Here is a 72,089-nt window from a genome sequence, read left to right on the forward strand (position 1 = left end):
CTTGTTCCTCAAGTCTTTGTTCCTCAGTCGACTTTTTCATCAGGGCAGGAAACACAATCTCCAGAAGAATATTTTTTTAAAAAAAATATTGTAAGAAGAGCATGTGTGTGTTATGTTTGGTGTTGTGACAGTAATCTCACCTTCAGGAATCATGTCCACACTGACCTCCAGCAGTCTCGTCACAGAAGACACAATGTCCTTGGCTGTCCTGATCCTCTGAAGTGGGTGGGAACTCAAGGTAAATACAGGAGGTTCCTCTGCTGCAGGTTCTAGGGTCACTGAGAAGAGCAGTTTCCTGAAGATCATAGTCTTCTACAGTGACCAGCTGTAGTGAATTCTGACCCAAAGAGGGTAAGATCAACCAAAAGTTTGTTTCACCCAAATATAATTCATAATTGAATTTTCCTAATGGATACTCATATCTACACTATAAAAAGTATTGTTAAATTTATGTTACAAAATTGCCATAGTTGGCAGAAATTCAGTGTAATAATGGCAATATTTCAGGCAGTCTGGAACAATTCATATCTTTCATTCATTATATTTTCATTCATATACCAACCATTTAGCTTAAAATGTACAGATAGCAACCTTAATTCAAACGGGCAGAATGCTGAAAGATCATATAAAGATCTTTATTCTTAATAAGATAAAGTGAATTAAACTTGGCTTCTCATTAACAATTTAGATAAGTTCACAGTGTTACACACTCATTGACAAAACACCATCAGTTTAACACACAACACGAAAAAAAATGCAAATATATAAACAAATGAAACATAAATAGTTAAGTAAATATAATATGATGTGTTACACAGGGACTTCCGAAGATCTTTTTTTATTGTTTTTCACCATAAATTAAAAGGTTACTCATATTTCCGATAAGGCCAAACAAAATTTTACTGTAAAAGTAGGTCATATGCAGTCTTACATAATATAACAGGCTATATATTTTCACAGTAATTTATATGCCAATTCAAACCTTTTTGCTTAAAAACAACATTGTATAGGCCTAGGCTAACATTAATACACAAGTAATATACACAATATAAAATTGCACACGTTATCCGTTTAAATCTCATATAGGCTATTTCTGTTAAAATGTTTTTTTTTTTTTTTTTTTACTGTGTGACTGTAAATTATGAATTGACATTTTATATGTTCACAGCGGGAGTAAACAGTAAACAAAAAGAGTGACACCTTCTCATATGGTCATTTACCTTGTTCAGTCCTGCTCTCTGTTGGTCTTTCTGCTTCACTGTCTCACCCGGTGCAGAACTGCTCTCTATGTGGCGATTTCTGCAGCTCTCCTCCACTTCCAGAAGCGCTTCAGCTTCTTTCACCCCTTCTGTCTGTCAGCAACAGCAGCGGGATTGTCGATGATGAAACTCCAACAACACCAAATCCCGAACCTTGCTCGTCGTCTTAAACTATGAAATAGCTGTCCCATGATAAACAAATAAACGCCAACTGCACCCTCAATGATCACGAGAGATTCACACAATTAACTCTCACCGAGCAATTCCAATTATTTATATTATGTCATAAACACAGATTTGTTTCCTTTAAGTTTCCCTTTAAAACTTTTTTATTTTGTTGAACTATGCCAAATATTTGTAAGTAATTTTTTTTAGTAGTACTTAAATATTTGTAAGTGATATTTGTGTGTGTGTGTGTGTGTGTGTGTGTGTGTGTGTGTGCGTGTGTGTGTGTGTGGGCAGGTTTGGATGGTTTACGAGGTTACAAACTGGTAATTACAGGGGTATTATGCTATAAATGTGATTTATTAGGACATTTCTAGTGTTCCCATAATTTAAATCGCTTAAATACTAGTCGAATTTAAAAATGCAGAAAGTTTTTTGTAAGGGTTAGGGTTAGGGGATAGAATCTATAGTTCATCAGATCAGAATGATAATAATTATGTCTGTGGAGAGTCCTCATAATAATAGCTGCACTAATAAATGTGTGTGCGTGTGTGTGTGTGTGTGTGTGTGTGTGTAGGTATGAGAGTTCTGACACGATATCAAGCGAAACCGTAGCCACGCCTCGCTGGTGAGGTCGTCCAATCAGCGCGGAGAACAATTGCCAAGTTGTTCCTGGAACGTCATCAGGAATCTGGTGACTGTAGGTTACGTGGAGTTAGTTAGCCAGCTAGCCCGACAAAAGCTGCACATACATATGTAACGGCGTCCTCAAGCATATTTCCGGGGAAACGTTTCTCGTAAGATTTTAATTAAATCCGTTAAAGGAGTTAATGGAGGTTTCAAGGTAGGTTATTGCATGTCTATTTTGTTAGTTTAGAAACGGAGATGCACAAAAGCTAACATTAGCACGGTGTGTTTACAGTTTGTGTCTAATTGTTCGGTACTGGACTTTTTATTGACATCTTTGGAGTAGATGTCGTCTTCCACTGTTATTACATTATAGATGATTCGTTTTGGCATCAAGCGTACATCTGATACCGGTTAGCCTATAACAATGTAGCATGTCAATCAATGTAAACATTGAGCCCATTTGGCAGTCCAGTGTATTCTTAACCATTAGATATACTTCCATAGTGACCCTCCATAAAAGGCAATGTGATGTTTGTTAAGCACTCTCTGTTGTCTTCGAGTTGGCATACTGTTTTCCAGTATTTCAGTGTATTTAAAGGTGTATCAGCTGTAAAATTAAATACATTTGCTTTGTGACAAATGTCACATTTTGAGTGAAGAAGTGTGAATTAGTGTGACCAAGTGAATTTGATCTTGCCAAGTCAATACTTATTACTGTTCTACTGGTCATTTATTATTGATATACTACCAAACAGCACAGCACTTTGGCAAAACTGTCACAGCTTACACAGAATCCTTGCTATTTAACATTGAATGTAAAGCTTTGGGTAAAGCAGTGGGTGTGGGAAAAGTTCGGAGAAGCCATGGAGAAGGACTTTCGGTCCGCACCAAAGTGCTTCTGGAAAACCGTCCGCCACCTTAGGAGGGGGAAACGGGGAACCATTCAAGCTGTATACAGCAAAGATGGGACGCTGTTGACCTCAACTGAGGAGGTTATTGGGCGGTGGAAGGAACACTTTGAAGAACTCCTAAATCCCAACACGCCCTCTATGGTAGAGGCAGAGCCGGAGGATGATGGGGGATCAGAATGCTGAAAGCTTTGGATGTGGAGGGGGTGTCATGGATGACACGCCTCTTCAACATTGCGTGGAAATCTGGGACAGTGCCTAAGGAGTGGCAGAACGGGGTGGTGGTTCCCCTCTTCAAAAAGGGGGATCAGAGAGTGTGTGCCAACTACAGGGGTATCACACTTCTCAGCCTCCCTGGTAAAGTTTACTCCAAGGTGCTGGAGAGGAGGGTTCGGCCGATTGTCGAACCTCGGATTGAAGAGGAACAATGCGGTTTTCGTCCTGGCCGTGGAGCGACGGACCAGATCTTTACTCTCGCAAGGATCCTGGAGGGGCCTGGGAGTATGCCCATCCGGTCTACATGTGTTTTGTGGATCTGGAGAAGGCGTATGACCGGGTCCCCGGGAGATACTGTGGGAGGTGCTGCGGGAGTACGGGGTGGGGGATCCCTTCTTAGGGCGATCCAATACCTGTACGTCCAAAGCGAGAGCTGTGTCCGGGTCCTCGGCACGAAGTCGAGTTCATTCCACGTGGGGTTGGTCTCCGCCAAGGCTGCGCTTTGTCACCAATCCTGTTTGTGATATTCATGGACAGGATATCGAGGCGTAGTCGGGGTGGGGAAGGTGTGCGGTTCGGTGGGCTGGGGATCTCATCGCTGCTTTTTGCAGATGATGTTGTCTTCATGTCATCATCGGTCCGTGACCTTCAGCTCTCACTGGATCGCTTGGCAGTCGAGTGTGAATCAGCTGGGATGAGGATTAGCACCTCTAAATCTGAGGCCATGGTTCTCAGCAGGAAACCGATGGAGTGCGTACTCCAGGTAGGGAATGAGGTTTTGCCCCAAGTGAAGGAGTTCAAGTACCTCGGGGTCTTGTTCACGAGTGAGGAGACAATGGAGCGGGAGGTTGGCCGGAGAATCGGGGCAGCGGGGGCGGTATTGCACTCGCTCTATCGCACCGTTGTCACGAAAAGAGAGCTGAGCCGAAAGGCAAAGCTCTCGATCTACCGGTCAATTTTTGTTCCTACCCTCACCTATGGTCATGAAGGTTGGGTCATGACCGAAAGAACTAGGTCCCGAGTACAAGCGGCCGAAATGGTCTTCCTCAGAAGGGTGGTGGGCTTCTCCCTTAGAGATAGGGTGAGGAGCTCAGTCATCCGTGAGGAGCTCGGAGTAGAGCCGCTGCTCCTTTGCGTTGAAAGGAGTCAGTTGAGGTGGTTTGGGCATCTGGTAAGGATGCCCCCTGGCCGCCTCCCTAGGGAGGTGTTTCAGGCACGTCCAGCTGGGAGGAGGCCTCGGGGAAGACCCAGGACTAGGTGGAGAGATTACATCTCCACACTGGCCTGGGAACGCCTCGGGGTCCCCCAGTCAGAGCTGGTTAATGTGGCTCGGGATAGGGAAGTTTGGGGCCCCCTGCTGGAGCAGCTGCCCCCGCGACCCGACTTCGGATAAGCGGTTGAAGATGGATGGATGGATGGATGTAAGGCTTTCCACCTTAGGAGTTCATCAGTGCTCCTGTCTCATTAGCGTTCTTTATTTCTAGAATTTTTTATTCACTTTATAACATTCTCTGTGTTTGCTTATTTGTTTGCACAATTGTCTAAATTGTCATTGTCTTGCCATCTGAGCCTCAGCTGAGGCATTTTAATGCTCAGTAAACAACTTGACCAAACTAATATTGTGATTGTCTTATCTTCTGCAGAGTTGAGGCAGCAGACTGTGGCACCAGAATGAGATCGTCCTATCCAGTGTACAAAGCAAGTTCGGCATTACGAGGACCCTAAAGCATCTCATGCTAGTGGAGACAATCAGTCAAATCGTCACGTTGTGTACTTTAAACACGCATACATACTCTAAACATTAGAGTGATGTTTGCGAAGTTGAAGAAGAAGCTTGCAGACGAGGGAGCCACTGCCCCCCGATCCGGTCGCATTCCCCGCTCCATGAGCAAAGAGTCCATCACTTCTGTTGGGGCAGATTCAGGGGATGACTTTGTAAGTAAATCTTTCTTTCTGTTTCTGTTTCTCTAGCTGCACCTCTTAGTCCTCAGCTTTTTGTAATCTTATATCTTCATGTGATCACAAATTAATTATATAAGTAAAGCTAATATGGCTATTGATCATCCATTTCAAAATCTGTAGCTGGATAAGTTTATGAAGATACAGCATTCATTATTCCTAACCAAACCACAAACATCCAAGTTTATGTTTTTAGGCATCAGTATAGTGCCATCTGACTTTCAAAGTATACATGAACTAATCCCAGTTTCACAAAGCAAAGTTCCACATTACCTACAGCCTTTTGCAGGATGACACTGTAAACATCAAGATGTTGCCTATGGCAAAAGCAGCATGGCCTAAATAAAAGTCATAAAAGAGTTACTCTAACCCAGGGTACCCGCGTGTCCTTAAAAAGTCTTAAATATCTTACATAAATGATAAGAAGTCTTAAGTTTCATTTGTGGGGGTCTTAACTTTTGGTGTGTGAATAGAGGAGACACTAAACAGAAACTCTCTCTCTCTCTCTCGTGCAGCCAGCATTTCATAGCTCACGCTTGAGTTTATTGTGAGCAGGGAAGCGCTATCAAGCATATTTGTACTGCTTGTGATTTTACAGATGTATGAAACTTCATAAATCTGTTAAAGAGCACCTATTATGGCTTTTCAAATATTACCTTTCATGTAGTTTTATATAGCTGTTTGTGAATGTAATAAATCTGTTAAAGAGCACCTATTATGGCTTTTCAAATATTACCTTTCATGTAGTTTTATATAGCTGTTTTTGAATGTAATAAATCTGCAAAAGCAGTTATTGAATCCCAAAATAAAGAACCGAATCTGAACACCTGAAACGAGTCGTTAGTAATTCCAGACTTACTTTCTGTACTTACCTATGTAATCTGGTAACAAAAAAACCCACCTCTGGTCTTCATTGGCTGCTTACAAACAGCTTTGACCCGCCCTCAAACACTACATTAAGCGGTAGACCAATCACAACAGACTGGGACATCTGGCCAATCAGAGCAGAGTAGGCATTCTGAAAGGAGGAATTTAGAATGAATGCTTTAGAATGGATTATTGAACAAGTCGTTGCTGCAATTTAAATTATGAGCAAAGTGTTTTTTGACCTATTGTATGAGACCTTTAAAACAAAATTAGGCAAGTTTAAAAACCATAATAGGTGCTCTATAATCGGAAATGTAAATGCCAGGTTTTTTTCATTGTGAAATTGGTCTTAGATCTTTCTTTTATTTGGCCTTAAGAAGTCTTACATTTCATTCCTACGAACCTACAGAAACCCTGTAATCAGAAGGTTATATTGGTGTGTGTGTGTGTAGGAGGTGTGTGTAGGTAAGTGTATTTGTACTGTGCTGCATCTGAGTACCCTGGTATTAAGAGTAGTTTTATTAATAGAGGGCAGTACCCTGCTGCTTATGAAACTTGTGGAGTATAAAGAAGTATTGATCTTCTGGTTGGAAAAACCAGTGTAACCTGAACCTTGAGCAATTTATGGTGCAAACATACAGTACACAGTCAAAGGGATACACACACAAACACACATTGGACTCTCCTTTGACAATTATTTTTACCCTGTACAAATGTACTATTCTATCCCCCAACCATAACCTTACCCCTAAACCTAAGCATCTCTGAAACCTTGCGGCATTTTTACATTAAAAAAACCAAATAAAAACAATGTTGTCTAATATGTTTTTTAAGCTATTTGAATTATGGGGACACTATGTATGTCCTTATAAACCACTTTTTTGCATAATACTCTCGTAATGACTAGTGTATAACCTAAAAAAATGTCCTCGTAAACCACCAAAACAACTCTCAAAAGGATAGGCTCATGTTGTTGTAAGCTTTAAATAATTAAAGCTGCAGACTTGGACGGCATGCAGGTGTATCAATAACGGGTCTAAATCAAAGCACTCTTTCCAAACAGGTTTTTTTATTATAAGATGGGTTCAGATATATCATATAAATTGATGAATTTTGTGTTGTAGCATTTTGAGATTTATGGTTTTGCAAGATGCAATGCAAGATTTTTTTCCATCTTCATTTTTGTAGCTAATGTTCTGCTTGGCTGATTTATAAATATAATATAATATAATTATAGTCATATAATGATGCTGATGATCGCGTCTGCATTTGTATCATTCACTTTTAGATGTCTGATGGCAGTAGCTCCAGAGATGATCTCTCGTCTCAAATTCAGCGCAGAAACGATCAGATACGAAAGCTGGAGGCTAAACTCTCAGGTATCACACGTACAAGACTGTAAAACTCATGTGAATACATTAGGAGAGAGTGAATGAGAGGCGAATGAGATACAACAGGCCAAAGTGAAGATTGGAAAAGAAGTTGAGACAATCAAATGACAATAAAATGTCTGAAGTGTTTAATCTTAAAATGGATGGACGACTGTAAGTAAGCCATTCATTGGTTGATTTGCCCAAAAATTGTGAAAAACTATTTATTCTGTGTAACTTTCAAAACAATGCTTGTTTGAGCATCCCTATGACCCCACGTAGCAAAATTGGCACAACCAATGGGATGAGTACTACCTGTTTTCTGACCAATGGAAGACAGGGAGTGTTTAAGGATCCTGTTTGAAAACAGACATTATATTTTCAGTTCTGTTAGTTGTGCAGAAATTACACACTGCAACCTATAAGCATCAATGGAAATCAGTCAGAAATTAGAGACAAACTAGTATGTGTATGTTCTCTCTTCTTTGTCATAAATACAGTACTGCTTTCAGTCTGTATTGTAACACCTCAATTTATACATTTTGCCACTGCAAAAATGTATAAAGCACATAACATTTGACAGATTTGCCACATTCGTGTATCACAGAGCAAGTTCGAAATTCATTCAAATGACTTTACTGTAACTGCCTTGAAAATCAACATAAATTATAGATATCTGGGCTCCACTATCAGCCTGCAGAGGTATGCAATTACATAGCCAGAACCCTAATTGAGCAGTTGTAGATAGATGATTGCATAACCAACCTGATTATGAGTAATGTATTAGATTAAAGGTCAAAGGTCAACAGTAAAATGTAGTTATCACTGTACAACCTCACAATCAGTCTGGTTTTCTCATCTCAGAAAATCATTCTGTTTTTCCACTTCATTTGTTTACCTTCTCAATCATGTTTATCCCTTTGTTTTCTCCCCCCTGTTTTTATCCCCTCTCCCACCCTACCCCACCTCATCCTCCTTTGCCTCCCTACCTCCATTCATGTGTGTCGGTGTCTCATTCCTCAACCCTAGACTACGCTGAGCAGCTTCGGCTAATGCAGAAGACCAAGGAGAAGCTTGAAATTGCATTAGAGAAGTATCAGGATTGTACGTACCGTTCTTTTCCTCCCATTTTCACCTCTTCCTTTTTCTTTAGCTTTCTCTCCTCTGCTCTTTTTCCCAATTGTTTGTCCGATCCTTTTACACAAACCTCATGCAACTAAAACATAGACACCTGTGATCTGGCTACTTAAGATCAACTCAAGCTTTCAAAGTTGATCCTTTATCAAAAAACAAATAATCAGGATTGTTCATTAACCTCTTGTTTAAGAGTTTTCCATGACTGGGAAATAATTGTGTTGTTGGGGCCATTGCTTCTGATTTTAAAGGTGCAAACCATGATTGTTTAGTTTACAATGCTAGTGACATGGCAAGAGAAAACTCTTAAAGGATTAGTTCAACCAAAAATGAAAATTCTCATCATTTACTCACCCTCATGCCATTCCAGATGTGTATGACTTTCTTTCTTCTGCTGAACACAAATCAAGATATCTCCACTCTGTAGGCCCATACAATGCAAAAGAATTAACTCAAAAAAACACAAAGGCAGTGTAAAAGTAATCCATATGACTCCAGTGGTTAAATCTATATCTTCAGAAGCAATATGATAGGTGCGGGTGAGGAACAGATCAAAGTCGTTTTTTTACTATACATTTTCCTCACTTCCCTGTTGGTGGGGATATGCACAATGAATGCGAATTGCCAAAATCAAAAGAATAAAAAAGTTGAAGTGAAAGTTTCGATATATAGTTAAAAATAACTAAAAATAAATATTTTTATCACCCACATCTATCATATCACTTCTGAAAACATGGATTAAATCACTGGAGTCTTATGGATTACTTTTATGCTTCCTTTGTGTGCTTTTGGAGCTTCAAAGTTCAGGTCACCATTCATTTGCATTATATGGACCTACAGAGCTGAAATATTCTTCTAAAAATCTTTGTTTGTGTTCTGCAGAAGAAAGAGTTAGCAAAAACTCCCTATGTGCTGTGGGACTCAAAAGGTACCATCATGCTCTGAATGTACTGCCACGGTTTCAATTTATAGGCACCCCCAACCTAAGAAAAAAAAAAACAGATTATAAGATTTATTATAGGTGCATGTATTAACAATCTTTCTAACTAGCTTACTACCATGGACACCTGAAAATGAAGTAAAGTTCTTTTAGGATTTTCTTTCATGACAGTTGTTTGCTGGGCTATGTTGACATTTTTTCCATATAAAGGTTTAAGTAAATAACAATTTGTGATTAAAAATAGTACATTTATATTTAAAATGCAGCGCACTGTTGTAAGTCAACAGGGTCCAGAACTTTGCAGCTAAAAAAAAAGCACATAAAGGTAGCTTAAAAGTAATCAATAAGACTTCAGTGGTTAAAATGATGTCTTCATAAGAGATATGATAGGTGTGGGTGAGAAACATATGAATATGTAAGTTTTTATTTTGAAGAAAATTGCAAATTGCCAAAAATAAAATAAGTAACTGTAAGATGGTCGCAGACCAGACAAGAAGGATCCAACACCGGGCACGTTGATGCAGTTCAGGTTGCAGACAGTACACACAAACGTTACCAAGATTTTTTTCTTTTTAAAGAATGAACAAGTCTAGAGTAAATAATAAATGTCCATTGATAATGATTTGGGTCAAATGTAATGGAAAATATTCGAGTTGTGCTCCATGGCGTGGCAGAAATTTTAGTAGCCTCTGGAGTTGTAGGTGTGCATACGTTCATAGAAAACAATTGTTTCAATTTTTTAATGCGTCATGTCATCTGCCAGATGCGTCCGGTGTGCGACCCCCCCTTTAGGAGAGAAGAGTGCTTAGCAGGGTTGTTTGAAAGTGGAGATTTATTGTAAAAAAAACAAAACAAAAGTATTGACATAAAAATTTGTCTTTTACACACCCACACCTATTATATTGCTTCTGAAGACATATATTTAATCACTGGAGTTTATGGATTACTTTTATGCTGCCTTATGTGCTTTTTTGAGTTTCAAAGTTCTGGCCACCATTCACTTGCATTGTATGAACCTACAGATCTGAAATATTTAAAAAATCTTTGTTTGTGTTCAGCAGAAGAAAGAATGTCATACACATCTGGGATGGCATGAGCGTGAGTAAAAGATGAGAGAATTTTCATTTTGGGTGAACAATCCCTTTAAGTACCGTCTATGATAACAACTAACCAATTAGTTATAATGTTCTGTCTGGATGATTTAGGTTTAACAGGAATATTCTGGGTTATTTTCAAAGTTTTTGAGTAAGGAATTCAAGTGCTTTAGCAAAAATACGAGCTTCACATTTCTGTTTTTAAAAACCCATGTTCACTTACCTGTTAAGCTTGAAAATAACCATGACTTTTCCTTTAAGTGGCATATCAGTCTGACAGTCATTTAAACTGTTAAGTTTCTGTCTTCGGTCAGCATCCATGCGGAAACTTCAGGACCAGAATGAAGTCTTCCAGGCTAACAGAGCCAAGATGGCAGATGGCATGGCCTTAGCATTAGAAAAGAAGGACCAGGAATGGATGGACAAGCTTGCATTGCTAGAGCAGGTAAAGGTGTTTTGAGGCATTGTTGTCTGAGCTTTTAACTGGAATGTTGTTGGATCGAGGCCCACAAGGGACAATCCATGAGTCATCAACACCTTCAGATTCCTTCAGGGGCAACTGCTTTTGGATAAAAACATCTGTTAAATGACTACTTCCTGTTTTTAAAACAACATTTATTAATAACCTCTGCCTGCATTTTTGAAATCTAGAACTGAGAGTTTTGTTCTCTTTCTCTCAAACAGGAGAAGGCGTCACTGGCTGCTCAGCTTGAAGAGATGACAGAGCAGAGTTTAAGCCTTTTCCAGAAGAGAGATGACCTGGATGAACTGGAAGGTTTTCAGCAGCAGGAACTGGCCAAAGTCAAACACATGGTCAGCACAGTAAATGTGTTCTTTTATTATTCTGGCAAGTTATATATTGCTAGAATAGCATTAATACCCTCTTTAACATTCCAGAATTACAAACCCAGTACTGATATACACTTTCAGTCAAAAAATCTTATTCTTTATTATTTCTATTTTCCACAAGTATGATGATTATGGTAAACCATAAAAAATTAAACCAAAACTCTCTTGTAATTAAGTTTCTTCAAAATAGCCTAAATTTACTTTAATAACCGCTCTAATCAATCTGGACAATGTCTCAATCAACTTCATTAGGATTCCACCTGGGATGCTTGGTAAAAAGACTTGGAGTTCCCGTTCACGTTGGGCAATTACTTGCTGCTTCTTCACTATTGTGTCATCATCCATTAAAAACATTTTTTTATATAAAAATGAATAGTTGTATACAAAACTAATTTCAATCATTTAAGTGTAAACATTGAGATAAAAAGATCTGAGATCAGAAACATGTATTAATATAGGTGTGTCCAAACGTTTGATTGGTAGTGCAAAAAAATAAATAAAGCAAACATCTGGGTTACAGTAAGGACTTACAATGGAAGTGAATGGGGTCAATGTTTGGAGGGTTAAAAGGCAGAAATCTGAAGCTTGTAAATTCATAAAGGCACAAATTAATTCTTATGTTAAAACGTGTGTATTATATGAGCTGTAAAGTTGTTTAAATCGTCACTTTAGTGTTTACGTTGTCATTTATCGTGATGACAATAAAGTTGTAAAATTGGCTATAACTTTACACAGAAAAGGTTAGAAAGTGATTTTATCGCTTTAAAATCATGTTATCATGCATTTTGTTTTGTGAATATATTTCTGAAAGAGTGAGCATTTTAATGTTTACAGATTTGCCCCATTCACATCCATTGTAAGTGCCTCACTGTAACTCAGATTTTTGCTTTTTCTTTTTAAAGGAGGGACATGTCAAAATTATTGTTTTTGGTTATCAATAATATGACACAAATGCTGTCGATTGTGCTTGACTTGTATTGAACCCAGAATATTATTTTAAAAGAGTATTTTATCTCACACTAAGCATCGCAAAACAGACTAGTCTGTCACTTCCTCCCAGAACACGTAAGAACTCTGATCATAAGTAGGAATTTCTCCTGCAGTTGTTGAGACGAGAAGAGCAACTGAGTCAGCGGGAGAAAGAACTCAAACTGAGAGGAGATGAGCTGAACACAGCGAGACTGACCCTGAGCCAGACCCAAGATAAGCTGTATGAGCTGGGAGAAGAACTTGAGGAGACGTGGCGGCTCAATTCACAGATGCAGGCCCAGAGGTGTGTAAAGAATTGCAGAAGAACTTGTCTTTATTTCCACAAATGTTTGAAAGATGTGAGAATGTGAAAGGACATTTTTAAGAGTAAGAGGATCCTGTGATCAAAGTATTTAGTAAAACTGTAAAATATGTGAAATAGACTGTTAAAATATTAATCAAGTTAACAAGGCTTGGAAGTTCACTAAAAATCATTTAAGATTAGTTTTCAGAATGAAAGTTTGTTTACTTACTGTTTTTTAGAAAATGCAGCCATGTCTTCTAAATGAAAAATCGATTCGACCCTGTCTCTTATTCTCTCTCTGTGTCTATGTCTCAGGGATGAGCTGATGAGTGAGAGAGCGGAGGCACAGAGGAGAGTTGTGAGTCTAGAGAGGAGCGAGCAGGAATTACAGCATTTGATGCAGCTGTTGTCAGATGATTTCCAAAAGGTGAGAGATCTTATACTCCATCAAGAGGTTGACTTATGGGAGAGTATTCATTCCCACTTTGAACTTTATATATTATGCGTTTCATTGTGTAATAGATTGATGCATGGTCCATGATGTATTGAAGGGAAATGTTTGCCAAGTACTCTATAATATCAAAGAGAAAAAAAATAAACTACAATAATCCTTTGTATAAATATTTATGCCCTTGCACACACACACAAACACACACAATTTACCCCTGAAGTAGCCAGCATTTTTTGTAGGCACTGTAAGTATTGACCTGCAAAACATACATGTGTTACAGACAATATGTTGCACTTCTGATAATGACATTGACTCTCCAATAAAGTTTTGAATGGTATTATTAAAATCAGCTTGACATATATTGTGTGTGTTCCAGGCACAAAGCAATGCAAAAGCACTAGAGAAATCAATGGAGCATCTCCAGTCTGAACACAAAACACTGAAACTACAGTATGAGCAGCACAAGAACAAGGTTCTTGCTCATTCTCTGTTTTGGATGCTGTGAAAAATTTACATTATTCATTTATGATATGGGATAACTCCTCATGCCATACTGTGATACTGTCAGACTGCAGCGACAGAGGAGGAGCGAGAGTGTCTATTGGCTGATCTGCAAGAGAAAGCTGCCTCATTAGAGAGGAGACTAGAGGCAGACCTCTCTCAAGATGAACATCTGCATGAACTGCTGAAGGAGGTCAGAGGACACACACACACACACATATACGTGCATATCATCTTGCTGCTGTTTCAGTCATCTTGTATTCACATGTGTTGTGTTTGTGTGAGTTTAGAAGTCTTCATTAGAGCAGAGGTTAGAGGAGGCCAGAGGAGAGCTGCGGGAGGAGAGAACCAATCACACCACAGCAGTCAGCTCACTAGAGGCCCAGGTAAATGGCCAACATCTATGCTATATATTCTACACTTCGATTTACTAATATTTATCTATAGCACACAGTGCTGTACAAATGTTGTATTGGACTACACTGTGCTGTACTATATTGTACTGTACAAGGCATCACTGACCTGTAATATACGGCATTATACTATTCTGTTCTGTACTGTATACTGACCTAATATACACATCTGTACTATTCTATATACTGCACTATACAGTGCTATACTGAGCTCTACTTGGGGCTAGGCAATATGCAAGAAATATGTTTGTTTCCTGTTATGTGTAAGCATAATATATCCCCTTGTTTTTCCCAATTATTGCTTATAATTTCCACTGTATTATTATCAAATTTGTGTTTGTGTTGTGTTTCGTTAATGCAGTTAATGATGCCTAAAGATAATGAAATGGAACTCAATTTTAGGTTTGAGGTGAAACCTTACGTTTTTAAACTGCACTTTCCTGAATCAAATCATAAGATTGATGCATGCCATAATTTTATTTCAAAAGTAAACTTTAGTTTAATTTCATGGCCTGCACATAATAACATTTTCTTTATGGAGCGGATGATAAATAGATGTTGATGTCACAAAGTAATGTTTTGAATAACATGAATACAAGTTTTTCATAATGGCATTTGTTTCATCTCTCATTCATTTCACCTAAATTACATTTCATAATAATGTTTTTCTTGATCTTGAAATTTCCAGTATACTGTATGTGCAGTGAAAATGGACACATCCGGCCTCTTTAATCCGTAACGATTTTAACGTTTTAACGTTTTGATAAGTATCTAAATACGTAAGTGCTAGAAGAACTATTGGGCTACTATTTAAAATTTGGTGACATCCAAGCTTCATGGTTTTTTAATTTCGCAATATTGTCATTCATCGTCTGTCAATGACTCTCGCAATTTGTCAGATATTTTTTTTCAATATAAAAAATATATTGAAGACGGTATATCGTCTTCTATCGTCTATCACCTAGCCTTTAGCTGTACTCTACTGCACTGTACTGTACAATTTTGTACTCTGTACTATTCTAAACTACACTACACTGTACTCTGCACTATGCTTTCCTGTACTGTACTGTACCACACTGCACTGAACTGTACAATGCTATTCTCTCTGACCTTTACTATACTGTATAGTGCTATACTATGCTATACTTAACTGTTTTTGTACTGTAATAAAATAATTCCTGTTTCCCTCTGTTTCCAGATCTCTCGGTTGAACACTAACATCACAGATTTCCAGACTCTGTTGAAGCACAAAGACAACTCATCCAAGGCTTACAGAGAGAGGACAGATGCACAGGTGAGAGTAGTAGGATTCTCCAATTAACTCACACATAACACGAGTGTGCTTCATAGACCTGAATGATGTGTGCGTTTTCTCAGATATCCGATCTGGAGAAGAGGCTGACTGACAGCTTTGAGAATATGAAGAGTTTGGAACAGCAGCTTGCAGACAGTGAAACACATACAGTACAAATGGTAGGTGGTGATGTCAATTAAAGTCTAATCAAGCTCTTTAAAGATTGTTCCTTGGACAAAGCTGTAGTCTGATCTTGGATTAAATGATACACTTGAAAGTAGCCTCAATGATTTGTTTGTTAGACAAGGAACCGATTGGGTTTATTAGCAAAAAATGGCTTGTAAGGCAATTTGGTGACTGGCCTTCAAATCAGCTTTATTGTTAATCCTTAAAATCCATAACCTTTTCTTCTAGAGTGTTGACCTTTTGACCTTTGGTCCCTCAGCAGGCGGAGTGGGCAGTGGAGAGAGAGAGGCTACAACAACAGGTCTCGACACAGAGACAGAGAGGCCTGGAGAAAACAGCCAAACTAGAGGAAGAACTACTTCTACTACAGAGGGAGAAAGAAACAGAGGTCAACCAACATCAGGACATTGTGGTGTGTGAAATGTCAATAGCATGACTTTCTTTGATCATTAAAAAACCTGCCAAGGTTATTAAATATCCAATGTTTACCTCTCTTTTAATGTCTCCTTTATTTCTTTCTTTCTTTCTCTCTCTCTCTCTCTCTCTCTCTCAAGCGTTTACTAGAAGAAGAAAGGGCCTTGCTGTTGAAGAGCAAAGCTGAAGTTGAGAGCTCTATAGAAAGACTAACTGTGGAACTGGAGCAGTCCAGAGTAAGAATAAAGAGAATAATCTACTTCATTTATTATGGTGCATATTTAACATTTTAATATGATTGAAGCAGAAGTTGTGCACATTTCGAGAAGTATTTTATGAGTAATGAAGATCTTATTTACAGCAGAGCCATCTTTGATTTTTGATGGGAATGAGAACAAGGCTGTGAGGGATGTACATGCAGTCTCTTGAATGGGTTGTACTGCTGACGAAACATTGAAAAAATATCTCTTCTAGAAACTTCAGTTGAAAAAAGAAAAAATTCCAGACAACATGAGCTGTTGAAAATTAGATGTGATCTAGGAGCTTTTTGATCGCTTTATACAGTGCATGTCATTGAAGAGACTGTACAAAAATCAAAGATGTACTGCTGTGAATATGGTAAATGGTCTGCACTTATATAGCGACTTTTTTAACCTTAGATGTTACCAAAGCGCTTTACAATTTGTCCCATTCACCCTTTCACACTCATACACCAGTGGTGACAGAGCTGCCATGCAAGGCGCTAGCCTGCTATTAGGAGCAACTTGGGGTTCAGCGTCTTGCCCAAGGACATTTCAGCATGTGGAGTCGTGTGGGCCAGGAATCGAACCGCCAACCCTGTGATTAGCGGCCGCCCCACTCTACCACCTGAGCCACAGCCGCCCCGAATAAGGTCTATTGCCAACAAGAGTGTATTTATGTGCATTACAGGTGGAGTTGAACAGCAGACAAACTGTGAGTGTTGAAATTGCCAAAGCTCTGGAGGAAACACGAAAACAAAGGGAGGAGCTTCAACAACAGGTTAATCCACCAACCTATTCAAATACAGATCTGTTTATTAATTTATTAATTAATTGTGTTTTTGAACTTATTATTTTGTATATCATAGCCAGTCAATTGTCATTTGGAGAGTATGGAAAAATAAATAGTTGCATGTTTTCAACTTTGTGTATTGCTCGTCTCTGGTAGGTCAGCAAAATGACAGAGTCTCTTGAGAGGGCGGAACAAGAAGTGAATCGACTCTCTGAAGCGTTAGGGATGAAGGAGGAGGAGCTAAAGAGTCTGAAAGAGGGTAAAAAACTAAAAAAACCACTATGGACTCTTAATGATTTTCATGAAAAAGCTGCTGGTTCTTATTGTGTGTGTGTTTGTGTGTGTCAGATCTGCAAGTGGCCCGTAGCAGTCTGTCCTCTCTGCAGGCTGAGTGTGAGTCTCGTCATTTGGAAGCAGAGGAGAGAGAGCGAGAACACAACTCTCAGCTGATGTCACTTCAGCAGGAAGTCCTCACTAAAACACAACAACTTACCTCTTACCAATCACGGGTTAGTTTGTGTTTGAGTCTTTTTATGTACATACCAATGAACATCTGAACTGCCTGTACTTGCTGTATTATGTGCACTTAAGTGTTTCTGTTTGTCACTGTGTGTGTGTTTAGGTGTGTGATCTTGAGGGTGAGCTGTTGAGTTTAGAGGCGCAGTCGCATGCAGACAAGTGTGAGAGTGAACAGAATGGGACGGTTGCAGTAAGTGATCTGGACCAGCTGCAGAAAGTCAACAAAGATCTGGAGCAACAAATGGCTGAAAAGAACAAGGTAAGGGCAAATAAGCTTGAGAAACTGAAGACAAGCAGAGCTTTCAAGATTCCTGGTTATTTTTGGGAAGTTGAAATATACTTTTGGCAAGTCCTATTCTATTCTCCTTTTTAAAATTATTTTCAGCATCATTATTTAACAACTTTCTTTTATAATCATTTTGCATTTTGCCCTAATGAGCTCATATTAATTGAGAGACTACATGGAATAAATTAACTTTTAGAGATCTGATGCTTTTTTCACACTGCAGAACTAGTGAAGGCAAAACGTTATTGCAGCCAGACGTGATCTTATATTTACACTTCGACTTGTACATTCATATAAATTGTAACATCAAATCAAAATCATTGTGTGGAAAATATGCAATTACTTATCCTCTGAAAGTATTTTCAACTGATATTTTTATAAGATCATGTGGGAGGGAAAAATATTTACCAATTACTTGTGGCAGACAAGCCTCTCGTTCATCAGGAAATGAGGAAGCAGGAACCGGATTAACAATCAAAAAGCCTTTAATTCAACATAAAACACTGAACTGAGACAAACGCGCACACATAAAATGCTGCTGAGTGTCTCTCTCTCTCTCTCTCTCTCTCTCTCTCTGTCATCACCGGCTCCTCCTTTAATCTTGTTCCCGCTGATTGGGCAATTCAGCGCCAGGCATGAATCCTCTCGGCCCGGCCACGCACTCCTCCTCGTCACATACCCCCACTGCCCGATTCAGGCTGGGGAAATCTCCGGTCTGACATATTGTTATTGCAAAATAAACCCCTTCATGGTGATGCAAGACCACACCGTTTCACATCAGGATTCTGATCACCCTGTCAGAGTTTATTTTGCGATATCATCCAGCTGACTGTACATTACCGCTTACTTATGGAAGTTTCGTGCATTGAAAATGCTGTTTGATGGTTTTTTTACCAGATAAATTTGTATTGGTATACACTGATTTGAATATTCACATGCAAACACATGAATGCTAATAGATTAGACTAAAGATTTGTGTATTTGTCTATTTTCTTTTCAGACAATAAAACAGCTACAGCAGAGGCTTGCAGAACTGAAGAGGACATTACAGAAAGAGCTGGTGTGTGCCTTTTAAATGCATGTATTTTTCACACTTCCACAGAAGTCTACAGAATCCATATTGGTAACCATTCTTTTGTGTTTATGAAACAGAAGCTGAAACCAGATCCTGACTCTGAGAAGGAGAGATTTCAGGCTGGGAGGCAGGAGAGATCAGTCTCAGAGACACCCAACACAGCCACAACTCCAGCACCAGGACATTCTCAAATCCAAGGCCTGCCTCCCATTACATCCAACACCATCGTCACCAATAGTTCAGACCTCACAGACACACGAGAGATCAACTTTGAGTACCTCAAACATGTGGTGCTAAAATTCATGTCATCCCGAGAGGCAGAGGTGAGGGCTTGTGCTGTACCTCTGTGTTGTGATGTACAGTGTTCTCACATGGTATTTGGACACTTTAAGCCACACTTTAAAATGTATGAATTTTATTGCATTAACAGAATTTCAATGCAAATGATGCTAAAAGTTTTCTCAGAACTAACATAGTTTTTGTGTGCTTGTGCTGTCTTTAAAATAAATGTCATTTGTTTTGATATTTTGTTATCTAATGCAATGACATCCATGGATTTTAAGTGTGGCTTAAATGTAAAAACATATAATAATATAAAAAATATGCAATTTGTAATCTTTTTTTGCCTTTGCGTTTAACTTTATAGTGCTGTTTGTGAAGCAATAGAAGGTTTTCTCTTGAATGTTTTACTCTAATTTTTTGTTTTTTTAATTCAATCAGATTAATACTGGCATTACTCATTTCCAAACACCTTTTTTAAAATCTCTCTCTCTCTCTCTCTCTCTCTCTCTCTCTCTATCTCTATCCCTCTCCATCTCTCCCTCCAGGCCTACCAGCTCATCAGAGCTGTTTCTGTTCTTTTGCATTTCACACATGAGGAAGAGGACATGCTCAAACAGACACTGGAGTACAAGGTGTGTATATATGCATATATCTGTAAGTGTGATTGTGGACTACATGTAAAAAAGGTCAGCCTATGTTCTTCTTTAACCTCACCACACTAAGCAGAGTTCTCCTCTGCACCCGTGGGCTAACTAGGCCACTCTACTGAAGCAGCGAACAATGTGGGTCAGGAAATCTGGCTCAGCACTCTGAATCAAACCATTAGCACTCAGTGAGACGGTCAGGAATAACAGCTGGCTGGTATTTATAACTCATGCCAGCAGCAGTACATGAGAGCAGGGGAAATCACTGCACTTCTCTGTGCTACATTCCACTCATGGCTTCAAATCATGCTTTCCCTTTTCAAAGGCATACTATATGAAACAAGGGATGCATGCTATATTGGTAACAATATCATTATAAGCCAATGATAGTGTTTTTTATAAAAAAAAAATATTTCAGCATCAAAAGCATGATGTCAGGGCCTTTTTTCCAATTTAAACATACTATATTTCTATATGAGGTTTTAAAAGCCAGCAGTTATCCATCTTTTCTACTGTATGCTTTGATGCCTGATTTTAATTGAACCCTCTAAAATTCTAGACTGGAGCAAATGCATGTTGCTTTAGTGCTGTGAAAAAGAAACAGGCAGAACAGTATAGATGTGTAACCGTGGCCATCATATCAGTTATTAGCCATTTTAAAAAAATTGGCTAAGTTTCTCCATTTCAGCCTATTAAAGGTATCATTCACCCAAAAAATTTAATTCTCATAATTTACTCATCCTCATGCTATCTCAGATGTGGATCTTTCTTCAGCTAAACACAAACAAAGAGTTTTAGAAGAATATTTCAGCTCTGTAGATCCATACAATGCAAGTGAATGGAGATCAGATCTTTGAAGCTCCAAAAGCACACAAAGGCAGCATAAAAGTTATCTATAATCAATTATACTCCAGGGGTTAAATCTACTCATTCGGAAGCGATATAATGGGTGTGGGTGAGAAACCGATCAACATTAAGGTATTTTTTACTATAAATCTCCACCTTCACTTTCACATTCTTCTTCTTTTGTATTTGGCTATTTGCATTCTTAGTGCATATTGCCACCTACTGGGCAGGGAGAAGAATTTATTGTAAAAAAAAAAAAAGAACTTTGATATTGATCTGTTTCTCTCCCACACCTATTATATCACTTCTGAAGACATTAATTTAACCACTGGAGTAATATGGAGTACTTTTTTACTGCCTTTATGTTCTTTTTGGAACTTCAAAATGTTGGTACCCATTCACTTGCATTGTATGGAAAAACAGGGCTGAAATATTCTTCTAAAAATCTTTATTTGTGTTCAGAATGGCATGTAAATGATCATATCATTTTCATTTTTGGGTGAACTATTCCTTTAAGTGGGAAAATGATGTGGCCACCTTATGTTTGAACACTGAAAGCGCTATTTGAGTCTATTTTGTATTTGATTTTTTTTCTGAGTTACAGATGTCATGGTTTGGTTCCAAGCCCACACCCAAAGGTATCATACGACCTTTCATCTCAGGAACCTCAACAAGTTGGAGCTGAGACACAGAAATGGGAAGAGAAAGAGGGAAAAGTGTAAAGACATCAACTGATGTCTAAAGGGAACAACTAAAGACTCAGCAGTTTCAGTCTCTGCCTCAACGGTTCCTCATCGTGCCCTTGAAAGAATGGGAGACTAAAAGAAACTGCTCAACTGTCCAGTTTTCGCCTACAAACATAATAATTTATGGACCTTTTCTTTTTGAATGGGGAGTTGAATCCTTATAAGTAATGGTTAAAAGATGTTTATCTTCATCTATGTAGCAGCTGCTCTGACAACCAGCATCAGACATGAAACATCTTTGTCCAGCTGGTTGAATCTGCTTTCAGAATCTGCCACAGCTATTTCCAGCATCCTTAATCTGGAGAACGTCTTGCAACACAAAAGATTGATTGTTCTTCTTTCACTTTTTTGTAATGCATAACAAAAAAATGGACTGTGTGAAGTCTTAGTTGGATGAATTACATACACCGCTCCATTCCAGCGGTACACAATGATAATTTTGCCCTGTGCTTGACAGCAGTTATGAGTGGGATAAAATGACCTATACTGTCATGATTTTGAATATGTGGAAATATCTTATTTTAATCTGCCTTGTGTATGTGTAATTTATAATTGCATACATTCCATACAAGTATTTATATATAAATACCTGTATATAATTAATGAAAAGGTTTTTAAATCAGTGGATATGTAAGTTATTGTATTATCATTTTTTCTGTTCATCAGATACATGCATTCACCTTCAACACTGTTTGCGAATGTGTGTATGAAAGAGATTCTTCACTGTGGGCTTGAAACTGTAATATAAAGGCATTTCTGCACAGAATGAGGAAACATGCATGCATGCCTTCATGCTTTGATTGTACTTTGGATTTGAGTGTATACTTAAGAATTTGAGTACACTTGTAGCCTTAACATTCAAGACTAAAATACTATCAACTGCACTTATATTTCCCTGAGAAACATTTCTTTAGAAATACCTTTCCTTTTTTACCTGTGAAGACTGAATTTAGTTTTCAGTCAAAGCCAGTGTTTTGCTGACAGAACAGTCTAATTTTGTGTGTTTTAACACTTTTCAGACCACATAAGCATTAAGATTAAACACTTTGAATGACAGAACACAGCATATAATGGTTAAAACAGCTCAATACAGCCTTGAATATCTCTGCAAATGTTGGAAATTTAGTCTTTGGGTTTGTTAAGACAGAACCCAAAGAATGTATCCTTCATATTGTTGTATGCAACAAGTCCTTACTCTTGAAGCTTGAATCATTTGCAAACCCCAGCTTATCATTGGGCTTATTGTAAAATAACAAAGTTTGTTTTGTTTCTGGTAATTTGTACACCCTGTAATTCTGCAGATAAAGATTTTCAAATGACCCTTCTAAAACTCAGATAAATGAATGCCCTGCGTAATAACAGTCTGGAAGTGAATTTTCTTTTAAAAGATACATTTTGCCAAATCAGAGGACTGCACATTTGTACAACTGTTTGATGGTACTGTAGCCATCATAGCAGAATCTATTTTATGTCAAGAACAGCAAGACTTATTTATGGTAACGTAGTAATGGTAAAATATGTTCAGTGAATTTGTTTGAACACATATGCTTATATCTTGATGTGTGTGCTGACTACACTGTTCTTTTGTTGTAAAAGTGGATTTGAAAGTGGTAAGGCAAAGTCTTTCAGAATCATTTTAGAGAAGAATTAAATGAGATCAGTTTCACTTTAAATAAGGGTTTTCCAATAGATTAGCATTTATAAGATAACTGCCTAATTTAGAATTTGTTTTTTAACCTCTATATGTAATATGTTTACATGCACACACAGGTTATTTTTTATTTTATTTTTTTGCTTAAAACTAAATTCACCCTGATATAAGCAAACCGTTAAAAGCATTTACATAACCTTACACGTTGTCTGATTATTAATTGGTGTAAGATCATGCATATAAACACGCTCACTGTTTATATCAATTTTAATGTACTTTCACCCCTTATGTAATGACATTATAATTGGTATTTTTCTATCAAACTGTAATGAGCTAATGGGTTCATTCTTGGAAATATATTGAAGGAGGGACCTGAGCCATATTTAGGGACCAGAATATGTTTGAAACTTTGGGGTAGGCCCATTTTGCTTGGGCAAACACACTCACCGAGCACTTAATTAGGAAAAATAGGGTCCCAATAAAGTGTTCGACGTGGTCTTCTGCTGGTGTTGTGCATTCTGAGATGATATTCTGCTCACCACAATTTTGTATGGGAGTGGTTATCTGAGTTACCATAGCCTTTCTGTCAGCTCGAACCTGTCTGGCCATTCTCCAATTTTTTTTTTTTTAGCACATATGTATCAGAATCTTTTTCAGGATCTGTTCTTATCAGCAGGCTGCCATGTGACTAGATAAAAAAGCTTTAGTTGTTTAATGCCCTCTAGATTTTGCAGGGGCCCAAGAAAACTATGAACACATCAGCGTAATATCATTGTAGATAACCGCCTAAATTGTGTAATATATTGATCTTGTTTTACACCGATCAGCCACATCATTAAAACCACTGCCTAATATTGTGTAGGTCGCCTTCTGACGCCAAAACAGCGCCAACAGGCAGCTCAGCATAGCATTCTGAGATTATGGAGATTCTCACCACAATTGTACAGCGTGGTTATCTGAGTTACCGTAGACTTTGTCATTTTGAAACAGTCTGGCCATTCTCTGTTGACCTCTGTCATCAACCAGGTATTTCCATCTACAGAACTGCTGCTCACTGGATGTCTTTTGTTTTTGGCACAAATCGGAGTGTTGTGCGTGAAAATTCCCAGAAATCAGCAGTTACAAAAATACTCAAACCAGCCGGTCTGGCACCAATAATCATGCCACACTCAAAATCACTGAGATAATTTCCCCCCCCCCCCATTCTGATGGTTGATGTGAACATAAAGGTATATGTTGATGTGAACATGGCACTGCTGCCACACAACTGGCAGATTAGATAATCACATGAACAAGCAGGTGCACCGGTGTTCCTAATAAAGTGCTCAGTGAGTGCAGATCAAATAGTCAAATACAAAAAATACACTCTTTATGATCTTTATTGCACCAGGCACTTCACAATAACCCTCCCATCCCAATTCAACCCCGCACTATGAATGAAACCATAGCTCCACCACCTAAATACTATATATTAAACATCATTCTTTTTCTGTACAATAAGAAAAATAAGAATTAAAACTCAAGAAAAGAGAACTACATATCTGAGAGGGTCAACTAAGCAAAACAAGCAAATACAACTTTCATATTTGTCACAGTACTTAATGCCCTGAAATTTCTGCTCAGGGCTTAGACATTTAAGTCTCTCCCTTTGATTCATTGTCCTTCTTTTACAGTTCATGGACTGTTGCAAAAACCGTTCACTTTCATTAGAAGAGAAATGTGTCAGGCTTTATGAATTCCATAAGAACATATGGAAGAATCAATAATTTACATGAAATATCAAACAATAACTTTCACTGTCTGTTGATTTTGAGTGAATCTATTGGCTGTGGTAGTTGTGGTTGCAAGTCTTTCCACTTTCTGTTTCTCAGACAGACTTTCTCGCAGTCAGCACCCGTACGATGGATCCCAGACCCCCTACAGCAAAAGCCTGAGGGAGAACAGAAAGACAAAAATAGAAATGGACGTGTGAGAAGCAAAAACACAGATCAAACATAGGGCAGACTAAGTATATCAGAGCTTAACCTTTTCATGCCACTGCAGAAGGATGGCACTGCTGTTGTCTGAGGGCTTCTCAAAGCCTCTGTAGATGTACTTCATCAGCAGGTCCACTCCATTCTTGTCCAGAGATTTCACTGCTGGCTCAATGTCGCTGCTCTTAAAAGCAGTCAGCACTTGTAAAACTACCGCCTGGGCTCGCTCCTGGGAGATAAACATTAGTGCTGTCAGTCGATTAATCACATCATTTTTTGTAGTAATAATGCTTTATTAACATTTTCTAAACAAAGCCTTCCATAGTATTAAGATAGAAATGCACTAAAATAGCATCAACTCAACTAAGTAACATTAAATGTTTACCTAAGTCTAGGTGGGAGTTTGACTAATTGAAAGAACTAGTTCCACACATTAATAGCAATGGGCATTAAATCACTTAACCTCAAATCCGACATAATATTATTCAGACGGTGAACTGTGGCTATCCACGGTTACAGCAATTGTGAAGCCGCATTCATGACTCGCATTAGGGCGTCAATGCCAGCGTCAAGCGCCTCACTGAACATGACATGAAAAGTGCTTGCAGACAAAACGTCTACGTTTTGGTGATAGTAAAGACTTGACGGGCTAAAAAATACTTCATTTCTTTCACAAGTTCGATCTAGGTCTGTTTTGTAAATCAAATACTGTAATAGATCCTTTCTCTACCATTAGATCGCTGACACAGACAGGAACAGTGTGTGTGTGTGTGTGTGTGTTGTGAAATGTGCATCATTGTATTGATCCCGGGTGAAAACATCGACAAGGTTCCGACCTTCCAACAAGCGTTTATGCTGCATTAACGGTAAATGTGTCAATCATTATTAAGAAAATATAGCGTGTTAATCTTTTTAAATGAATCGCCTGCATTAGCACGTAAATTGAAAGCTCTAATAAACAGGTAAAAATTGATAGTTCTGGTCTAAATCTGACGTTTAATGCCACTAAAAATATATCAGTTCAATTCTATATTAATGCACTAAGTTACTACAAACCATTAAGATGATAAACAGCATGCAGTTAGGTTAATGAACTCTACTTGGCATTATTTATGTACACAGCTGTGCTGCATTCTAATCCGTTGTAAAATACACGCTATAAGCACTCATAACCACATATCATCCGATTTCATATTAATGGAATATTCTGGGTTCAATACAAGTTAAGCTCAATCGACAGCATCTATGGCAAAATGTTGATAACCACAAAAAATTATTTTAACTGGTCACTTCTTTTCTTGAAGAAAAGCAAATATCGCGGTTACAGTGAGGCACTTACTAGGGAAGTGAATGGAGTCCATTTTTGTAGGGTTTAAACAGGAATGTGAAGCTTATCATTTTATAAAAGCACTTACATTAATTATTCTGTTAAAACACATGTATAATTTGAGCTGCAAAGTTGTTTAAATCATAATGTTGTCATTTAAGGGTTTGTTGACATTACATTACATATTTATGTATTGTGGCTGTACTTTTGAAACAGTGAGTATTTTATAGTTTACAGATTGACTGCGTTCACTTCCATTGTAAGCGTTTTACTGTATCAGATTTTTTTGACGAGTCAAAATAAATTTTTGTGGTAATCAATATTAACTTTAAATCAAATGAATTGGTTTTATACAGAACATCACAGCACAATCCTAAATACCTCATTGGAATTATATTTTGTCAAATAAAGTGCTGCATATGAGATATAGCTTAAATATAATACAGTTACTATTTATTTATTATTATTAATAGTAGTGTAACAGTGAATATTACATAACTTTACCATAGTGATCCATTTCTGTCATACTTTTTTCATATAAATTAAGCTTTTATTTTGAAAAGAGTTGTTAGACCAAGGAGCTCTGACGCAATAACAGTAGATTCCCAATCCGGAAAAGCTGGTCACTATTTGAAATCGCAGTAATTATTAAACTACAACAGGCTATCATTTAAATAAATAAAAATGTAGCCTGTATATGACTCGTACTAAAGTGAATTAGCGCTCTGCCTGCTGTCATCTGCTTCAAACAGAGCATGTGATGCTCATGATGGTGTTTTCCGTGTATGAATCAAGGATCTCTTACTGTACTTTCACACCAGAAGCGGCAAGAGCGTCAAAATTCGCTCTGGCTGCCCTGCCTTCGACGCTCAAGGACGCTCCTGGACGCTCTGACGTAGTTGAAATAGGCGGCAACGTTTGTTCAGAATGCTTTGTTTTGTGAACTATATTTAAAGGGGCTGCAATTTAAACATCCAGACATGTCAACCATTTACTTTTTGCCGACCTATCACAAGTAGCGTATATCCTCATGAACTCTTTAAAATGTGAAAATAAGAAATCGATCGATGGCAGAAAGTAATTAAAATTATAGTTGTTTGTTATCAAAATAAAATACATTTGTAATAATAACTGTGGTCTTGGTCATATATTACAGGGAAACCCGTCACGGCAATAATTAGTTTCTCCTCCATTTTATCTTCGGAGCTAATGTTTGGTGGGAACCAAAGTTTACACGGTTGTGTTCTCTAGACTTCGCTAGAGTGGAGCACTTCTATATTCCAATAGGTTGCCGCCGAACCGCGCCACAGCTCATTACCATAATGTTGACTGCACTTGAACTTCCATCTGACGCCCACGCCGCCCAAGACTCGCCGCCGAGAGACGCTGGCTGTCATTGAAAATGAATGACTTCCGGTCGATTTGACGCTCTCGCCGCCTCTGGTGTGAACGTACGGTTAAAGGTATGAGCAGTTTGCATCCCTTATGTCAGCACAACACCGGCTCCACACATTCACAAACACCCACATTTGAAACATTGCACGTGCAAACTATATATCTCATTAAATCGTAGCTTTTGCGGTTCAATAATCTTAGGACATGACGTGATTTGAATTTGTGCACTGAATGTTTACGTAATGACATTTGCACGTCAGATGGTATCGGTTTTTGGCATCAGAGCATTTTTACGAGTACATGAGCGTGGTATCGGACCAGATTCCGATACCAGTATCGGTGCATCCATAGTTGCTGTTGATTTATAAAAGCAATAATCCCCTCAAGGCTCTGCTTAGAACTGTGCTTAGCAACATCCTTAATCTTGGTAAAATCACTGCAACGCACAGCCTCTCACAGCTTCCTGCTTTAATTTCAAACCATCCAGAGCACAAAATGTCACACCCCTAGAGGTATATGAATACAATAGCTCATTTTAGAGACATAATTTCCACATTATTCTGACAACCTGTTATGCCTTAATAACAGAGTATTCTTGAACATCTGAAAGTGCTACATCAACATGTCAGAGTAACATAATTTGTTTAATGTCTCTTACCTTCACTGCCGGATTCTTGGAGTTGATTGGTGGATTCCTCAAGGCAATGTGAAAAGCTGTCATCATGTCCCCTGTGCATCACAGTTAGTTAAGGTAAGCTAACAAACCAGTCAGACACTCACAAAGTACACAAGAGCATTCCTTAAGAGATTTGTGTGTGTGTGTGTGATATGCCAAGTACTCTACATCTTACTTTGACATAGACGTCTGTTTAAAGGAATTGGGGATTCAAAGATTTTTTATTTATATATGAAGACTATGAATATAAGTGTAACAAAGTTTCATGACAAAATAAACTAGCAGAATATTTTAATGTCAGTAAGCTTCTTTATTAACAAAATGGGTTTTTACTCTCAATGGCTAATCTCAACTCATTTTTAATATGTCATATCATTCACACCCTTTATACATGAAGTCATTGTTAAATCGCCTTCTGTTAAATACCACATAAAAATGCATAACCTGCTGCCAAGACAAACTAGACACACTAGAACCATTCATACCAATGACACCAACATCAGAGGGGAGATATCCAAAGCATTTAACTCAATTAAGCCTTTCTCAACTATTGGTGAGAGTCCAGACCCTAAAATCAACTCCAAGATCTGGAAATAAGCTTGTGTTAACGGATGTGACAACAATTGTGTTTTTGGGAGACCACACACTTTGTAAAAACTCTGTGAATTTAAATTCACAATCTACAAATAATAACAGCCACTACATTTTGGAGGGTTGGCACTACTAAGAACATGTAATATAATTTTTTTTATTCATTGTAGTTTTCACATAAATGGAGAAAAACCAGCATTACGGATGTGACATCTCTTCGTTACGGACGTGACAATTGTGAAAGCAGCACTTACATCATGAGGGGAAACCATTAAAAACGCTTTGAAACCTACAGACTTCAACCTCTGAGATATACACTCACCTAAAGGATTATTAGGAACACCTGTTCAATTTCTCATTAATGCAATTATCTAATCAACCAATCACATGGCAGTTGCTTCAATGCATTTAGGGGTGTGGTCCTGGTCAAGACAATCTCCTGAACTCCAAACTGAATGTTAGAATGGGAAAGAATGGTGATTTAAGCAATTTTGAGCGTGGCATGATTGTTGGTGCCAGACGGGCCGGTCTGAGTATTTCACAATCTGCTCAGTTACTGGGATTTTCACGCACAACCATTACTAGGGTTTACAAAGAATGGTGTGAAAAGGGAAAAATATCCAGTATGCGGCAGTCCTGTGGGCGAAAATGCCTTGTTGATGCTAGAGGTCAGAGGAGAATGGGCCAACTGATTCAAGCTGATAGAAGAGCAACTTTGCCTGAAATAACCACTCGTTACAACCGAGGTATGCAGCAAAGCATTTGTGAAGCCACAACACGCACAACCTTGAGGTAGATGGGCTACAACAGCAGAAGACCCCAGCGGGTACCACTCATCTCCACTACAAATAGGAAAAAGAGGCTACAATTTGCAAGAGCTCACCAAAATTGGACAGTTGAAGACTGGAAAAATGTTGCCTGGTCTGATGAGTCTCGATTTCTGTTGAGACATTCAGATGGTAGAGTCAGAATTTGGCGTAAACAGAATGAGAACATGGATCCATCATGCCTTGTTACCACTGTGCAGGCTGGTGGTGGTGGTGTAATGGTGTGGGGGATGTTTTCTTGGCACACTTTAGGCGCCTTAGTGCCAACTGGGCATCGTTTAAAAGCCACGGCCTACCTGAGCATTGTTTCTGACCATGTCCATCCCTTTATGGCCACCATGTACCCATCCTCTGATGGCTACATCCAGCAGGATAATGCACCATGTCACAAAGCTCGAATCATTTCAAATTGGTTTCTTGAACATGACAATGAGTTCACTGTACTAAAATGGCCCCCACAGTCACCAGATCTCAACCCAATAGAGCATCTTTGGGATGTGGTGGAACGGGAGCTTCGTGCCCTGGATGTGCATCCCACAAATCTCCATCAACTGCAAGATGCTATCCTATCAATATGGGCCAACATTTCTAAAGAATGCTTTCAGCACCTTGTTGAATCAATGCCACGTAGAATTAAGGCAGTTCTGAAGGCGAAAGTGGGTCAAACACAGTATTAGTATGGTGTTCCTAATAATCCTTTAGGTGAGTGTACTATATTGCGTTATAATAATCATCATCAAGGCTGCATGATGAATTGAAATAAGTTTGAAATTGCCATTTTTCCATGTTGTGGTTGACATTTGTGGAATTGCCAAGTATTGCCTCCACATACCAGAAATAGATAATTGCAGTCACCTATTCTGCAACAAATTAAACAGAGAGGGAAAATCCTGGTTTCAGACACTACATGAGTAAAGCAACAGGCATTCCTGGTGGGTCACTTAAAAAAACACCCACCCTCTCTTAACATGTTACATATGTTATCAAGAGCAGAATGTAATCAGCACGCCTACAGTCCTTAAAGGTGATGCAAGCTATTTTTTGCATGCAAAAGGTACACAAAAATAGTTTCTACTCCCTGAGGCCTAGTCCACATTAACACATCTTTCTCCGTTTTGGCCTTCCATCCACACTGAGATGGCATTTTTGTCCACGAAAACTGAGCTTTTTGAAAATGCACACCAAAGTGGATAAATTTGAAGTGTGGAATGTGAAAACAGATTCTTTGGAAAACTATGCATTTTTAGTCATGTGATCTATCCAACCAAAACAATCAAGATGGCGGCCTGTGTTATTCAACAGCATTTTTTGGGCATCTTATGTGCATTCGAACTACTGAGTTAGAATATTCGACAGCATTTTGGGGGATCTTTGGCACATTTGAGTGGCTGATTCAACATTCAACAGTATTTTTGGGCATCTTTGGTGCATTTGAATGGTTGATTCAAACATTCCACAGCATCTTTGGGCAACGTTGGCATGTTTGAATGTGTGATCTGAACATTCAACAGAATTTTTGAGCATTTATGCAGAATCAAATGTTTGATTCAAATATTCCATAGCATTTTTGGCCATCTTTGGTTTGTTTGATCGGGTGATTTGAAGATTCAACAGAATTTTTGAGCATTTATGCAGCGTTTATGCAGAATCAAATGTTTGATTCAAATATTCCATAGCATTTTTGGCCATCTTTGGTTTGTTTGATCGGGTGATTTGAAGATTCAACAGAATTTTTGAGCACCAGAAGAACATTCGAATGGTTTCCTCAAGCACTCTGCAACACTTCTGGGCATCAGAGGCATGTTCGAACAGATTATTTGAATCATTCAGTATCATTTTTGGGAATCTATAGAACGTTTAAACGGTTGATTCAAACATTTATACTGCTTTTTTGAGCGTCACAAAAACGTTTGAAATGTTAATTTGAACATCATTTTGTGCATCTTTGGCAAGTTTGAACAGTTATTTCAAACATTCAATAACCTTTCCGAGTATCAGAGAAATTCAACAGCATTTAACCCTTGTGTGGTGTTAATATTTTTGTTATTCAGCCAGTGTTCGTGGGTCTGGTGGACCCGCTGCATTTTTGGGTTTTTAATTCAAAACAATCAAACAATTTGATGTTAAAATACTCAACAGATATTTACTTCATCCCAATAACAAGCAATATAAACAGCATATATGGTTAATATTTGCCCTTTACCTTTGCTAGATAACATTTTTTAATAAAATGTAATAAAAAAGGAAAATCAATTATAATCAAGACATGAGTGGAAAAAAATTCAACAAATTTACAAATGAAGCAAGGTTTTTCATAACTATTGATTTGTATTTATTTGAACTTCATTAGAAATGTAACCATTCAGGTCAGTTTACACAACACAAGCTGAACGCATACAGCGACCATGTCAGTCGCCGTATGAAAGGCAATGTGTTCAATAGGGCGACTGACATGGTCGCTGTATGCATTCAGCTTGTGTTGTGTAAACTGACCTGAATGGTTACATTTCTAATTCATATGTACTTCTTGCACTTGATGCATGTATATTGTGTTTTTCTGTCCATCTTGGGTCCACACACTTCGCAGAGCTTCTTTTTGTTGTTGCTGGCCGCAACCTAGAATAATGAACAGATCAGGAATCTTACTAACTCTCTCTCTCTCTAGGCATGAGTGTCAGACATATACTTCAGGCTCTGCTGATGGTGTTTCTGTAGGTCAGGTGGATAGGGCATCAGCATTCTCCTCCTGAATCCTCCTCATGATGGTTGCAGAGGCTGGGGTTCTTGGAACATGTTGTCTTCTCTGGATTTGTGGTCTCACCAATGACTTACCCAGTTCCTCGAGAAAGAGGCGTCTCCTCTGGAGCTTCCCTCGGTTCCACTCTGGGTTCAGTGCCATTCAGATGACAAAGGCGTTGTACGCTGAGATGTACAGTGTGTGGTCATTGAAAATGTGTTCTGATATATGTTCTTCACAGAAAATGAGTAATTTTTATTTTATTTGAAAATGGGTCCCACAGACCTGAACACCATACAAGCCTCAGAGCCGCGTTCGGACGGTTGACTGAATCACTCAAATGCATTTGTGGGCATATTTGACGTGTTAAAATGGTCGAGTCAAACATTGAACACCCTTTTGGGGCATCTTTGGCACAACCAAAAGGTTGATTGTTAAACAAAATTTTATTCTTTGGCCTGCTGAACAGTTAATTCAAACATTCAACAGCGTTTTTGAATATTTAAAAAAAAAAAAAAAACGGTTGATTCGAATATTCAGCAACACTTTTGGGTATTAGATGCATGTTTGAACTATCAATTTCATTTTGAGGAATCTTTGGTACGTTTAAACAGTTGATTCAATCATTCAACGATCTTATTGAGTATTAGAAACACGTTCGAACGGTTGATTTGAACATACAACAGCAGTCTGTGGAATCGAAGGCTCGTTGGAAATGTTAATTCGAACATTCTGCTAAATATTAGGGAATCAAAGGAGCACTTGATCGGTTGATTCGAACATTTGGCAGCATTCTGGGATGTCGAAGGCGCATTCAAACATCCGACAACATTTTGGGCACCCATCGCGTTCGAACACACCTGCGCTGCACAAAACGCTGCGTAGGTTCGAAGACAGAAGCTGAACGTAAATAATACACGATCTATAATAATCTTGGATGAGGTTTGTAGTTGATTTTATAATATAGATACTAAAACTTCCTTTGACAAGTATACTTAAGAAGATTTCTCAGTATAGCTCTATAGATCATTGACATCTGGACTGAATATTACTGAACAGAAGGATATTGCCTGATGAGTTTGTCCACCTCTGACGCGTCGGGTCCCTGCTGTTCGGCCGCCTCGTCCTGATCATCCACGAATTTATTCTCGTCGAATTCATCGATGTCGACTCCCCGGAATCGCGAGGACGAGGTGTTTTTCGCCATGAGGAGGAGGAGGAGGAGCCGTTTCAATCAATCATGCGCCTCCGAGTGTGGGATGATCGGACAGATATTCAGCTACACGGCGATCCGAGTGTGTCTCCGCTATACTCCGTTCCGAAACCCAAAGGCATGGACATCCGTTAGTCGGTTCATTTGTCAGCTGGATGGTGCAGCTGTTGCCTCTTCCCCAGCTCGAGCATTTCCACACATTCCTGCAGAGCGGACAAAAATTCCCGATTGAAGAGGAAGCGGAATCCCACACGATGGTTGCGGTGTGATCCAGTGTTTCCGTTTCCTGTGATGCAACGAAACATGTTTTGGATTGATATATAAATTTTCATTAAGAAGAAACTAAATATAGTTATATACAATATTAATATGATATTTTACAATTATTTATATTAACGGGGAAGTATCATATACATACAATAAAATGGTCTGGCTCCAAACCAGTTTTCTTTCAACTTACGTATACGTAATAGGCCTAGTGTAGTGTTTTCTATTTATGTAAAGGCAAAAAGTCTATTAGAACATGATATACCATTAGCAATTATGATATTGTGTATAAGTGGCAGCTGGCACTTTTCCCCTGTGTTCGTTTAGTTTAATGTTTTATTTTTGTAATTTTATGGTTTACACAACTGAAACCATGTAAACATCTAATGTACATTTGAAGGAACGTTCTCTCTGTATTGTTCTTGTATACATCCATTTAAAAATATATATGTTTAACAAAGTGCCAGTGCCTAAACTTACAAATGATAAGCATATTTGTGCTTTGTAATAATTAAAAGTCATAATGTGGTCTAATTTTGCTAATACCAATTGACCTTCCTATGATATTCAATCATGTTTGACCGACATAAATGTTTAAAATGTAATAAAAACGGTTTCCTTTGTCTGAGCAGTACAAAACTTGGTTACTTTTCCTTCATTTGCCATCTGAACATTAAAATATAAAATAAAATTGGACATGATTCAATAAGTGGTTGTAAAACAAATAAGCGACACTTTGGTATTCGCAGTCAATTGACCGACCATTGAAAATGAATGGGAAATAACAAAAAACAGGGATTTTGTTTTCGATATCTATCAAATACAATCAGTAATTCAGCCACAATGCAGAAACATTGACAGACAGAAAAAAAGGAAACAGACATAAATTACAGGGTGAGACTCTGAAACATCCTCAGTGCAAAACACACACACACACACACGTTTGCAAAATACATTTTTACTATAGAATGTTTGAAATTGCTAATTTTTTACTTTGACTCTTTTGTTTTATACTCTAAAATTCTCAGAATGTTGCAGTTCATTTCTGTTTCTTAATGTTCATTTTCTTTACATTATTATACATTTTCTTTGAGTTAATACATTTTTAGGTTTTAAATAAATTATTTGTAGAAAAATTCTTATTCTCTGTCTTCTCTTTGTAACACCATGATCAGGTCTGATGACAAGCGTAATGACATAAACCTAAAAAAAATCAAACTTAAAATGCTGAACTTTTACAAATAATACTTAGTCCAAAAGCATATCTTGTGACGAAATATAAAATTATGTTTCAACAAGTCATCAGACTGCACAGTAGTTGTCTACAGCCATTTACTGGCTGTTACTGGCATGACATGTTTTTCAAGTCATGGTATTAATATTTTGTTCACCAGATGGCAGCAGTCTGCCTCCAATTTATGTCACGGTCTCATATTTTCCTCATGTTTTAACTTATAGTAGGGAAGGTTTTGAATTAGTAAAAAAAGTATTTGTTTATGCCAATTAATAATCAATTTTAGAAATGTATATATAAATATGATTAAAAAATTGCATAAAATCCTAAAAGAAATGCGTAATTTTATTGTTCTTACTTAATGTAAGTAGAAATGGTACCATCGTCGTCGTCGTCATCATCATCATCATCATCATCATCAAAAAAGGGTTACACATTTGACCCTTCCAGTCAAAAATGACCGCGAATACCGTATGAGGATTAAATATTTGGAAGTAATGTATCATGTTCAAAACATGGTATTACCATTGTATAGTATAATGTCTAAAAACCACGATAACACATTATTTTCCTTATTTATTTATTTTGTTCATGTTCTGAGCCAATCTATGGACAGTGCAAATCTGCTATAACATCAATGATGTAAGATTTCCCACCTCTAAACTGAGCAGTGAATTGCATTCCCTCACATTTCACCACATACAAACCAAACGATTTGTCTGCATTTTTACTTAATATGACAAACAGCTAAACTGAATTGGCTCATTTTTGGCGATAAAGGTAAGAAATGTCGAATAAATATAGTCTATAGCTACCGTGTCTATCGTTGAATGATATTTTTCCCCTCAAGTCTGGGTCAAAACACAGATCACTCAAGGCAGTTATTTCATACATACCTGCCTGAAAGCAACAAAAAGCCACTAGGGGGCAGCAGATGTTTTCATACTATTGCTCATGTATTGAGTGTATTAATATTAATTCAGGGGGCCAAACCAGTACACCATCTTGAACAAATTAGTTTTATTTTTTTACAAAGTATTTTTTTCTCCTTTTATTTTTACATGCATCTTAATGAAACATTGTTTTCTTTTCATTGTTAACTGCAATTACAACCTTATCATAAAAGATTAGATTCATTGAAACTGTTGCAAATGAGAACAAATGTTAACCTTAATCTATATGAGATGCTGCACTTGCATCTTTTTTAATAGAATGCGCATTTTTCCACACAACCCCCCAGTATAGAGTAATGGGAGCGTCTGACCTTGTCTCTTCCCATTCCATCCAGGATTTCCATGTCTTGAATGCACTTTCTTAGTGTTTGCATGTACATCTATATGAGTTTTGATTGTATTTTCATTGCTAATACAAAAAAAAAAGTACTGACCGTGCCTTGCAGCGGAGTGATGTGTATAGACAGGCATTATCAATACCTGGCTGACATCCTGTCTTCCATTTTAAAGGCAATACAATTATTTACTCTTGAGTCTGAATGGGTGCTGTGAGATTCAGGCCTCTAGGCATTCCACAAAACCCTGCTGCTTCTATAAATTCAGTGTTCATTTAATCAGATAGTGTGTAATGTATGGCATTAATGAGGGTCTCATGTTCCAGGCACACTTTGAACATGTTCAGAATATAAATAATTCATTTTTTGCCATGTCACTACATACAGTATTAGTACATAGATGTTCAGTTGCACATATGACTACAAACTGAAACAGTATACAACTTTAAAGAATGACCCTAACTTTGAGAACTTTGACTTCTGAAGTAAATCTTTGCTGCTGTGGTCTGTAATGCCTTTAAAATCAAATTAAAATACATTTACAATTGTAATAATTTCTCTCTCTCTCTCTCTCTCTCTCTCTCTCTCTCTCTCTTTCTATATCATATATTTTCTTAGGCCTTATAAAGTTATAATGTCCATTACAATTACCCCCCTCCCCCCTGATTTTAGCATCATTTAGTTTAAAATCAACAGCTGTTAGTTTGCATAGGTGTACTTTTTTCTTCAACCCTGAAAAATGTTGTGTAATGTCATTCCCCTAATGTTAAAGACATTCACCAGATATGTTTTTAGGATGAAATTACATTTTTTATATCACTCAAAAAGCACCAAAACCAGAAAGGATTTCATTTTCAATGAATCTTATTGATCCGTGTCAACACAACTAAAGAGTCAGCCACTTTAAGAAAGTCCAGAGGGTATTCGAGAATCTAAAAATGTATTATTCTTCTTTGCTTGACTAATGTGAATGAGAACATAGCAGCTGTTGTTCCCAATTATGTTAAAGCCCTTCTTCTCAAAGCCATAAGGACTTTTTTTGTTTTGTTGTTTTTGTTGAAGATTTTGTTAAACCCAAACAATCAATCAATCAATCAATCCTCTTTTTTAAAGCAGGTTTTCTTCATTGGGTAGGACTGAAAGGCCACACACAACTGTGCTCTCACATTGCTTTCAGAACTATTCCAAGCTTCTCCACCTGTTCACATGAGTCGCTGGCTCACTTCAGAGGGGCCCAAGAAGCTGTCTTAGCTTCTTGGAGCCCCTCTGGTCCCCACAAAAATGTTTTGGTGGTTTTAATTTTATGAGTCTGAGCCCCCCTCACAGTGCTTATTATTTTGGGGTGGGGGCTGATTACCGCTTCAGCCTTTGTTTTTAATAGGCAAGGATTTCCTTTTATTTCAATAATATGTCGCATGTCTTTCATCGGGCTACTAAATCTATTGTCATTACAGACATTTCTGGTCCTAATTATTGAATGGCAGGGCTTATAAGTATTGAAAGTTCTGATGCGATAGCCAAATGACGTTCCATAAAACAATGGCAAAACACTAATAGTGGGAGAGGGGTTTCTGACTATCAGGGTGGAAGGAAATGTCAGAGATGTAGCTGTGGCTGGATAGTGTGTTTTACCCACGAGTTTGCCATCAGAGGTTTTGTCCACTCTTAAATATGCACTTCTATTATAAGAAGTTAATCTGGTCCTTATAATGTCATGGTATTGTTTGTCCTCTGTGATATTGTAAGATCTGTCAGCATCATTGATGTTATGTTGATTTCCCTGCATGCTGTTGTCTTCTATGACCTCATGTTGTCTGTTGTCATCCATGATGTTCTGTGGATTTGTATCCTCTGTGATGACATTCTCAAATTTGTCTTCTGTAATATCTTGTGCATCAGTCATGTCAGGTTGCATTTTGCCAACTGGAATATCATGCTGTCCGGTGTCTGTGTTATCATATTGTTTGCCATCAGCAGAATCATTTTGTTGTTCGTCATGTATTTTGTTGACAGCGTTGTGTTGTTTTAGGCTCTCCATGGTGATGTCATGATCTCTGACATGCTCCTCTATGATGGTTTGCTTCTCATGTTCCTCTGAGCTTTTAAGGAAAACAAATTGTCAACACTTTCATAAAAAAAAAACTGCTTTCAGTTGGCTTTTTTACACCACATCTATCTATCTATCTATCTATCTATCTATCTATCTATCTATCTATCTATCTATCTGTCTGTCTGTCTGTCTGTCTGTCTGTCTGTCTGTCTGTCTGTCTGTCCGTCCGTCCGTCCGTCCGTCCGTCCGTCCGTCCGTCCGTCTCACTCTTTCTTTTCTATCTATCGATCGATCGGTCTGTCTGTCTGTCTGTCTGTCTGTCTGTCTGTCTGTCTGTCTGTCTGTCACTCTATCTATCTATCTATCTATCTATCTGGCTGTCTGTCTGTCTGTCACTCTTTCTTTTCTTTCTATCTATCTATCTATCTATCTATCTATCTATCTATCTATCTATCTATCTATCTATCTATCACTCTTTCTTTTCTATCTATCGATCGATCGATCTGTCTGTCTGTCTGTCTGTCTGTCTGTCTCTCTATCTATCTATCTATCTATCTATCTATCTATCTATCTATCTATCTATCACTCTTTCTTTTCTATCGATCGATCGATCTGTCTGTCTGTCTGTCTGTCTGTCTCTCTATCTATCTATCTATCTATCTATCTATCTATCTATCTATCTATCTATCTATCTATCTATCTATCTATCTATCTGTCACTCTTTCTTTTCTATCTATCTATCTATCTATCTATCTATCTATCTATCTATCTATCTATCTATCTATCTATCTGTCACTCTTTCTTTTCTATCTATCTATCTATCTATCTATCTATCTATCTATCTATCTATCTATCTATCTATCTATCTATCTATCTATCTATCTATCTATCTATCTGTCTGTCTGTCTGTCTGTCTGTCTGTCTGTCTGTCTGTCTGTCACTCTTTCTTTTCTATCTATCTATCTATCTATCTATCTATCTATCTATCTATCTATCTATCTATCTATCTATCTATCTATCTGTCTGTCTGTCTGTCTGTCTGTCTGTCTGTCTGTCTGTCTGTCACTCTTTCTTTTCTATCTATCTATCTATCTATCTATCTATCTATCTATCTATCTATCTATCTATCTATCTATCTATCTATCTATCTGTCTGTCTGTCTGTCTGTCTGTCTGTCTGTCTGTCTGTCTGTCTGTCACTCTTTCTTTTCTATCTATCTATCTGTCTGTCTATCTATCTATCTATCTATCTATCTATCTATCTATCTAGCTGTCTATCTGACTAGCTGTCTGTCTGTTTGTCTAACAAATAAGACTACCTTCAAATTTGTGAAAACTTAAATTTTTTTGCTGTAAATATTCACACCAATATCAATTCTCATTAAAGGCTTTGTCAAACCAACACCACGTTTTTTATTAAGAAATTTCCTTTTATAGTTAAACTTGTATAAAACGAAACTCTTGCCAAGTACCTTGTGTACATCGACAATAAAGTTACATATTTATTAGCAGATTCAAAGTCTGTTTGTCTGGAGGGCAAAACAATCTAACAACTTATTACTTTTAAAAAGTATATGGCTTCAGATGTTCAAAACTCATAAAGAGTGGTTACATCCTAAGGCTACGCTATGCAGAATTGCCCCCTTGATTGCTGCATCTTGGAGACTCATGTTCAAAAACAGAGATTTGCTAGCCTGGAACATGAACAAACCTTTCAAATAAATGTGAAATGAATATTTGCAGCCTGACCTGCAGCTGTATTACAGCTGCTAATATACAGAGAGACTGAAAACATGAATTCCCTCTTTCAAATGCAATGAACTTGGTAATCATGAGAAATTGTGAAAATATGTACTTGGTTTTCTTCAATCATGCCTTTTAAAATACCTATTGGCCAGGAAAGCTTATGTGCCATTTGCACTCTAAAATAGCTTTAGAATTACAGTTAGAACATCAGTAAATCCTTGTTAATTACAGTTCTTACTGCTTACTGCAAATCAGATCAAAATTCGTTGCTACATCTTAGACATATTAGTTTGGAGCAAAAACCTGAGTTGGGTAAATATCTACACTATATGACATTTTTGTAACATAACCTTAAAATGTCCTTCATGTGGTAACATCTAAATAAGCTGGTATTATTCAAATCAAATATATTATTTGACTAAATCAAGCAATGATACCACTTAAAGTCATTATTAAAGGTCAGATAAGCTAGAGAAAGCTCCATGAGGTAATAAATGCCCATATTCACATTTTAATGTTCTTCATCTATGAACATAAGGTTGTTGCTACTCTAGGCAACAGTATTCGTGCATGCCTCTGGCAGTATTTTGAGTTTCCATGGAGGTGAGAACATCATATTGTTACCAGCTGAATACTAGACACTAACCACACAGCATACAATTTGTAACTTAATACTGCTTAAGGGCACAGAGGGCTCAGGATTTCACTCATGAACGTTCATTAACTGCCTTTATTCTCAATGCACAAAAGTCCCTCTAATTTATCATTCCAATATGCTAGCCATTTATTTCTTTGCTAGCTGGTTTCCCCTTGAAAATGGCTTTACCCTGGTTAAAGTGATATTATAATTAAGCAATATACATAAGTATAATACTCAGTGAGTGATGTGTGTTTCTTTTTACTACATGCATGTCTTCTGAACCCATTTTAATACCTCTGTTTTGTTTTCTGAATGTACTGTTATCGGGTTGTCCTCTTTTTAGGATCGTCTTTTATCAACAACGTTAAATAGATAATTTATTTAGCTACAATGAAAACTATTAACCTAAAAATCTTGCACATAGTAAAATCGAAATGAACTGGTTTGATTTATATCAACCTGGCCACATTAGGTTACACCCACAAAACTAATAGTAATGGTTAGATCGGTTAGAAATAGCTCCTTAGTGTAATAATTGGAGGTTACCACTTTTTACAATGTAGTTAGTTAATTAGTTAGTAGCTGAGTAAACTGAACCTATTATCCTGTCGCTCTTCTGTCTCCTCGCCCTGCTCCTCTGGCTGGTATGAAGAAGGGATGAAGAGATGTAGAGATGGAGTTAGATTGGGACTTTTTTCATTAGAGTATTGAGGTCCATTTTGGAGGACACTTTGATCATCCTTTCTTCTCCAGGGTGTCTTGCATGTGGGAGGTTCTCCATAAAGAATTAAATGAATGAGAAGGATTGTGTGAGATTTGCACTGTTAGAATGAATTTGAAGTCAAAATTTGAATTCCTTATGATAGCTGTTGAGACCATATTAGATCAACTACACATCGAACATGTAGAAATATAGAATGTCACCAACAGAACATTCCATTCTCTTAATAAGGTTGTTATGTAGTGTATTGTAAGCATTTCAGCACATCAACAGAGAGGCCATATGTATGTAGACATAGTATATTGTAACATAACAAGACATAACAAGTCTTTAAATGAAAGGTCATGTCAATGACACCTGTTGCTTTGAAATTACAGAGCTGCCAAAGCCAATCCAGACACCAGGCAAAGCTAAATGGCTGATGACAAGCAATTTTTGGTCAGATGACCAGTTAAGTTGGAGACTACATATTTATGATTGAAAAGTTTAGTTTGCCAAAACATTTAAATAATGTTGTAATTTACTCACTGTGATATTGTCCCAAACCTTTATGGCTTTCTTTCTTCCTTGGAACTCAAGAGGAGACGTTTTGAAGAATTTTGACAACGCTGCTCTTTTGACATGGTGACTGAGGATATCAGTCCCTAACATTCTGCTTAATATCTCCTTATGTGTTACACAGAAGAAAGAAAGTCACATGGGTAAGTAAATGATGACAAAATTAAAATTTTGGGGTGAACTCTCCCTTTAACATCGTGTGACTCATTGTCCACAGGCGTGGACATTGTATTTTGGCTTTGCTATGTGCAATGTATAATTTGAATGAATTTAAACAGACTGAATACTGCTCACAAGACTCTAGACTGTTATTTTAGGCTTTAACTTCTAGCGAACTGAGTCATGTGACACAACAACATGGCCTCCATTTCCGTGAAGCGCTTCTACACGTTCAGAGCCAACAAAAGTGCCTCAGGTAAGAAATATCTTTATGCCAACATGCTGATAAATATGATATACACATATGTGATATGATATACACAATATATATATTGTGGGACATTATGCTCTCAAAAGTTGAAAAAACATGTTAGTTATTTTTAATAACTTTAACACATCTGTGGGTCATTTCGCTTAATTTTAATACACATTTTGTTTAAATTTATTTTGTAATCACTGTACAATAGAGACAGATAGCCCACTGGAGGTTAAGTCATTGACTAAATAGGAACCAAGTGAGCATAATAAACAAAAAATCGGACTTTCTTGGTATTATTTAAAATGTCACAACTTGGTCCCCATGTCCACATGTGAACTTACATTTTTAGGAAAAATTAGTAAAGAAGTAAAACTATGAAATAACACAAACGGAATGGAAGTTATGAAGTGAACAAAAATACTAAATAAATCAAAACTATTTGATGTTTAAGATCTTTAAAGTAGTCCTCTTGCCAGATTACAGCTCTGTACACTCTGGGTATTCTCTTGTTTATTTTTGCTTATTTATTAGCTGCTATTTGTTACAAGTCTAAAAGGTAAATGGAAAATGAACACAGCAGTCACGCTCGGGTCTCAGGAGGTTAAGGCTAAAAAAGATTCATATATAATTCAAATAAAAGAGCTCAGAAATGATACAGCTCCCATGTAGAAATACACCATGATTTACTCTGTCATTGTGGTACCTGTGCTTAGTGCTCTGCGTCCCGTCTGATTATCCAGTGGAACAGTGGCAGGCCTGTGTGTTGAATTCACCATTACTCTCTTTCTTTTTATACTGCTCCTCGCTCTCTCTCTCTCCTCTGTTCTTTTTTCCCCAGTGTATGCATCCCATCTCTCCAGCTCTCTCTCAACTCTCCCTGTATTGCATTTCTCTGATCTTGATGGAGTGGAATGAGGTCTATCTTTCTCATCTTTATTGAGTGATGATGTGCTGCAGTTGGAGGGTCTCGGTGACAGTACACAACGCACTCCACATGCTGCGATAACATAAACATAGATCTTGATTAATAAGGTTGAAACTGCTTTAACTGTGGCCCCGACCAGCAATAATTATTAGGCAAGACAACCAGTCAGAAGTGTGGACACACCAACTCATTATTTATTATTACTATTTAACATATTTAGAATTCACATATTTCACACTTCACATATTTAGTGAAGTAAAACTATTAAATAACACAAACGGAATGGGAGTTATGAAGTGACCAATAATACTAAACAAATCAAAACTAGTTTATGTTTAAGATCTTTAAAGTAGTCCTCTTGCCAGATTACAGCTCTGTACACTCTGGGTATTCTCTTGGTATTATTCTGGATGCTTTCTGAACTGTTGTATAGTTGTATGTATATCATCATATCATATATTACTTGACCATATGTATGCATATGTGTTCAGAATTAGAAAACGCATGTCTAATGCTGTATTTGAATATATCTTACACTTTGCTACCCACATTGATCACATTAGACAGAAGCTTTGGTAGATCATTACCTATGAGCAGAGACTTTTTGGCTGTGAATGATTTCTTTGAGCTTTCTTCAGAGATGTTTCTTGAATTTTTTAGGGACCTCAACTGGAGGATGCTGTTTCTATTAGCACCAATGTTTTGAGAAGATGATCCATCTTTATGTATAGGAGATGATTTAAGAGGAGGGACCCATCTCTGGTTTGTGACTTGGACCTGCTCTCTTTGTTTCACTTTGGAGTTCCATGCCATTGAGACTGGTTTTCTTCTGGATCCTGTGTGCTCTCTGAAACCTCTCAAGGGATAGAAATGCATCGCATGACTGTGCCCATTTCTGTTCATGGGACAAGATGGGACACTTCGTTGAACATGAAGTGATTGCTTATAACTTTTACCAAGCCAATGCAAAAAGAAAGAAAGAGAGAGGGAGAGATCATACATTTATTATGCTGTAACATGTGCAATGGCTGATAACACAGTGCCAATATGACTCATTCAGGAAATACAGATCATAGCCGCATCTGTCGCCTGCATGTAACACATGTGCTCTTTGCATCCAGCACTCTTGTTCAGTGTTTTGATGTTTTATTATTTTGAACAGTCAGATTAATATACAATCAAATGATGAAAAGGCTTTTGTGTGGCAAATGGATTGCTTGATTAACCGTATCAGCAATCAAGAGTTCATCATTAGTTCTTTAATTAGCACACACACTATGTATGGGTTTATTTTAATGGCAATTATTTAAATGATACATTGAGAATAACTTAAGTCATGCATATCTGAAGGGGAAAATATGGAGTGAAACCTGATAAAGAGAAATGATGTTATGTTACAGAACTGCTTTCTTAAAGTAAAGCTTATGGGCTGCTTTTTGTGTTTTCCATGGCATACGTATGCATGCACCCACCCATATGGTTTGACAAGCTCATCGTATACAGTCTAAATGTTTAACTTGCAGCATTCTTATGAAATCCAAAAGTGAGAGTTGCATTTAAATGATCTCCTGAATTATATGGTTTACATCAGCAGCACATAAAACTAAGCAGAAACTAAGTTTAACATTGTACTTTGTCTGTTATGTTTAGAAAAGCCAAAAGTATAATGGCGAAGGTCCCCAAAGTTCCTCTTTACACCATTTCCATGCGCCCACGAAATGTAAAACATCTGTAAATCCTTAAAATATCCACCAACCAAAGAGATTCATACAGCTAGTCTTTTTTTATTTAGCCCAACCCTAAAAAGGGAATGTTTGTGAAACCCTGTTCCTTGGGAAAACATGTGGAAAGATTCCCTCAAAGGCTTCAATTGAACTCACATACATTTTCATCAATACATATTTGGTTAAAGAAGGTTGTTCTCTTACCTGACAGTAAATTACGTTCCAGGTCTCTGTTGGTTCTTCTGTTTTAACTAAGTGTTTGTTTAACTCCACTTCAAAAGTATAGATGTTCCTTTGTTGAAGGTTTGACCATCTTTGATGTTTCTATGGGAACTTACAGCTTTGGTTTGGGGTTTGTTTATGGTGTGATGGCAAAGGTGAATGAGCAAGACCCATTATGTCGTCAATGGATACAACAACAAAACCTTGCATGAGCTCTATGTAATTATGTGTTTCAGAGTTTAACTGTGGCACCATTTCAAATCAGAATGCTCAAGGTTTCCATGATTTCAGAAAATAACATTTTCCAGACAATGTGTGTGCATGCATGCACACATGTGTGCAGAGTGTACATCGAGTGACTGATCTTTGCAACTGTAGCCCACCTTTGAGCATTCTTACTCACTAAAGTGCAGCTAGCTACGATAACACCAACCATGGATGGTGAAAAACATCGCAGAGGGATTAACATTCTGCCAATTCCTTCCCCATAGTCTTCCATCCACTGTTAAACAGTCAGACCATGATGATGTCTCCTAGCACACTTTAGATTTATAACTGTATGTATTCACTGCAATAGCATGTACCCTTGATTTGAATAAATATAATGCTTTCTCCAACTATTCCAATTGTGAGAAATTGGCCTGATAGTATAAAGTCTCAACCTTCATTTGAAACTTTATCACAAGCCTCTTGTATCCCTGAGGATAATTTAGCCTACTCACCAAATGTTCCCTATCTGTCTGTCAACACATTGGCCAGTGCAATCCCTGATAATCCTCTGGGGCTGCTGACCTATGTCAATTCAACATACGTAAATTACCTTGAACTACGAATGAATGATGTCATCTCCTTTGAGAGTATGCTTGCAAAACATGCAGAATTGATTATGGAATAAGATTAGAATTTTGGGCAGTTCAGATCGCAAGCATAATAAAATTGCACTGTCTGGTGTGTTTTATCAAAAAGATGTTTAATTCAATGTCACTCTGAAATAGCAGGCCTTTATACTTTTAAAGGGATAGTTCACCCAAAAATGAAAGCTCAAAGCTAATCGTTGATTTACCCTCATGTTTTTCAAAACATATGCTATTTTCTTTCATGGAATACAAAAGGAGACTTACGTTATTTTTTCCATACAATGAAATTGAAAGGGGATTGAAGCTATCATTCTGTGTAACATCTCTTTTTCTGTCCCACAGAAGAAAGATCATAAAGGGTTGGAACAACATAGGGGTGAGTAAATGATGACAGAATTTTTATTTTGGGGGGAACTATTACATAAACATGAAATCAACCCCATTCTGCTGGGTTACTAACAATTCCATTCACATAAACAATAGTATGTGTGATTTGGCGGTCAAATTTTCCCTCTAAAATGTAAATTTGACTCCACTGACAGTTAGATTTGGCCTTTTGGGTAGGGTGTATAATTGATAAAATATGCATTCCTGTTAACTGCATTGCATAATTTACAACTAAACATTTGTGCTGTCCATCGATTCATATTTTTAATTGTAATTTGTAATTTTTTTGCTTCGTAGTTAATGGCAATTAATCACATAGTCTTTACAATTTTCAGGCATATCAAGCACTGATTGGCTTTCTTATAGTAGTCTCTACACATTAAGCTAACACAAGTGATAATATTCTAACACAAAAAGATGACACATGGAGGACGAATGCATTCATTTTAAAAGAAAATAAAAGGTCTTCAGATTTTGGAATAGCAAAAAAAATGGTGAATAATCTATTTTATATTTCCTTTCAGTCCCAATATCTTTCTCGCTCTTCATATAATGACAGGATTCACAACATCAGCCAACACCAACATAGGTATATGAATGGCACAGCATCCCATGGACTCACCATTTCATTGAGAGGCAGATGGGGGTCCAGCATTTGCTGAGCATCCAAGAACTTTCTCCTTTGTTCAAACATCTGTTGATTTCCACATATGGACCAAAGTGCCTTGTTGCTATATAAACATGCTATCAGATGTATTAGCAGAACCATGCTGCATTGAAACTGCCCTCTGGCAATGAAAACAGATACCAACAGCCCACTGTGTGATCCAACCAAGCACATTTTTATTTAATCCAATTTGCTCGGTGATGTGCCTGCATTGGATAATCTCAAGCAGAACCCAATGGTGGACAGTTGATTCTCACTATGTCAGCCACGTTACCATTCTTCCTCTAGATATTTTAGAAGGATCAAAGCAGACAGCAGGTGATAGATTCACTAAGGGAAGTCTTGGGGTAAGGAATGCAATGAACACTGATTTCATCGACTTCAGTATCACATCGAACAAACATATTTTTTTTAACACAGATTACAGCCTGGGGCTTAAGATATACATTACTTTTGAATGTTCATTTTATTTTTTAACACTGAATTTAAGAAGTAAAGAACATTAGTCACTAGGTTCCCTTAACTGACCTCCCACAGTTAATGCATAGTTGATTCTACCTCCAATCTACATTTCGCTCAAGCTCAGAAAGGAGCTTATATGTCATATAAAAGGCTTGTCACACTACACACTAACAAAGGATTCATAAATTCACTGTTTGTGTTCCATGGAAGACAAAAGTCATACTAGTTTGGAGGGACATATGGATACAATTGAATAATGACAGAATTGTCTTTTCTGGGTGAACTTTTCCTTAAATTTTCCAATTTTAGTAAGTTGAAGTGCAGGATCATGTTAACCGAAAGTTAAAAATGACCATGTATTTTTACACACTTTACCATGTAAGTGTGTAAAACCCATTAGATTTAAAAAATACCTGGTTAAAGGATTGAAAGAACATAAATAAACCACATATGACCCATTAAATCCATTAAAGGGATAGTTCACCCAAAAAAATCCCAGATGTGCATGAATTTCTTTCTTTTGCAGAACACCAATTAAGATTTTTAAGATGTCCCAGCTCTTTTGGTCCTGACTTTGCAAGTGAATGGTGACTGGACATTTTTCCACATCACTCCAGTGTTCAAACCCATGTCTTCAGAAGTGAAATGATTGGTGTGGGTGAGAAACAGATCAATATTTAACCCTTGCGCATAAATGTTTAAAAGTCACTACTTAGAGGTCCCAGAGAGGTCCTTAGAGGACAAAATGTCTGCATCAAAAAACTGTCATAATAATATTATATAATAATATTATTTTCCACTTTCAATTAGTTAATTTTTAACCAACCAAGTGGGCAACAGGCAGGCCGTCCACTGATCGGGATGCCACCTCCAAACTAAGCGGTTTTCTCAAAGAAGTCAAGAAAGCCCTTCGGATCGTCATTTTGACCCATTTTCGTGAGGGCCACCTATGGGACGGGCTCCGAGGAGGTTGCAGCGCCAGCCCCCTCCCTAGCGATCAGGCTCTGGAGCACCTGTCGGTCCTCCGCTTGTGCCTGGAGTAAGACTTGGAAGCGTTGTTCCTGCTCCAGGCGTACCTCCATGAGGGCATGTTGTTGTGACTGCTGGATGCTGGCAACATAAAATAACTTGTCAATAAATGAAAGCACTCTCAATTCATGCTTTCATGCTTTCATAACGAGAGACAGGTGTTAGGGATCATTGTGAACCAGGTGATGAGGCTTACCCCTCTCTCTCCTGCAGCTCGACACATGACCACGCCCCCATGCCACAGACCTTTCTACTGACTCTGAAAGAAAGATGTCCAGGGTTTCTGCTCATCTGCATGAACGTGCCTTAAGCATGCTGCATGGAGGCATGAGGACTGCAGATGTGGCCAGGGCAATAAATTGCAATGTCTGTACTGTGAGACGCCTAAGACAGCACTACAGGGAGACAGGAAGGACAGCTGATCATCCTCGCAGTGATAGACCATGTGTAACAACACCTGCACAGGATCGGTACATCTGAATATCACACCTGCAGGACAGGTACAGGATGACAACAACAACTGCCGGAGTTACACCAGGAATGCACAATCCCTCCATCAGTGCTCAGACTGTCTTCTGTAAGCTGAGAGAGGCTGGACTGAGGGCTTGTAGGCCTTTTGTAAGACAGCTCCTTACCAGACATCACCGGCAACAACGTCACCTTAGCTGTACCAGACAGGACTGGCAAAAAGTGCTCTTCACTGATGAGTCGCGGTTTTGTGTCACCGAGGCCTGTACTCTGGAACAGGAACGATTTGGATGTGAAGGGTCCATCATGCTCTGGGGCGGTGTGTCACAGCATCATCAGCTTGTTGTCATTGCAGGCAATTTAAATGCTCAATTACAGTGAAGACATCCTCATCCCTCATGTGGTACCCTTCCTGCAGGCTCATCCTGACATGACCCTCAAGCATGACAATGCCACCAGCCATACTGTTTGTTCTGTGCATGATTTCCTGCAAGACAGGAATGTCAGTGTTCTGCCATTGCCAGCGAAGAACTTGGATCTCAATAACATTGAGCATGTCTGGGACCTGTTGGATCGGAGAGTGAGGGCATGGGCCATTCCCCCCAGAAGTGTCCAGGAACTTGCAAGTGCCTTGGTTGAAGAGTGAGGTAACATCTCACAGCACGAACTGCCAAATCTGGTGCAGTCCATGAGGAGGAGATGCACTGCAGTACTTAATGCAGCTGGTGGCCACACCAGATACTGACTCTTACTTTTGATTTTTACACATTTGTTCCTTTGTTCAGGGACACATTATTCCATTTCTGTAAGTCACATGTCTGTGAAACTTGTTCAGTTTATGTCTTAGTTGTTGAATCTTTTTATGTTTATAAAAATATTTAAACATGTTAAATTTTCTGAAAATAAAAGCAGTTGAAAGTGAGAGGACGTTTCTTTTTTTGTCGAGTTTATAATGCCACTGTTGAGTTTGTGGGGGAAAAAAACACACAAAAAATATTATTTTCCACATACTAAATGCTTAGGGGAATTTTTATTTGTATATATATATATTTTTTTTTTTTTTGGATTATAATTGTCTGGGATATGTCACTGATTAGCAACAACATTAATTTTGATGCATTATTTTGTTTTGTGCAGTGTCAGATTAAAAACAAAAACTCAGTACCTTAGAGGACAAAAAATTGGCATAAAAATATTATATATTTATATTATTTTCCACTTTCACTGACTTAATTGTTTTTAACTAACATCAGTCCTGACCATAACTACCAAATATTCATTCATTTTCAGGATTTTAACACTTTAAATACCAGTTTGTTTACATAATGCCAATGTTTTTTTTCCACACACACACGCACACACACACACACACACACACACACACACACACACACACACACACACACACACACACACACACACACACACACACACACACATGTTGGTCTACCTATCATTATGAGGACTTTCCATAGACATAATGGTTTTTATACTGTACAAACTATAGATTCTATCCCCTAACCCTAACACAACCCCTAAACCTAACCCTCACAGAAAACTTTCTGCATTTTTACATTTTCAATAAAACATTGTTTAGTATGATTTTTAAGCGATTTGAATTATGGGGACACTAGAAATGTCCTCATAAATCACATTTATAGCATAATAACCTTGTAATTACCAGTTTGTAACTTACAAAATTGTCCTCAGTAAATCACACACACACACACACACACACACACACACACACACACACACACACACACACACACACACACACACACACACACACACACACACACACACACACACACACAATACACACAACACACTCTGACATCCATACCAACACACCCACACAATTTTAGCTGCATCTTTTATTCAATTGGCCTGTGGTGCTCTATTATACAGCAAACAGAAAATAGGAAAAAGCATGTATTTGCTCCATAGGCTAAACATGAGAAAAATGGAGGAAAATGTTAAACATTTAGAATTCATGATTTTATGCTTTCATGGCACTGGGATCAATTATTGCAAATATTGTTTTACATAATGGGTTTCTATGGGGACATTTATTTGTACACAGTGTATTATAGATGTATTATAGGAACTGAGGTTGAAATATCAAAATGCCCCAGAAAATACACTACTTTGGCAAAATGTATGTCGTTGGCATTAACACTACAAATGAAAAAAACAAAAATGCCCCGAAGATCGCAAAAGGGTTAAGTTCTTTTTTTACTGGAAATCTCTAGTTTTACTTTCACGTTCTTTAACATTTTAAAAGTTAAAGTTAAAGTGGAGATTTATGATAAAAATTGACTGTTTCTCACCCAGGATGATTTATTTAGTGTATTGTTCATGTATGGTTTATTCCATTGGTATAAAACTCTTAAATGGGAAGTCTTTAATCTCACTGAGTCAATGTTATCAGATCTTAAAAAGAAAAGGTAAAGCCATGTTTCTCTCCTCCTGCTCCTGCTTTGATGTTCAAGAGAATGTTGCTCATCAGCCAACTGACATTCAGTAATTCATTTTGTATATTTAACATCCTTTGGATAACTACTGGCCCTGCTTTCAGACATATGACATTTATTATGACAGATGCATTTAAACACTTAAACACTTTCTTTTTCGTTTGAGGCACTAAAGATGAAGTAGTCTTCTTTGGCTAAGTGGAACTTATTTAATAAACAGAAAAGGCGCTGCACATATTTCAAATTGTCACATTGTTTAGAGTTTATGCTTGTGCACATTAATCTTCTCAGCAACCTTGAGGCGTTGCCTCATAAAAAGAACAATTCATAATTGCTTCAATTGGCAGGCCATAAATAATAAAAAAATAAAATAAAAAACCCCAGATGTATTCAAAGAAAAACTTGATTTTATAGCTTGACGCTGCCTTTGCTCCTGTTAAGACAAACAATGGAAAAGACAAACACGGAAAATAAATAGATTATTCCCATGGTTCAACTAGTCTTTTCATTAAAAAAATACTTAATATATAACATTTGTACACTAGCCAATTCTTCCTTGGCTTCAAGGAGTAGTTCACCCAAAAATGACAAGATTTTCATAATTTACTCACCCTTTTGTCATTCTAAAGCATTATAACTTTCTTTCTTATGTGGAACACAAAAGGAGAAATTTGTATGAACATCCGTCATTTTTAATACAATGGCAGTTGATAGACTTGCTTTAAAGCCTAAAGCAAGTACTCTAAATGTATTATAAAAGCAGTTTGTGACACATGTGTCATATGCCAAGTCTTCTGAAGGCATACTTTCAACCCAAGTACTTGTATGAACATGCATATATATTCATTTATTTTTGGGTGAACTATACCTTTAAGTTTCATTGCTTTGAATAATAAAATAAACATAAGGCTTATCTAATGTTTCCACTCTCTGAAGACATCTATGGTGCTCCTGGATTTAGAGATGTTGCTATTTCCTTCATAAAAACCAAACAGTCAATTCCATGGAGCGAGTGTCTAGGAAATCTCCCCAGCTTCTTGTCTTCCCACTCGCATTTTACAAGTAAAAAGGAACCGTGCCCTGCCAACATCTGCTCTGTGGAGGACACCAGTAAATCCAATTTTATATTGACTCTTTATCCTTCTACCCAGCATATGTTGCCCATCGCTATATTCATTTTCAACTCAGGCTGGTGAGGAAAGGTGTACTTTGTGAAATAGAGATAGTATAAAACAGTTAAAAAGCTCTATATAACTTTGAACAATTAAACTGTGTTTGTAAATGAGGTTGACAAGCTGTGTGAATTATACTGTGTTTTATGTAATTGGTTAGGCAGTTTGAGTTTTTTAAAGGGATAGTTCAGCCAAAAATGAAAATTCTCTCATCATTTCCTGACCCTCATGCCATCCCAGGTGTGAATGACTTTCTTCAGCTGAACACAAACAAATATTCTTTTTAACAATATCTCAGCTCTGTAGGTCTATAATGCATTGCAAGTGAATAGTGGCTACAGCTTTGAAGGTCCAAAAGGCATATAAAGGCAGGATAAAAATAATCCAAATGAAACCAATGGTTCAATTCATGTCTTCAGAAGCGATATGATAGATCTGGGTGAGAAACAGGTCAATATATAAGTCTTTTTTTTACTATAAATCTCCATTTTCACATTCTCTTTCTTTTGTTTTGACGATTTACATTCTTCGTGCATATCGCCACCTACTGGGCTGAGAGGAAAATTTATAGCAAAAAAAAAAAATATGAATCTGCTTCTCACCCACACCTATTATATCACTTCTGCAAAGATTTAATTAACCACTGGAGTCCTATTGAATACTTTTATGCTGCCTTTATATGCTTTTTGGATCTTCAAAGTTCTGGTCACCATTTACTTACATTGTATGGATCTACAGAGCTGAGATATTCTTCTAAAAATCTTCTTTTGTGTTCAGCAGAGGAAAGAAAGTACACATCTCGGATGGCATGAGGGTGAGTAAATGATGGGAGAAATTTTTGGTTGAACTCTCTCTTTAATGGTGCACTCAGCATTTGTTTCACTACAAACTTGCACCACTAAAGAAATTAATAGTACTTTTGAAAATGCTTACAATTAAAGACTCCAGTCATAGTAACAAACTGAAAGATGCTTTATTTTACATTAACATTATACCTCATGGTGGACACCACGTTAAAACAGCATAACCAGCCAAAAACTACTCACTTCATCTCTGTAAACCCCATATTATCAGATGCTAACTATGTTTGTCTGTGATTAGCACATTTCTACAATGACATCTGCAACTAAAAACATTTACTTCTGCATCCACGCCACTAAATATCAGTACAAGTTCAAGACTATTGCCATATCATCCAAGCACAACATAAACAAACATTTATGAGTGCATTTATAAACACCATGTTTTTACAATAAAATATAACCACTCATATTTCACTGAACATATTATGTATAAACTGAATATCATTGTCTTCAATGTCAATTGACTGCAAATTGAGGCATAGTAACCAGTTGCAATTCACAACCATCAGAGATGCAGGGTGATCTGATTTCACAAAATGTGGCATCACCTGTTTTCTGGAAGCAAGTACAACGCTTGTCATATTGGATCCCACTCCAACATCTGCGGGCAATTTATCATTCTTGCATTAAAGAGAGAATTTTTCAGATGCCTGGCTACATGTGCTCTCAGACCCATATGGCAATAAACCCCGTTATATCACTCACAGCAAATCTCAGTATGTCAGAGAGAAATGCAGTATTATGCTTAGTGTGTTTAAGCCAGTTTGAATAATGCAGGCCGGTTTGGTTAATTAATTAAAGTAGTTGTATTAGACTTTATCAGAATGTTTGCCATAGGATCAGATGTTATATATTATGTGAATACGAGTAAAACAATAAGCTTATATGTAGGGAAGTCTAGTTATCACAGATTTAATTTAAAGCTGAAGTGTGTAATTTCTGTGCCACTAGCATCACCAACAGAATTGCTAAAAATAAATGTTGTTTACAAACAGATTTCTGAACACACCCTCCATCTGCCATTGGTCAAAAATTAGACAGACCTGCCCAAACATCATTGGTCGAGTCAATTTTGCTGTGTGAAGCTGGATGGGTTGTTCTAACAAGCAGAGCGATTTTGGAAAGTGCTACAAAGCCAAAGTGATTGCAGTTTTCAGGGAAATCAATCTATACTGTCTGTCTTATAGTTATTTCTGCATATTAAAGGAATATTCCAGGTTCAATACAAGTTAAGCTCAATCGAATGCATTCGTGGCATAATATTAATTACCACAAACATTTATTTTGACTTGTCCTTCCTTTACTTAAAAAAAAGAAAAAAGCAACAATCCAACACATGATTTTAGTGTGATAAAAACACTTACCAACCTTTTCTGTGTAAAGTTATAGCCAATTTTACAACTTTGTTGCCATATGATGTAATATCAACAAATCCTACAATTCTAAAATGACTGTAAAAATTATAGTGCTTTTATAAAATTATAAGCTTCACATTTCTACCTGTAAACCCTCCAAAACTTGGCCCCATTCACTTCTATTGTAAATGCCTCAATGTAACCTCGCTTTTTGCCTCTTTTTTTTTTTTTTTTAAAGCAAATGAGGGACGAGTTGAAATAATCTTTTGTGGTAATCAAAATGATGCCACAAATGCTGTTGACTGAGCTGACTTTACAGTATATTGAACCCGGAATATTCCTTTAAGATGGGATAGAAGTATTTTAACATTGAAAAACACTACTCACATCAGCTTTAAGTGAATAGTCAGGGTAGGTATATTTTTGAAAGTCTGTATTAGAATTTACCTTTACGTCTTGGCCACACAAAGCCATTGCAGAGGAAAACATAGTTTTATCTTATCTAAGACTTACTTAACTCTATGCTTTTCAGCACACTTCAAACATGAAGTCAATTATGAAACACAAAACAATTTATGAAACAGCAAAAATTTTCAAAGCAACCTACAAAAATATCAAATCATTGTTTTGGTCATTTACCCATGTGTCAACTAGCCCTGGTCTCTCTAATTTAAAAAGGAAAAATGCTAGCTCACAAAAATGTCATTCATCACATACCAAAAAAATTAAATAAAAGCTGAAGTCAGAAAATAGCTGTTCACATATGTCATTTTGAAAAACATAGTGGACCAGATTAAGGGTTTCCTTAATGTAAGGCCTCTGCCTTGAACAGAGAGTATTGGAATCACCTGGGGTATTGGGTGATGTAATCAGAGGTATCTGAGCAATTCTTGAAGGCATTACTTAAAATAATAAATGTAAGAGCATGTTATGAGTTCAGGTTGCTGTGGTGTTTCCTCACCTTGGGTCTGGACAGGAACAGGGCTTGGACAGGAAACAAATGATTAGTGTTTTTGTGAAATGTTATACACGAACCCTGACCTTGACGGGAAATTAGTCCTTAGTGAAAGAACCTGTGAGTTGTTAGGTGTGAAAAAGGCAAAATAGATAAAATGATATTTGAGCAATAATAGGTGCAATAAAATTTTGGTCTGAATTGCTTCAAATAAGATTTATTACCAAAGAAATTTCATTTCTCCTTTAAAAACTGTCAAGAAATGCACATTCATTTTTAGTATGAGTGAATAATGGATGCTTTGTATCAGAAATGTGTGGTGCACAAGAGAATGTGCAAAAGATTCCAAGAAATTATTTTTGCTTTATGGCAGAGCGTGTGCACTTGGGGACGGCTGTTGTTGACAACCATATTTTCATTAATATATTCCCATTGCTTGGAGCAAAGATACATTTTGACATGATTCCGATTACTCATGGCTTCCAGGCAACTGGAATCTCTTGTAACAAGAGAAAGATAGATCTTTTAACACTTTTTAAACCAGTATTAAGCCCAATGCTTTCCTAGTCAGATAACTGTAATATTAAAATCTCTGGAGGCCCACTGATAACAACACTTTTCTATTATACTAAACACTAACTATCCAGGGCTGTATGAATATTCAAAGTGTGAGTTGTTATCACACTTAATATCTCATATATATATATATATATGAGATATTAAGAAGATTTCATTTGTGAATTTTCTTTCATATAGGCTGGACCGGAGCTTCGTGCAGTTGCACTTGATGTAATTTGTGTTGATGGTCTTTTGTGAGTGGAATCTGCTTCCCTGTGACCTCATAGCCTGGGCGGTGAATGTGAGCTAAAGGGAGATGAACAGTGCTCACAACTGGGGAAATACCCCTCACTCCCTGCTTGGGATGATGTCATACATCAGAGTGTATTTCAGATAAAAGACTAGTTTGTGTGTTTTGGGGTTGTGAATTTATGTAATCGTATTAACATAAAATACCTAATTTAATCCATTTTCATTTATCAGTTGTTTTAATTTAAAACTACTTGTGAATTCAAGTTTTACATTTTATCAGAAGCCTCTATATAGTATATGCAAGAAATATAAATCTGTTTAAATTTCCACTGTTGGGTTGTAACAGACTACATGTAATCTGGATTAATTAATCAGATTAAACAATTAAATTCTTGTAATTAGATAACATTACATTTTTAAATGTGCACAGACTACAGTAGTTCATGACAACATTCGGAATGATTAACATGTTAATATGGTTATTAGTATGTGGACATGCTGCTACTGCTGTACAATTTGACAAACAAAATGCATGCTGCTTTGAGTATGTAAGACATACTGCTGCAGCACAATTAGACATACATACAATCCCATGTACTGTAGCTGGGTGGAGGGTTTCAGAGAAAAACTCCAGCAGTGTGCTGCAGTAAAACTAGCTTTTCTGCAATATTAAGGAATTTAAAAGTTGGACAAAAAGTAAAAAGAGAACTCAAGTTGATTGGCTAAATGGTTACAACTTTAAGGACCTCACAACATACAATCAGATAGGCTGAACACATCACGTGTGAGCGAGACAATTGGCTAGCAGATGAAAAGTTCAAAGAACCTATCCGCTCGTTCCATGTAGAGTTACAAGCCTGAACTTATTCATTTCACTCATGGCAACTTTCTTAATTATTTAGCAATTGTGAGTATGACATATTGATAAGATTTGGTCTTGGCAGGCTAGAACTGTTATGCTTCTGCTGCTACTGTTAGTACTGTAACATACACAGACATGCTGTTTTAGCATGTGGACATGCTGATGCTGCTTCACAATTAGAAAAACACAAGACATGCTGCATTGAACATGTACTGTAGAACATAAGACACATACAAAAAAACATAAACTCCCAACATTGGAGAAAGTCTAGGTTACGGATGAAGAAGCGACTCTAGGGGTCTCTCTTGAGTGCCGAATATACCTCTGAACTATGAAAAAAGGCCAATGAGAATTTGCATGTCCCGCCACCGGACATACGGGTATAAAGGCGGGGAAATGCGTCTGTTTCATTCAGGATTTTTCTGAGGAGCCGGAAATGGTCTGGCCACAACAGTGGCTCGGCTCAGTGACGTGGCCGGGAGGACACTAGTGGTCCAATTTAAATCAAGCCATGCGCTGAGCCGTGTACGTGTACTGCTGACACAGGAGTGGGCAGGTACTTGATGTGCCAAAACAACCAGCTGTATCAGACTGCACGTATCCTTCCCCAATGCCCCATAAAGTTGTCGGAACCCTTATAGTTACCCTAGACAGGGGAACAAGGCGACGCTTGCCAACCTGGGAATGGGCCGAGCCTAGCCGGGTCTCTTTTCTCTCTATGTTTCTCGCATAGAGCAAAACGGCTGGGGCCCCTTCCCACGATAAGGGGGTCTTACCCAGTTTCCTATTCTTTCAGGGGGAAAAGACCCTGCGGAGACCATACCCGCCCAGAGAGGGGAAGGTTAAAGTGGGGAAATACACCACATGGGCTTTTAGGTCACATGTGGGAAGTGGCCCGGTGGTAGATCCTGCATCTTCGGAGGGAGGAGTTTCTACAGACACGGCGACCGGTGGGCAGCGGGAACTGCCCAAGGGAGACGCAGGTCCACACGTAATGAGACCGTACAGCGGAAAATACACACAGGTGGAACGTCCACGTAGGAGCCCTAACCTGTGGAGCACCTATTCCAGTACAGGGTAGATTTGAGTACACGCAGTGGATTGGGTCGGCGAATTCCTCTGCCGAATTGCGGACCCATAGGGCTAGGGAGGAGTCATCCAGGGAGCCGAGTGAGTGGGCTCTCCTGGGAGAAAAAGCGCACGGTATTCCCTCAGCCAAGGGAAAAGGCGCTAGGTCCAAGTGATTCACCCGGTCAATCCGTCAGCATGTTACAGAGTTCTACCGGCTCGGACCTGAGAAAACACGGGACAAGACTGAATCTACCATTCGTAAAGGTATTAGGGGTTGCCCAACCTGCTGCTCTGCATATGTCTGCCAGGAAGATGCCTCTGGCCAGTGCCCATGAGGACGCAACACTCCTTGTTGAGTGTGCTCGGACCTGCAAGGGGGGGGGGCACGGCCTGGGACGATAGGCCAATGAAATGGTGTTCACCACCCAATGGGAGAGCCTCTGCTTGGAGACAGCGTTCCCTTTCAGCTGTCCACCGAAGCAGACAAAGAGTTGCTCAGAGCGTCTACAGCTCTGTGTGCAGTCCAAGTAGGTACGCAAAGCACGTACCGGACACAGCAATGAAGGGGCTGGGTCTGCCTCCTCCCTGGGCAGCGCTTGCAGGTTCACTTCCTGGTCTCTGAAGGGTATGGTAGGAACCTTGGGCACATAGCCCGGCTGCGGTCTTAGGATCACATGCCAGGAATTTGCCAGGGAGTGGCTATCGCGAGGAGTATGAGGTCCGAGAACCAAGCCCGGGTGGGCCAATAGGGAGCCACTAGAGTGACTTGTTCCTCATCCTCCCTGACCTTGCATAGCACCTGTGCAAGAAAGCTCACTGGGGGAAATGCGTACTTGCGCAGCCCCGTGGGCCAGCTGTGTGCAGTGCATCTTCCCCGAGGGGAGCCTCTGTTCGGGCATACCAGAGCAGGCAGTGGGAGGTCTCTCGGGAGGCGAACAGGTCTACCTGAACCTTGCCGAACCGTTCCCAAATCAGCTGGACCGACTGGGGGTGAAGCCTCCTCTCTCCACTGGGCAAGCGTTGTCATGACTGTGCGTCCGCTACCACATTGGGGTTGCCGGGGATGTGAGTGGCACGCAGCAACTTGAGTCGCAACGAAGGGCGAGTTGTGACATGTGGAGGGAGCGTACGCCGGCTTGGCGATTTATGTACGCCACCGCGGTGGGGCTGTCTGATTTGATCAAGACGTCTTTGCCCTGAACTAGTGGGAGAAACTTCCGCAGGGCAAAGAAAACAGTCAGCAACTCTAGGCTGTTGATGTGCCAGCACAGCTGGGCCCCTTTCCAACGGCCCGCAGCTGCATGCCCGATGCACACGGTGCCCCAACCCAATATGGAGGTGTTGGTCGTGACCAGGATGTGTCAGGACACCTGTTGCAAGGTGACTCCTGCCCGCAGAAAGCAGAGGTCTGTCCAGGGTTTGAATGTTTGGCGGCAGGCAGGGGTGACCATCACACGGTGCATGCCAAGGTGCCATGCTCATCTCGGGACTCGAGTCTGTAGCCAGTGCTGAAGCGGTCTCATATGCATCAACCCCAGCGGCGCGACAGCCACAGAGGATGCCATATGCCCCAGGAGCTTCTAGAAAAGTGTTAAAGGGACCGTTGTGCCTGGCCTGAAAGTGGCGAGGCATTTCAGCACTGACTGCGCACGCTCGTTGGTGAGGCGCACTGACATTGAGACTGAGTCTAGCTCCATACCAATAAAAGAGATGCTCTGAACCGGGGCAAGCTTGCTCTTTTCCCAGTTGACCTGAAGCCTTTAACGGCTGAGGTGCCTGAGCACCTGGTCCCTTTGGGCGCATAGTAACTCACGGGAGTGGGCCAGGATGAGCCAGTCGTCGAGGTAGTTGAGTATGCAAATGCCGGCTTCTCGGTGTGGGGCAAGGGCTGCCTCTGCGACCTTCGTAAAGACGCCGAGGGATAGGGACATGCTGAAGGGGAGGAACTTGTACTGATACGCCTGGCCGTCGAACGTGAACCGTCGAAAGGGTCGATGTCGAGGCAGTATTGAGACGTGGAAGTACGCGTCCTTCAGGTCTACCGCTGCAAACCAATCTAGATGCCGGACACAAGTTAAAATATGTTTCTGCGTGAGCATTTTGAACAGGAGTTTGTGTAAGGCCGGTTGAAAACTCGCAAGTCCAAAATCGGTCGTAAGCCACCGCCTTTCTTGGGTATGATGAAGTAAGGGCTGTAGAGACCCTTCTTCATCTCGGTTGGAGGGACAGGCTCAATCGCGTCTTTGAGCAAAAGGGACGCTATTTCCGCATGCAGGGACTTGGCATGTTCACCATGTACTGTGGAAAAGCGGACGCCCGCGAAGGGGGGCGGGGGCCTGGCAAACTGAATTCCGCAACTGAGTTGGATGGTCCTGGCCAGCCAGCGAGACGGGTTGGGAAGTGAAAGCCACGCATCCAAGCTCAGTGCTAGGGCGACTAAAGGGATGATTATTTTTGCTTGACAGACGTGCTTGTGCCATCTTTCTTTAAAATACATTTTATATTTTGCTATCTAATGCAAAGATAATCACACATTGTTAAGCGTGGCTATGTGTCCAAATCCTTTTTAGGGCCACTGTATGTGGTCTGTGGGAATCAAACCCACAATTCCAGCATTGTTAGCACCATGCCCAACCAGTTTAACTACAGGAACACTTCAACATCAGCCACACTGATTATTGTACCAGCTAGCTGCTCCGAAACATTGATTAAAATATATTACCTCGTTTCCTTGTGTTTATTGTGCTTGGAGTTGTCTGACACCGTCGCTTCTTTGGGTGTTGAAAGAGACACTTTAACAGCTGAATGACTTGAATCACAAGGTTTTATTTACAGCATTACGTTGTCTTCAATGATCCTGAACTCAGTGTGGATAGAATGTGAGAGTTGATTACTCTGGCATTTGACGCCAAATGTGTTTTATGTGTGTGTGCTTGTGCGGACGGGTGGGTGATTGAGCGTGTGTTTGTGCTTGCTAAGGGTGTATTTTTCTTGGCCCTTTGCCAAGCCATTGTGTTAAACAGAGCAGCTGTGTAACCCAGTCACCTCTTTTTTATTGCTTATTTGGTCTTTTAAGCATCATTGCCCACACTGCTGAATCAATAAAAACTATTTTTGCATCATTAAGTTTTATGTATTTTGTGTTCCTTCTCTTGTGTCATCTATCAATGTGTCTGGGTGTAATCTAGACTCCTTGTTTTTGTAGGTTTTTCTTGTAACACTTTATAATAACAGTACATGAATAATCATGAATTACTACTTGAATTAATAGTTACTTCTGCATAAATTAATGATGAGTTAAGGAATGGACTAATCGGGAACTAATAAAGAGCTAACATTGACTACAACATGAGCCATTTGAATTCATGCATTAATAGCGGACACCTTAATTTCATGTTATGTACATTTTTGATAGTTAATGCATTAATTAACATTAGGAAATAACCTAAATCAAACAGGCTTTATAAGAAAGAATGTGAAGTACTTCAACCTCTAAATAGATGTGCATAATTGAATATAGTCATAATTACCATTTTATATCTCTTATGTTGTCCTCAGGTTCGCCACAAATATCACTGGATGACACAGGATTATTCTGCATTATTTACATGGATCATACTTATAAAACGTTGAACACATTAAAGGAATAATTCTCCCATGTACTCACCCTAATGCCATTCCAGATGTGTATGACTTTGTTTCGTCAGCACAACACAAATTAATATTTTTAAATTAGTTAACATTGAGTTAATAATGATGTGCACCACCAAGTAAAGTCATGAAATGATGCTGCATTACCAAGTCATCAGTTGATGATAGTTCATGAGTAGTTAACAATGAGTTAATAATGATGTGCACCACCAAGTAAAGTCATGACATGATGCTGCATTAACAAGCCAGCAGTTGATGATAGTTCATCAGTAGTTAACAATGAGTTAATAAATATCTGCTTATTTGAAATACAAATCCACCAGCATAGATGACACAGCATAGAATGTTGTGTAAAAAACACAACATTTAAAGGGAAAAACATCTTTAATGTGAAGAAAAAAACAATACTGATAGTCAAGTGTTAATCTTCCACCAATATGTTTGAAATAAATTAAATCTATTTTGGAACATACACAGACTCAAAAGAAAATCCAAACATACACGTTAAGACATACAAGACACTTTTAAATTATTTATAATGCATGTTTTGTCTCTCTAAATATTTCCTGATGTCAAATCGGAAATGCTAAAACTGCTTAATATAAACTCTTAATACGTTCAGTTCAAATGACAAAATGAATACTGCACATAATTTCATCAAAATGTATATTATGATCAATCTAACTTCAGTCATTGATTCAGCCCAGAAATAGTGGCAAGCAGCTAGCCCAGTTATGCTTATAAGTGCCTCATCAGAAACAAACTCCCCACATATTGTAGTTCAGGGCAGAAATTGTGTGAACTATCTGCACTTGAAATGGAATTGGAAGCTCACACAATAAATGTTCAAATGTTTTCCTGCACAAATGTCCACAGAAAAATAAACAAAACAAATAATACAAATAACAACGTTGATGATGATGATGATGATGACGATTATGAAAATGTAACCATTATCAACATTGTCAATTTTGATTTTGAGTACTTATGAAACTAGGTTTGTGTATGAAGTAAAAAGTATGGAGAATAACATAAAATGGGTTGCAGATAAAATTATTGTTGATCATTATTATGTGTTTTTCTAAATCTTTTATGTCCATTTAAAAAATGGTGGAATTATACAGCGTCATATAATGACGTTTTGTGGTGAAACTGAAAAAAGTATAAAAGATTTGAATAATGACAACATTAAATATGAATGTTTAATTCAAAGTTGAAGTACTTCACATTCTTTCTTATAAAGGCTGTTTGATTTAGTTGATTCCCAAATGTTAATTAATGCATTAAAGTTCAACTCTAACATGTAATTAAGGTGGCTGTAATTAAAGCATGAATTCATATGGCTCATGTTGTAGTTAATTTTAGCTCTTCATTAGTTCCTGAATAGTCCATTCATTAACTCATCATTAATATATTCAGAAGTAACTATTAATTCAGGTATTAATTCATGATCATTCATGTGCTTTCATTGTAAAGTGTTACTGTTTTTCTTTACCTTTATAGTACATGCCACATGTGCAATTTGCCTCCAGGATTACAAAAAGGGTTTTAAAGGAATGGTTCAATCACTTCCAAACCCCTGGAACTGAAAAGGTGATTTTTTTTTTTTATGAATAGCCCGGCTGTGCTTTAACATACAAATAAAGTGAATGAGGACTGGGGCTGTCAAGCTCCAAAATAAAAGGAAAAACAAAACAAAATAAAAGTATCATTAAAAAAAACATTCTGCATACAACTTGTGCACTATATTTCCTATATGATGTTGTGTGAGAAACAGACTGAAATTTAAATAGTTTTTCACAGAAAATCTTGACATCCACCCTGTTTTTTCCATGGCACAAATAGCGATGTTCAATTTGTGAATGATTCACTCTTCTGAGTTGGATGTTTTCAACTAATCATTTAAATCGGTCTGAATGATTCGTTCTAACTAGACTGAGGGTTCCAGAGTTCAACTCATTTGGTAGGACATTTCACATTAATAGATTTAAATGACTTTTACCAAGAGAATGTCACTAAAAACTAAAAACTGTCCTCTACATAACTACATATCACCGTACTAACCATGGGAAATTTTTCCTATTGCTTTCTAACATTGATTTACTGAGTGAGGTAATGCTATTATGTGTCCCTTGTGGTCCAACATATTAAGATATATGTCCTTAGCTTCCTGTATACAACCCCTCCCTGTCATTTTCTTTTTCTTTTAGTGTGACTCTTTGAAGACATTTGATTGCTTTTTTTCTTGTGAACTCATAACCCCATGGCAAGCCCTTGTGGCTGTAGATTAGATATTACATCATAGTCAGAATATGAGCTTTTCTGTCACAACATTGGTCATTATTCTCTCTCTGGACATGACATTTGCTATAAATTAAGACAAACTGGAATTTGGGAGTCTGGCATTGAAGTCTGCGTCCTGTCTAGACTCAGACTCTTGACACTATGGGTGAAATGTGTTACAACAAGGGCTATTTGAATAGACTGTTGCTCTTTCTTGGGGAACAATCAAATCACAATCCCAGAAGCAGACATTTCTGAGCTGTCATTAATCACCCGCCCCAGGTTCAGATTTGAAAATACGAATGATGAAGCTATCTTTTAACAAACAGCATTCTTGGGAGGGTCATATTTCTTGCCAGGGTCAGAGAAAGGCCTGAAACATAGTCTATGCAAGTACGTAAACACAAAAGCTTCCATCTATGCAAGCTCAACTTTGTGCATTGTTAATGCATTCCAAAATGTGTCAGACCGCAACAGATTCACATTGTAAACATAAACGAGTTGACTGAAAAGATCTCCGTCAAGATCTTCGTCTTGGGCTAAACAGTCTTTGATTCAGCCAATTGTAAAATGCATCTAGTTTCTCAGAGTCAGGCCACATACATAAACTGTGCTCTTACCAAATGGAACTACAACAGCACACAAATGGGCCCACAGATTTTTGTGCTCATTTTATAATCGAAGCAATTATAGCTGCCTCCGTTTTTTACTTTTAAGAGCCATACCAAGTGCAGCAACATTTCACTGCCTGGCATAAGCATCATCATGGAAGTTAACCATGTTATATTTGCATACATAACAGGAATTGTAGTTCCTTACACTTCCCTAGGGATAAACACTATTTAGTTCCAAAACAATGACTCAAATCCAAGGAAAATTTTTCACGTGAAGTCTTTTCTCTCCCTTTCTGTCTTCTTCCTTGCTGTTTAATAGATGCATTTTTCCTTTTAACTGTAGTAGTTCACACTGAACGTGAATTGCGTCTGTCCACTCTGTTTTCCAATTAAAACAAGCTATAGATGAACCTCTGTAATCATATTGCTGTGTATCGCGCAGGAGTGCCTATATATACAGTATAATGTATGTACAGAGATGCAATACCGCCAATCCTCAGACAAAGGTTATGCATGCAAAAATGTCCTCTGGCTGCCCTTCCTCGCGGTGAAGGAACACTCTCCCAGTCTGATGAGCGCCTCACTCATTCTAGGTCTATGATTGGTAGCTGGATTACTGTCTGACTGGATATGCATATTCCATTTACACTTGGCTGAATACATTTTCTCTTTAATCTAATATCATGTTAAGTGTTTTAACTAAACCTGTACTACTGTACAGTTATTTTGCATTAAAAGGGCTGCAGTTTTTCTTACCGTCATATAGAGAGATACTTTAAAGTCTCTCTCTCTTGCAGAGCGAGCAGTGACATGTGCAATAAAATGTAACACAATGTCGTGAATAGGTGCGTATACTGGTGTTTTAAATTCACAATGGTGGAAAACAATTAACATGCATTCAAATTCTATATTTTTGACAAAATTCTCCTTCTTCTGTCAGAAAACACAACAGAAAACGTGCGCTGATTGTCACTTATCTTTCCAAGCTACTTCTGTCAAGTGTCCATGTAAAGCAAAAGCTCATATCTTACCCAACTTACACCAAAGGTGTCTGTGTTTCAGGTCTTTTTTATCGGTTTGTCTAACATTCTCACCAGTTTGTGTGTGTAATGCTAAAATAATGGATAAATGCCATTGGATTTCATATGGATAAAATTCACCACTGCAGGACATGCAATTCTTATGCATTCAGCTCCTTAGCAAGAGGAAAAACCAGAACATATCCTCTTATTCGTCACCATGAATGGGACCTCTGAATTCCTCTGATTCTTCACATTTTACTCCATCAGTTCTAAAGACTGCATTGTGTTTTACAATAGCTTCCCACGGTGCCCTTTCACTCTCCCTCCCTCTCTCTGTGTGTGTGTGTGTGTGTGTGTGTGTTGTTATGTCACGAGGACTACTTCTTTTTTGCTTAGGGTTGTTAATTCTTCCAGTCACATCCTGTTAGACAAATGCTTGTATCACACGACAGGACAAATGCAAAAGAGTCAATCAATTAATTCTTCTGTTACTGAAAGAGCCAAGCCTTGTTAATTCTTTTTTCAGACCAAAGACACTTTTAATTAACTGAAAATATGAGAAAGTTTGAGAAAAGCCTGTTGTAAACCACACACATGTTCTTGTTATGTTTTGATGGGTTACCAGAGTGGAATGAAGTGCTGCTCTTAAGCAAGTTCTGAATACTGTAATTCGTAAAATATTCTATGATGAGAGGTGGTGCCAGACATTTCCAAATTTGATTGCCAAATCAATGCTTATTTGCTCTGTCTTGCGTAGGTGTAATAATTCTGGGATGCTTTCTCGCTGTAATATTGGCATAATGAGTTTTAATCCACTTGTGGTCAGCCTTTAATTTTTGTTTTGTAAACCTTAACTGCATTCTCAGAGCATTAAACCAACGGCTGCTGGGAGAAACAGCTTTAATAAAATTAAATAAAAAAATGTAATGTAGTTATAATCAAAATTGACCCAATTTTCTCTACACAATCAATCCAGGTTTGGTCCAATATTTTTTCTCAGTGTCACATCAAAGTGGTAAAATGAGTTGCAAATGACTTTTCATGTTGACTTGACTCTGTGAAATCAGAATGTGACTTATAGTCCATTTGTGTTAGCTTTAGGGTGACTAGATGACCATGACAAAAATCTAAGCACGAAGCACAGCAATGTCAGTGTCATAAAACATTTAACGGAACAAAAGGCATCCCCACTGTACCTCCATCAGGACGTGGGACACGGCTCATAAAATCAGGACTTCACCGGTTTTATCAGGACGTCTGGTTGCCATAGTTAGCTTTGAGGTCATCTCTATGCTAGTGTACTCCTAAACTTGGACAAAGTTCCCCTTATAGCAGATTTATGCTTTTAAAATATGCCGAGTTTCTTTTCAGGAAAAATGGTCCAAAAATACTGATGAATCCTGCTGCACTACACAGACTGTTGTCCAGTCGAATTCTCGCTAGAATGAGAATACAACCGACCAGGAAGTAGCAAATAATAAAACTAAAGCCTATTGGATATTTTATAAGAAGGGATGAGTGTTACGATCCCATGTTGTCCTCCCAGACCTCCTGAACCGGTCCTTGCCTTGTGGCCACCTCCCTGGCCTACTAAACCTGTTTCTACCCGGTGGAGGCTCCCCAGGCCACCTGACCCTGGCCCCGTCTCACACCCCCATAGACTGCCTGCCTGCCCTCTCGGCTTCCCTGGTCTGCCTGTCCGCCCCTTGTGCCCCCATGGACTGCCTAATTGCCCCTTTTGCCCCCATGGACTGCCTAATTGTCCCTTGTGCCTCCTTGGACTGTCTCTGTGTCCCTTGTGCCCCCTTTCGTCTGTCTGTTTCCCCCCCAGGTCTACCCCCACACTCCTTGGTCATTTTTGTTTTTGTTGTTTTTGTGGGTCTTTTCCCCTCTAGGACCGTCTGGAATTCGGTCCTTTTGAGGGGGGCCTATGTTACGATCCCGTGTTGTCTGCCCCGTGTTTTCTGTTTCACTCGTCACTGATCACGCTCCATGTCACGTTTTCCTTGTTGTCCGCCCCGTGTTTCACTGTCCTTGTCTAAAAACTACAATTCCCACAATTCCCGGCCTCCCTCACTGCCTGCACTCATCATTGTTCTCACCTGTGTCTCGTTCAGTCTTCATTGTGTCTGTGTATTTAAACCCTGGTTCTTTGTTTAGTGACGGTCGATCGTTGTATGTTGATGGATGTTTTCCCAACCTGAGGTTGCTCTTCAATGTTCTTCCGTGTTTTGTTTCTTTTCCCATCGTGGACCTTTTCATTTGTTCCTGTGTTTATTATTATTATTTTATAAATAAAGCTGCATTTGGATCCACATCTCAAGTCTGCCTTCTCCTGACTTCCCTTTCATAACAATGAGCCTTTCAATATGTTCAGCCCAAACTTCCTATTTCAGTAGGAACTACATCAACACAGAGCAGACAATTGCACTCGTTAATCTATTTCATGGAGCCTTTAAGGTCAAAGCCTCTGTTGGCAAATGTGTATCCCTTTTTATGAAAAAATATTCTGTCCAATTCATGCACAGAGTTTTGGAACTTGTCAATCTTTCAGTCATTGTACCTCTGAGACTAGTTGTAAAATGGCTTCAAAAATGTTGTTTCTTTATGTCTTCTAAAGGAATAAATGACTACAAAGACCCAGCACGGTGATTTGGAGTAGGGCGTGTATTGGAAAGGGTGAGCACTGAGCAGACTTTATGACACACAAAGTAATTTGTAGAGGAGCCAAGAAGAACTTTAGGGGGTCTGGGACACTGGAGCTGCACAACACTAATGTGCTACACCTCATTTGTCTATTCAGTTTAATCATATTAATGACATCTTGCACAAAATATGACAACCTGCAGCTTTTATTTGGGTGAAGAGTGAGGTTATGTTGTCTTGGGGTCCTTATTAAGCAGGAAATTAAGATATCCAAGTGTGAATTTTGCAGTTAACAAATTCTTAATAAAATTAAAATAAATATCCTCTCCATGTCCTGCTGTGTGATCTGAGATGTACTGAGATACTCACAAATACATTTGGTGTATTCAAGAAGGTGTGTAATACCTGGAGAGAGTTATAGCAATCCCATTTATCTCAAAGGCAGTTGCTAAGTTAGTGCATGACCCCCCAGAAATACATGACCTGGATGCTGCCATCTTTGTTTTAGTCATGGACAACACATTTTGTGACTGATCGCTTGTCAGAGACAGCAGATAGGGACAATTAAATGCACATTTCATGATTCTAAGTGCCCAACTCTACAATAAGATAATGATATTCTCACAATTTATGTGTTGCTTGAAAAAAAAAAAAAGTATGATATGATAACTTTTGAATTGTAGTCAATTGAAAAACATTATTTTTGCCATCATAATGGTGTAGTTCCTGCATCTACCAGCAGGGACTAAGACGGTGATGCTAACGCTAACTCCAAACAACTAGATTTGGCTGAACAATTTTACTGAGATCTCGTTCTCCCAAGTCAGAGGTCTGTCACACTAGTTAATTTGGAAACAGTAGGTTGAAATATCATGAGCAACATTTGACTGTGATTACAAAAATTCAAAGCACTGTCCGCAGCAGGAAGTGTTTTTGGATGTAAGGGCACATGTGAGCTCTAGTATCCAAATTAAATGTCCACAGTGATGTAATACAGTTGAGAAGGAATGCATATTTTATAAACGATACCCCCCTAACCCAACCCTACACATAACCGTCAGTGGACTACAAATATTGTCTTAGAGGGAAAATAGAACATCAGAATCATGCTGGACACTGATTGTGTTAATGCCATTACTTCCTGGATTCATTGTGAGGCAAGAACCCATGTCTCACATGCTAATAATGCAACATGCTGTTGGTCATGTGACAGGAGAAGGTAAACCCATTTGAACTGATGTAAAAATGTCTGATGGGAGACGGTGCTTGTCAGTAACTCGTAGAATGGGGCTGATGTTAGGGTACTTGAACATTCGGTAACAACATGACAACTTCCTGTGTGATAATGTTGCTCCCCTCACTTACTCTCTGATTCTCTGTCAAATGGAGCTTGTGACAACACAAGAGCCTGCCCCAGCGACTTGCTGGATCCATTATCTCAGTTGGGAGTGGAGTCGGTCAAGTCAGTAACCCTGGCAGACACTAATGCAACTCTCTCTGGCAGGCCTGAGATTATGTAAAGAAGCTTACGACTAAAAATCGGAGGATAGTGACAAAGCTAAATATGTTGGCTTTTAATTCTGCTGTGCAAAGCTTTGGCTCATAGCAAATAAGTGAGTGGTTTAGATCAGTGTTTTCAGGGTTAACTAGCAAACCCTCTATGAAACAGAACCTCCACCCAGTTCTAGGGGGTGCACAGATTTCCCTGTCCACTTCTGCATATCGCAGTGCCTCTGCGTGGCCCATTCAGCCCTATTTTGGGGCCGGCCCACCAGGAAAAGTCCTGGTCCTCCCTATGGACAGTTCCCCACCCACCCCCTGCACCTAATGTGTCAATCAACTATCACCACACCCAGACCTCCCAAATGCACAAATGACTTCATGGAAACACTTAATCTGCTTCCTCTTTCTTATTCTGACAGAAAGAAAGTATACACATAAATGTGCATACAATAATATAAACTGAATTCATCATCTTACTTAAAATACTTTCTCTTGATACTCATACATGACATGTTAAATAAATCAACATGTATGGTTTACAGCCTGAGCTTAGGCTATTTCCCACAATGTAAAATGCCAAAATATATGTATCTAGGCCATTTATGGTTGCAAACTGCATATACTATTGTACCACATAATAAAATAGTATATAAAATAAAAGATATATAAATTGTGTTAGGATAGTTAAAGAAATTGTCTTAATCACAGTGGCGGGCCGTGCATTTTATGTTTAAGCATTCAGTGTGATTCATGCCATTAAGAAAACACAGTTTCACAATGAATAAGACACCCTATGCCTTTGGGCATCAAACATTATGTCGCTGCTAACTAATAATTAATTCTAATTATTTCAATGATGAGAAACATAGAGAGAGAGAGAGAATTAATAATTAAAACTAATTCTAAATGGCACTGACGAAGAAAACAGGAGACAAACACTTACAAACGTTTACCATGGATTTACAGTATGAACACTAACACTATTAGCTATGGTAGTTGTGGCAGAAAAAGTTTCTAAATGTATATAGACTGCTGTTTTTCATTAAAAACAAATGCCACAGTTCTTTATAAAGAAACGTCATTGTTACTGTTGTAACCTCCGTTCCCTGATGGAGGGAACGAGAAGTTGTGTCGAATGTAATGACACAAGGGGTCTTTCTTGAGTGCATCACGTACCTCTTAGCTTGAGAAAAGGCCAATGAGAAATTGGCAGACAGAATTAGCATGTCCCGCCCCCGGACATACGGGTATAAAGGGAAGCGGGCGTGCGTCTGTCAGTCAGGTTTTTGCACTGAGGAGCCGAGAATAATGTACGGCCATTTACAGTAGTAAGTCTAGTGTCGTGGCAAGGGGGACACAACATCTTGTTCCCTCCATCAAGGAATGGAGGTTACAACAGT

At 38.3% G+C, this 72,089-nt stretch overlaps 3 protein-coding genes across 4 annotated transcripts; 1 reads left to right on the forward strand and 2 right to left on the reverse strand.

The window, feature by feature from the left end:
• The first annotated feature begins 2,123 nt into the window (after positions 1-2,123).
• Positions 2,124-22,703, forward strand: LOC127621040 (golgin subfamily A member 1-like). 2 transcript variants are annotated; one of them, XM_052094464.1, is made up of 23 exons: positions 2,124-2,268; positions 4,822-5,113; positions 7,293-7,383; positions 8,404-8,478; positions 10,857-10,987; positions 11,227-11,355; positions 12,480-12,664; positions 12,980-13,091; positions 13,492-13,587; positions 13,684-13,809; positions 13,907-14,002; positions 15,228-15,323; positions 15,407-15,502; positions 15,769-15,921; positions 16,064-16,159; positions 16,854-16,943; positions 17,112-17,214; positions 17,304-17,464; positions 17,578-17,733; positions 18,761-18,820; positions 18,913-19,158; positions 19,663-19,749; positions 21,212-22,703. In XM_052094464.1, the coding sequence occupies exons 2-23, from the start codon at positions 4,988-4,990 to the stop codon at positions 21,290-21,292; spliced, it is 2,592 nt and encodes an 863-aa protein (XP_051950424.1). In that variant the 5' UTR covers positions 2,124-2,268; positions 4,822-4,987; the 3' UTR covers positions 21,293-22,703. The 2 variants fall into 2 exon arrangements, with proteins under 2 accessions (XP_051950424.1, XP_051950425.1); XM_052094465.1 differs by having other exon boundaries at positions 12,495-12,664.
• Positions 22,704-24,349: 1,646 nt separating this feature from the next.
• LOC127621053 (actin-related protein 2/3 complex subunit 5-like protein) lies at positions 24,350-34,104 on the reverse strand. The gene is made up of 4 exons (XM_052094483.1): positions 33,597-34,104; positions 28,358-28,429; positions 25,030-25,206; positions 24,350-24,934 (listed from the first exon to the last, which is right to left on the reverse strand). Exons 1-4 carry the CDS (start codon positions 33,735-33,737, stop codon positions 24,872-24,874), a joined length of 453 nt encoding a protein of 150 aa, XP_051950443.1. The 5' UTR covers positions 33,738-34,104; the 3' UTR covers positions 24,350-24,871.
• A 3,647-nt stretch (positions 34,105-37,751) lies between these two features.
• LOC127621222 (uncharacterized) lies at positions 37,752-41,672 on the reverse strand. Its single transcript, XM_052094729.1, has 2 exons — positions 41,565-41,672; positions 37,752-38,631 (listed from the first exon to the last, which is right to left on the reverse strand). Exon 2 carries the CDS (start codon positions 38,568-38,570, stop codon positions 37,752-37,754), a length of 819 nt encoding a protein of 272 aa, XP_051950689.1. The 5' UTR covers positions 38,571-38,631; positions 41,565-41,672.
• Between the last annotated feature and the right edge of the window lie 30,417 nt (positions 41,673-72,089).

This window comes from Xyrauchen texanus, chromosome 27 (assembly GCF_025860055.1).
Source record: "Xyrauchen texanus isolate HMW12.3.18 chromosome 27, RBS_HiC_50CHRs, whole genome shotgun sequence".
Lineage (NCBI taxonomy): Eukaryota > Metazoa > Chordata > Actinopteri > Cypriniformes > Catostomidae > Xyrauchen > Xyrauchen texanus.

What these genes read in the sequence shown, in the direction of transcription:
- LOC127621040 (XM_052094464.1), top strand. Translation starts at nt 4,988, where the DNA reads ATGTTTGCGAAGTTGAAGAAGAAGCTTGCAGACGAGGGAGCCACTGCC. An exon ending in TGGCCAAAGTCAAACACATG is followed by an intron (nt 11,356 to 12,479) that starts GTCAGCACAGTA and finishes GATCATAAGTAG; the next exon opens with GAATTTCTCCTGCAGTTGTT. An exon ending in ATGAGCAGCACAAGAACAAG is followed by an intron (nt 13,588 to 13,683) that starts GTTCTTGCTCAT and finishes TGATACTGTCAG; the next exon opens with ACTGCAGCGACAGAGGAGGA.
- LOC127621053 (XM_052094483.1), bottom strand. Translation starts at nt 33,737, where the DNA reads ATGGCGAAAAACACCTCGTCCTCGCGATTCCGGGGAGTCGACATCGAT. An exon ending in TGGACAAACTCATCAGGCAA is followed by an intron (nt 28,430 to 33,596) that starts TATCCTTCTGTT and finishes CTGTGATGCACA; the next exon opens with GGGGACATGATGACAGCTTT. An exon ending in TTCTGCAGTGGCATGAAAAG is followed by an intron (nt 24,935 to 25,029) that starts GTTAAGCTCTGA and finishes GTTCTCCCTCAG; the next exon opens with GCTTTTGCTGTAGGGGGTCT.
- LOC127621222 (XM_052094729.1), bottom strand. Translation starts at nt 38,570, where the DNA reads ATGGAGAGCCTAAAACAACACAACGCTGTCAACAAAATACATGACGAA.